At 37.2% G+C, this 72,089-nt stretch overlaps 3 protein-coding genes, 1 non-coding gene and 1 pseudogene across 4 annotated transcripts; 3 read left to right on the top strand and 2 right to left on the bottom strand.

Annotated features, from left to right (window-relative positions):
* Positions 1-4,744: 4,744 nt before the first annotated feature.
* Positions 4,745-5,092, bottom strand: LOC141685497 (uncharacterized). The gene has a single exon (XM_074490591.1). It carries the CDS (start codon positions 5,090-5,092, stop codon positions 4,745-4,747), a length of 348 nt encoding a protein of 115 aa, XP_074346692.1.
* Positions 5,093-9,287: 4,195 nt separating this feature from the next.
* On the top strand, positions 9,288-9,394 carry LOC141688627 (small nucleolar RNA R71). Its single transcript, XR_012562060.1, has one exon. It is a non-coding gene; the product is annotated as a small nucleolar RNA R71 (small nucleolar RNA).
* Positions 9,395-25,798: 16,404 nt separating this feature from the next.
* Positions 25,799-32,885, top strand: LOC141687464 (putative phospholipid-transporting ATPase 4; annotated as a pseudogene).
* A 1,087-nt stretch (positions 32,886-33,972) lies between these two features.
* On the bottom strand, positions 33,973-36,973 carry LOC141683416 (subtilisin-like protease SBT1.5). The gene is made up of 2 exons (XM_074488130.1): positions 35,756-36,973; positions 33,973-35,559 (listed from the first exon to the last, which is right to left on the bottom strand). Exons 1-2 carry the CDS (start codon positions 36,801-36,803, stop codon positions 34,244-34,246), a joined length of 2,364 nt encoding a protein of 787 aa, XP_074344231.1. The 5' UTR covers positions 36,804-36,973; the 3' UTR covers positions 33,973-34,243.
* Positions 36,974-43,753: 6,780 nt separating this feature from the next.
* Positions 43,754-46,465, top strand: LOC141685496 (uncharacterized). Its single transcript, XM_074490590.1, has 6 exons — positions 43,754-43,799; positions 43,893-44,351; positions 44,461-44,713; positions 44,856-45,226; positions 45,308-45,643; positions 46,281-46,465. Exons 1-6 carry the CDS (start codon positions 43,754-43,756, stop codon positions 46,463-46,465), a joined length of 1,650 nt encoding a protein of 549 aa, XP_074346691.1.
* Positions 46,466-72,089: the final 25,624 nt, after the last annotated feature.

The following is a 72,089-nucleotide window of genomic DNA, read 5'->3' as shown; positions in this document are numbered from 1 at the left end:
TTATATCTTTTTCTTATTTGTTAGTTGAGTTATCCTCTAGGTATTTGTTGTTATTGTCTAACAAGCAAATAGGGGGAGATTGAAAGGCATATGTCATAGCCTACTCGTTTATTCGAGTATTTAACTCAACTCAAATAAGAATGTAATAAGTAAATAGTGGATTAATCATCAGAGAGATCTCACAAAGTAACATTTGTCAAAGAATAAAGAAACATTGTTCATCTGCAGACTTGAAGATTCACTGGAAGAAGTTCAAGAATTTGATCATGCCTCAGTGATATAAATCAAGATCGTGGATTTAATCAAGTGACAGAGATCTCGTCAAGGTATCATTTATTACAAGGATTCAATCAGAATATCAAAGTCAAGACATGAAGAAACGTCACCAAAGTTAGTCACTCATGAACCAGACAGTACATCGAGTGTCAGCATTGAAGTGGCGGAATTGATTCATAAGTCTCAGTGACTTTCAGAAGATTGTCAGAAGAATGGATGCTGCTCAGGGTTAGTATTAATTCTCTATTAATTAATTAAGTCATATAATTTAATTAAGAAAATAAATTATATCTGCAAGGATTAATTTATTGATTAATTGAATTAAATTGATTAATTAATTTAGAATTAATATTAAGGATTTACAGAATTTTAATTGGTTAAAATCTGTTTTAATTCTAAAAAGACAACTAATTGTACTAGTATGACAATCGGTATGACAATTGATAGTCATACCGAAAGTCATGCTAATTCAGTTGACTGTCTTGATGGAATTATTATTTAGATTAAAATCACTTATTAATTCAGTAAGACAATTTCATTTGTACTACTATGACAATCGGTATGACAATTAATTGTCATACCGAAAGTCTTGCTAGTTCATTTTAATTGTCTTGCTAGCTCTAAAGATTGTCACACCGAAAGTCTTATTGGACAAAGGATTGTCATACCAGTTCATTAATCTCGGCTGTGTTGATTAAAAGAAGCAGAAGCATCCAATTCAAAAACACTCACAAAAAGCAATCAAACAGAACATACTCAAGAACAAAAAGAAAAAGGAGCAGAAAAATATTACATCTCATCTGCAACTTCAAGATCAATTTCTAAATTGTAAAGTTAAATCCAATCAACTAGAAATACTTATCTTGTTCTTGTGTATCAATCTAGCGGATTAAAATCCCTAGAACTTAATCTCAAATCGCATTTAGCATTTGATCTTTTAATTACAAAAATAGAAAAAGTTCATGTCGAATTTATTCTAAATTTGTAATAATTGATTTGAGATTAATCCCTTGTAACCGATACCATAGTTGTAACACCTTTCAAGTTTAATAAAAGTTTTATTTAACTTGAATTTTGTTTCACAATTTTATTCCGCATTTTATTCGATTAAACGGTATTGTTTGCATTCAACCCCCCCTTCTACAAACAAATTGGGACCTAACAACATGGTAATAAGACAGGATAATAAAACAAAACCTATCAAGTCTAACTCCATGCTGCTTCACTACTTTATTCCAGCATCTTTGAATATCTTCAAAATAGCATGGAAATGGTAATGCTTCTTTGTTCTCAAAACCCTGCTAAACAGGCTGCCACATTCCTTTTGCAAATACCCAACGCATGTGACTGTGTTGTCACTGTCAACAGATATTTGAATTGATCATCCGTCGGGTACATGCTTGTTATCCGTCGGGTAGCCTTGTTGATCATCTGTCGGGTAGCTTTGTTGATCATCTGTCGGGTAGCCATTTATCAATTGACTCCATTTCATTTGTCCAGAATTATAAGACATCTTATATTTACATTTAATCAACCTATTCTGCATATCTACTAGCAGTCTACATAATTCATAAGCTACTACAGAATCTATACAAAGTTGTTTGCAGAAATGTGCTACAGTACTTATTGTTACATAAGCTACTCACCCGATGGATATCAATTAGTCATCCGTCGGGACTATATTGAATCATCCGTCGGGACTATAATTGATCATCCGTCAGGTTCTACAATATTCACTAAGTTAAATCTACTAAGGTGTTTTTTTTAGCTTATCATCAAGTACACAACATATTCCTAATAAAGACTTATACAATAATACCCATGTAGCGAGCGTTGAGTTAGCGGATCCCAGACTATACAAGCCTTAGGTCACTAGGCACAAAGTCTCCAAGAATTTAATTGCTCGAGTATTAAAGAGCTCACCCTTGGTCAATTATTCATATACTAACACATTTTTTTCTTTTTCTTTTTTTTTCTTGCTTTATTTTTCAATGATTCTGAATGAGTGTGTTTCGCTCCATCTCATCCAACCCTAGACTACTCATAAAAATATGAGCCGGCTACTAGCCATTCGACGCCTAATTTTATTCACAACTAGCAATGATATCTATGTTTTTCCCTAGTTTAAAAAATTCAGTGTTCTTATGTCATTACGAGAATAGCAAAAATTCTAAATATAACCAAGTGATTAAATTTCAACAAACAAACAAGTATGATCATGATCTAGTTCAAAAGCAACCTATAAGACTTGTGAAAAAACTTTATTTATGGGCATGCAAATCAATTCATTAGGACTTAATCATCCCTCTATTCGACATCACTACACACAAAAATTAACACCAACCTACCAATCAGAAACAGTTCATCCTACGGGGTCATATTATATGCATGTAAATGAAATTACATGGACTCACATGATAACATGAATTAATATGCAAACAAATATGATCTATATGAACAATCATGCAAAAATAATGAACTAACTACAACTAAACATGCAATATGAATCTATATGAACACGACACACAACTAATCCTTACATAATCACCCCCAAACTTAAAATATTCAGTGTCCTCATTGAAGGTAAGGATACAAGGCATACCTAGTATTTGGCGGGATCACCCTCCTTGGGTGGAGAATCAGGTTGCGGGTAAACAGTGCTCGCTCCATATACAGGCCAATCAACCTCGACACCGGTGGCTCTAAAAGTAGTACTCAAAGCCTGTGTCAAATCCTGAGCAAAATGGATATGAATGTCATGCATGGCATCCAGACGCCTAGTCAACCGTCTGTATTGAGCATCACCAAGACCAGTCATATCCCCTGCCTGATGTGCACGAGAAGACCTAGCAACTGCACGAGTGGATCTAGTAGATGTCTGTCGTGCCTGAGAAGAATCCCCTGCATATGTCTGGTCAGCTGGTTGGCCACCCAGTAGATGATCATATGTATAACCCAATCCCTTCTCATGGGCTTTACCGCCATACCACTCCTGCATCACCGAAATTGTCGAGCTATCTATGGGAGCACTCAGCATCTGCAGCTGTTCATGCTCGGGCCACCTAATACCAACCGAAGTACACAACTTTGTAATAATGGAGGCATGAGGAATTACCCCCGTGGTTCCCCCTCGCAGAAAATGCAGCATACTTTGATGAATCACATAGCCGAGATCAATATATTCTTCATTCAAAATTCCCCACAGCAGAATAGTCAGATCCACAGTAATCTCGTGTGAAGGTGACGATGGCATGATATTAGCATACACAAACAGGTTCCAAGCCCTAGCATACCTGTTCATACATGAAGCAGGAAAATTAAGCGGCTCAGTGGTGCCTGCATTGTACTTCCACTACGTGCCTAGAACATACAACTCTGCCAAAATGTAATCCAAGTCCAAATCCTCCCTAGTCTTCTGCACCTAATCATCAACAGCCCTAGGCCTCATGGGTTGATTTATAACCCCAAGAATACCGGTAATCCACAGTCAAACCCCGCACCACAGAAAATCCACTCTTCTCAGCCTTAGCATTGGCATAAAACTCCCGCACAATGCTCATCGGAACCGCAGCTGGTACCTCACAAAAACTCTCCCTACCCTTCTCTGCAATCATCTCCAATAGCTTCACATCCTGAGCCGTAGGCAAAAATCCACTCTCCTTAGCAATCGGCTTAGACATCAACCTAGTGAACTCCGCTTGAGCCTCCAGTGAAGTAAATATGTTCTCCATGCCACCCATACTAGAATCCTCGGTAGACGAGGGATGGGTGCTGCTACTCCCTGTGGTTTGTGCTCTTTTGGGTGCCATAATCACAAGTGATAGCGATTTGGGTGTAAGTATTATATGTAGGAGAGGCTAGGGTTTATGGGTATAGAAGATGTGTTTGTATGTATGTAGATGTATATATATAGGATAGAGATGGGAGGGGTGGGGAGTTGTTAGGGTGTAGAAATAGGGTTAGAATTAGGGTAGAATTCGGGTTTGGGCTTGGCTCTTTTTTTCTTTTCCAGGGACCTCGCGCGGGCGCGCCGTGTAGAGCGCGAGCGCGCCGCACTTCTGGAAAAAATTCAGTTTTTTTGTTTTTTTTGTTTTTTTTTCTTCAGCAAAAATACAACAAATGCATGGGTTGCCTCCCACGAAGCGCTTGTTTTACGTCTTTAGCTTGACGTGAAACTTCGAAATCAAGTTGTCGCAAGAACGGCGCTCACCACCTCACGGTTTGCCATATCCCCAGAATAATGCTTCAACCTCTGACCATTTACTTTGAACGCTTGGTCCGAATGCTTATCAGAAAATTCCACAGCTCCATGTGGAAACACAGTTTTGACAATGAACGGACCTGACCACCGTGACTTAAGCTTTCTTGGAAAAAGTCGAAGACGGGAGTTGAACAATAGAACTTGCTGACCAGGCACAAATGTCTTGTGCACTAACCTCCTATCATGCCATCTCTTGACCTTCTCCTTCTATAACTTGTTGTTTTCATAAGCCTGTAAACAAAATTCTTCGAGTTCATTAAGTTGGAGCATTCTCTTTTCTCCGGCAGCTTCCATGTCAAGATTCAGCTTCCTCAAAGCCCAATATGCTTTATGTTCTAGCTCCGCAGGAAAATGACACACCTTACCGTATACTAACTGGAAAGGAGACATGCCTAGAGGAGTCTTGAATGCTGTTCTATAGGTCCAAACAGCTTCATCTAGCTTCAAAGAACAATCCTTCGTTGACGGACTCATAACTTTCTCCAAGATTCGCTTGATCTCTCGATTAGAGACTTCAGCTTGCCCATTAGTTTGAGGATGATAAGTTGTGGCCATACAATGATTCACATGATATCTTTCCATCAATGGAGTAAATTTTTGATTGCAGAAATGTGATCCCTCATCACTGATTATGACCCTTGGAGTACTGAACCGTGTAAATATCTGCTTATGAAGAAAATTGATCACCACCTTAGCATCGTTGTTTGGAAAAGCTTTAACCTCAACCCATTTAAACACATAATCCACCGCCAAAAGAATATATTGATTATTGCATAAAGAGACAAATGGCCCCATGAAGTCGATTCCCCAAACATCAAAAATCTCAACTTCGAGAAGCACATTGAGAGGCATCCCGTCTCTCTTAGACATATTTTCAACTCGTTGGCAGCGATCACATCTCAACACGAACTGATGAGCATCTTTTAACAAAGTATACCAGAAAAATCCCGCTTGAAGGCTACGGGCAACTGTCTTCTCTCCACCATAATGGCCACCATACACAGTAGAATGACAGTCTCACAAGATACACTCCATCTCACTATACGGAATGCACCTTCTGATAATCTGATCTTCCCCCTGTCTAAACAAGAATGGCTCATCCCATAGATACCACTTCACTTCATGTAGAAACTTCTTTCTTTAAGTATAAGAGAGTTCTGGGGGAATAACATTACTCACAAGATAGTTCACAATATCTGCAAACCATGGTTCTTTTTCTTGCACCACAAAAAGTTGCTCATCTGGAAATGATTCATTTATCAACATCTTATCCTGTGAAGCTTTGCCTTGATCTTCCAATTGTGAGAGATGGTCCGCTACCTAATTTTCTGTACCTTTCCTGTCTTTGATTTCAAGCTCAAATTCCTGTAACAAGAGAATCCATCGAATCAATCGAGGTTTTGAATCTTTTTTCGAGACCAAATATCGAATAGCAGCATGATCAGTGTAAACTGTCACTTTTGTCCCAAGCAAATAAGATCAAAATTTCTCGAAACTGTAGACAATTGCCAAAAGCTTCTTCTTTGTAGTTGTGTAATTCAGTTGAGAACCATTAAAGGTTTTACTAGAAAATTAAACCACATGAAAAATGTTCTTCTTTCTCTGGCCAAGAACAGCTCCAACTGCAAAATCACTAGCATCACACATCATCTCGAATGTCTCATTCCAATCAGGTGCAGTAATAACAGGTGATGTAGTCAAACTCTTTTTCAAACTCTCGAAAGTAGCCAAAAATTGTTCATCAAATTTGAAGGGAACATCCTTCTCCAAAAGATTGCACAAGGGTTTAGAGATTTTGGAGAAATCTTTGATGAATCACCGATAAAAACCCGCATGACCAAGAAAACTGCGGATTCCTTTAACTGAGAGTGGTAGAGAAAGATTTTCAATAACCCCAACATTGGCCTTATCCACTTCAAGACCTTTGCTAGATACCTCGTGCCCAAGAATGATACCCTGTTACACCATGAAGTGATATTTTTCCCAGTTGAGCACCAGATTGGTCTCAACGCATCTTTTCAGCACCAAGCCAAAATTATGTAAACACTCATCATAAGAAGTCCCGAACACAGAAAAGTCATCCATGAACACCTCCACATTAGTACCATTACTGTCTGAGAATATAGCCATCATGCATCTCTGAAAAGTAGCAGGTGCACCACAAAGTCGGAAAGAGACTCGAAGAAAAGCAAAAGTGCCAAAAGGACAAGTAAAAGTGGTCTTCTCTTGATCTTCTGGGGCAATGCAAATCTGATTATAGCCCGAATACCCATCCAGAAGACAATAGTACTCATGGCCAACCAACCTGTTAAGCATTTGATCAATGAATTGAAGAGGGAAGTGATCCTTCCTGGTGGCTTTATTCAGCTTCCGATAATCCATGCATACTCTCCATCATGTGACTGTCCGAGTAGGAATGAGCTCATTCTTTTCATTAGCAACAACTGTAATGCCTCATTTCTTAGGTACACACTGCACTAGGCTCACCCATGAACTATCAGAAATAGGATAGATTATCCCTGCATCCATCCATTTAAGAATTTCTTTCTTCACTACCTCCTTCATGATAGGATTGAGTCTTCTCTGTTGATCAACGGTTGGTTTACTTTCTTCCTCAAGCAGAATTTTATGCATGCAATAAGAAGGGTTGATTCCCTTGATATCTGCTATAGTCCACCCGATTGCTGATTTAAACTCTCTCAGAATTATCAAGAGCTTGTCTTCATCACTACCTGAAAGGTCAGATGCAATAATAACAGGCAAAGTATATGCATCACCTAAAAACGCATACCTCAAGTGATCAGGAAGTGGTTTTAGTTCAAGTGTGGGAGCTTCCTCAATAGATGGTTTGAAACACTCCTGGGAATTTTTAAGCTCTGATAATTCAAGAGACTCGAATGTCAAGTCCAATCTCCTTTTCCACGGAGATGCATTTAAATACTGCAGTTACTCTGCCCCTTCTTCGTCTTCACTATCAGATTCCCCTGTTAAGGCTCTCTCTAAGGCGTCAGTCCTTAGCAATCGATCATGCTCCAAATTCATTACAGAGTCGACCAACTCTACTTTAAAGCACTCATCTTCATAAGTAGGAAATTTCATTGCATTAAAAACATTAGAGGTAACGTCCCGATCCTGAACCCTCATAGTAAGCTCACCCTTCTGCACATCGATCAGAGTTCGGCCAGTAGCTAAGAATGCCCAAGATAATGGAAATCTTCTTATCTTCCTCAAAGTTCAGAATGATAAAATCAGCAGGGAAAATGAGTTTGTCCACCTTAACCAATACATCCTCCACAACACCTCGTGGATAAGTGATGGATCGATCAACCAGTTATAAGGACATGTTTACAGGTTTTGGATCAGGCAGACCAAGTTTCTTGAAGACAGACAATGGCATCAGATTGATGCTAGCTCCCAAGTCATACAAGCACTTGTCAAAATATAAGTTTCCAATAGTGCATGGTATCGTGAACCTTCCTGGATCTTTAAGTTTAGGAGGTAGTTTCCGTTGTAGCACAACACTGCACTCTTCCATTAGAACAATGGTTTCTAACTCCTTAAGTTTAAGCTTCCACGAAAGAATACCTTTCATAAACTTAGCATAGCTCAGCATTTGTTCTAGAGCTTCCGCAAAAAGTATGTTAATATGTAATTTCTTGAAAACCTCCAGAAACTTGGCAAATTATTTATCGAATTGTTGCTTCTGAAGTCTTTTTGGATATGGAGGAGGCGGATAGACTTGTTTATCTCCTGTATTTTACCCAGAAGTAGTGTTTTCAGAAGACGTGTTCTTCGTTTCCGCTTCGACCCCCTTCTGAACAGCTGTTTTCTCAAGAAATTCGTTTGCTGGAGCTGGAAAGGGTGTGGGCGCGCTTGATAAGGGCGTGGGCGCACCCACCTTTTGAAGAAATTTTTCAAATTCTTCGTTTTGATGATTTTTAGGGCTAGCGACCTTTCCAGATCTTAAGGTGATTGCCTTCAACAGTTCCTTGACTTCCCTCTTGCCTGGATTAGCTTATGTATCACTAGGAAGAGTTCCTTGTGGTCAGTTCAATAAAGCATTGGCAATTTGCCCTATTTGATTCTCCAGAGTTTTGATTGAAACCGCTTTGCTTTTGCACATTAGTCTTAACTCCTCCAATTTAGATTTTTCATTTGAAGATGGACCTGCACCTTCATGAGAATGTTGTTGCATTCCCTATGGCTGAAATTATTGCCTTGGTGAAAAATGTTGCTGAAAACTAGGAGAATTGAAAGGCTTGTTTCCAAACTGCTGGTAAGGTTGTTGCATACCACCCTGATTATTGCTCCAGCTGAAGTTAGGATGGTTGCGGTTGTTAGGATGATAAGTGGCAAGAACTGGTTGCTGCGACCTCTGAAAGTTGCTCACCAACTGAGTTGATTCACTAGATATAGCACATTGCTCCAACGCATTTGATCCTGCACAAAGCTCACAAATACTAGTTATCTGATGAACACCATAGTTAGCCAGATAATCCACATTCATAGTTAACGCTTTTAGCTGAGCAACTATAGTTGTAGCTATATTCACCTCCAGAATTCCTACTACCTTGCTTTGTGGTAGTCTCTGAGTTGGATTCTGATATTCATTAGCGGCCATGATCTCAATTAGCTCATAAGCTTCCTCATAGATCTTAGCCCATAAAACTCCACCAGATGCTACATCGAGCATAGGTCTCGACTGTGTTCCCAAACCATTATAAAGCAATTTATCACCATCCAGTCAGGAATTCCATGATAAGGACACTTCCTAAGCATCTCATTGTAGCGCTCCTAGGCTTCACATAAAGATTCTCCCGACTGCTGTGCAAATTGAGTAAGAGCATTCTTGATTGTAGTTGTCTTTTCCATAGGGAAGAATTTAGTAAGAAATTTCTGAGCAAGATCCTCCCATGTCGCAATAGAACCTGGTGGTAGAGAGTGCAACCGGCTCTTAACTTTATCCCTCAGAGAAAATGGGAAAAGTCTCAGTTTCATGGCATCTTCTGAAACACCGTTAAACTTGAAGGTGTCGCAAATCTCGATGAAATCCCTAATGTATATATTGGGATCTTCCGTTGGAGAACCCCCAAACTGGACTGAATTTTGTACCATTTGAATTGTTCCAGGATTGATTTCAAAGGTATTAGCTGCAATGGCTGGTCTGATAATGCTAGACCGAATGTCATTGATCTGTGGTTGAGAATAATCCTTCAATGCTTTCGTTTCTGCTGCTGGTTCTCCCATTGCAACAAAAACTTCTTCTTTAACTTTTTCAACTTCTTCAAAAACTTCTTTTTACTCTTCTTCAACTTCGTCTAGTGTTTCCTTATGAGATTAAGAACGTGTTCGCATACACGCTCTCTAGAGTACCTAAAACACAATAATAAAGTAAACTTTGTAAGAGAATAATCCGAGTCAGTGAACTTTAACGACCACTGATGACAAGAACATAAACTAAATGTAACACCGATCCCCGGCAGCGGCGCTAAAAACTTGTTCGCACAAAAACACGCAAGCGTATGCGATCACAAGTAGTATAAGATTAAGTTAAGTTCGTTCCCACAGAGACTGGTTTAAACATAATATGCATTTATTCAACAATATATGGTTATTATTCACTGCTAAGACAAGTATCAATTTTGAGTTGATTAACTAATTAAGTGATTATACTAGCATGCATTAACTAAGAGAATAAAACTGATTTACGTATATGAGATAAAACATAGGATTCTAACTTAATTAAATACTTCATTCAGAGTTTATTCCTTTAATCTTGGCATGTGATGGTGATGACAACTAATCAGATAACACAAAATTAGTTTACACTATCTTTCGATATACGTATAGCCTACTACTAAACATCCACAAATAAGATAGAAGTTGAACAAACACCAATTATGCTTAGACCCTATATGTCTATAAGAATTGAAAACATAACGGTTTAATGAGTAAGTTATCTATTGAGATTACATAGGGCAGCGTAAGATGGTTAAAATTACACTACGAATCATGCATGACAACATACATAAACTTATGCTAGCATGGCAAGTTCTAAACCTCTATATCCACTTTTGCTTCAATAAAGATTAACAAACAACTTAGATGTTAGCTACGCATCTAAGAAGAATAAGTACAACCATACTAGGAAATCACAAATCACCACACACTAACGATTTAGAAAAATCAACTATTGAAATTCATAAATAAATCCGCTAGAACCCCATGACAACGATTAGTTCATGAACGAACACATCGTCACCATGGGTTCCAATGAAAACATTATAAGAAATAAGTTCATAATACTACGAGATAATATAAAAGTACTAGGGTTTAGAACAAATCAAAAACAAGCATCCAAAAGTATCACCTAAATCGAAGAATACAAAAGTGAAAACTAAATCTTCTTCTCCTTAGCCATCTTGTGTGCTTTAGGTCTTCTCTCTGTTCTCCCTGGCTTCCTTGTTCTTAAAAACGTCTTCTTTTCTTTATATATATAGCCCTGGTTGACATGGACGCTCGTAATAACCAAATTATAATTAAATCAGGATTCTGCATAAATTGGTTGGTGCGGGCGCGCTTGATATGGGCACGGGCACGCTCTGTGTCTGACAAATGGGGTGCGGGCGCGTTCCTTTGGGCGCGGGCGCGCCTGTTCTCTGTAAAATTTCTGCAGCTTTGTTCTTTTTGCGCTCCGTCCTTCGTACAAACTTCCACGACTCCTTTCCTGATCTCTAATCAACATATAATCATTTAGAAGCTCATTTCCACCTCTGACTAGTGCCCTGCAACGACTCAACACAAAACACATCAAAAACACCAAATACTTGAGTACAAAACACCAACTTAAGCCGATATGAAGCGTTCCAAGTAGATATAAAATCCACTTATCACAGATGTAAATAAGATGGTTAGCAGGTTCCTGGAATTGAATAGATCATTTATTGATAATTTGATGCATTTCTGGAGTGTTTTGAGACCTGCCAAAAAAGCTCCATGGCGGCGGCCATGGAGTTTATGGCCGATGACGGGTAGGAGACAGGGGAGGTCGTAAAATTACCATTTTATGTAGTTGTATAAAACTTACAAAATAGTCCCTGTGGTTTTAAAACTTGCAAAAATAGTATTTCTGTTTATTTTATTTTCTAAAAAATGTTTTTAATATTTAAAAAATCCAAAATTTATTATTTTTAATTCTGAAAATTATTTTTAATTTAAAAATAAATCTGAATTATTTAATTAATTAATTTTAGTTAATAATTAATTATTTAATTGGTAAATTAATTCAAATATTAAATGATTAATTTAAGTAGTTATTAATTAATTTTAATTGATTATTTAATTAGATTTAATTATTTCTTTTGATTTAAAATTCCAAAATATAGTTTTGAGCTTTAAAATAGTATTCTAAATTATGTTCAAGGCTCGACAATTATTATTAAATGATTTTAAAGTCAGATTTGGATATTTGAACCCCGATAATTGTTTATAAAATGATTCGTTGACCCGTTTTAATTTTGAAAAATGTTCAAAAATTCGTATTAAATACCCGGAAAATCATTTTAACCCCGAACCTTGTTTAAAAGAGTTATTTTTATCGATTATCTTATGTTCTATGTGCGATATGTGATCTGATTGATGTATAATATGCTTATGTGTTTATTGTTTGACAGTTTTTATCGTAACTTTTAATCCGTACGTCAGATTTGGATGAAATAAAGGGTAGATAGAAGCTTGTAACGAATAGAACAAAGTGAGAATGAGTATTGATAGATACTTGTAATTTCTAGCATAGGAAGCGAGGCGTAGAAAGGGAAAGCAGATAGTCAGTGAATAGAAACAATATACGAGAGCAAGTGAAGTGAAAGCGGATCGAGATAAGGCAAGTAATTCTTGAACCATCTTGATATGTATTTGAAATAGTTATGTTTTATATTACAAATGCTTTAAAGTACTTAACCCTAATACCTGATTCTACTTATTAAACTTTGAGCTATAAGCCTTATTCTTTATAAACCATCGATTATTGAATTCCCAGATACGAACCACATATATACGATACTACTCCACAAATACATATATACCCTACACAGATTACTGAAATGGAATTTGCTCAACCTACAAACCTTCATACTTTGTACATCAGAAAACTAATCCTTGTAACCATTAAACCCTTGTTCTTCTATTATCTGATTCTTTTATAGGCTGGAAGCCAATCCTTATACACACCTTTTGATACCTTTATGGTGTTATGAATCACCTTATGCTTTGAGACGAATGTTGTTTATGATTCTGTTTATTGATTTACATTGGTTATTCTGTTATTGTTATAGAATTGGATTGTTTTCTAAATGTGGACCAGATTCGTGGTCGTATTAGGCCAATGTGTGCCTTGGATCCAGTATATAGAGCAAAGTTGTGTGCCTTGCTCGGGGTTAGTGCGTGACTGATCAGCAGCCTAATCTTGGTTTTTAAAATAAAAGTGAATATCCAATTATGTCCCTAACAATGCAACAAGAATTACAAAAGGGGGCTTGAATGGAATTCTTGAACCTTTTTCTCAAATAATAAAATGTTCTATCTTAATAATATATAAGTGTTTGATTTGCAAAGTGCGGAATAAGAAGTTAGTAAAATTAAAACACAAGTAATTAAAAACACAAGTCTTTAAAAAAACTTTCTGGTGGATTTGAATGTATCCACCAGAGATATATATTATATCAAGAGAACTCTGTGTAGCAGAATTTGCTCACAGCTGCTTACAAATATGAACAACTAAGTTTACAGAGAAATGCTAAGAATACAGCTTATAAATGTTTCTCTTAGAATGTTCTTGCTTAGTGTTCTTGTTGTTCTATTTGCTACTTTTTAGTTTATATATCACCAAGATTACAAAGTAATAAGACAAGATAATAAAACAAAACCTATCAAGTCTAATACTATGCTGCTTCATTACTCTATTCCAGCATCTTTGAATATCTCCATAATAGCATGAAAATGGTAATGCTCCTTTGTTCTCTACAACCCAGTTGAATAGGCTTCCACATTCCTTTTGCATACACTCGACGCATGTGATTGTGTTGTCACTGTCAACTGATGTTTGAATTGATTATCCGTCGGGTACATGATCATCCGTCGGGTTGCCTAGTTGATCATCCGTCGAGTGGCATTGTTATTTATCCGTCGGATAGCAATCTGGCACTTGACTTCATTTCATTTATACAGAATTACAAGACATCATCTATGTACAATTAATCAACCTATTCTGCATATCTAATTAAAGTCAACATGACTTGAGTGCTACTACAGAATCTAAACAAGGTGTATGCAGAAATGTGCTACAGACTCATTATTACATAAGCTACTCACTCGATGGATAATTGATCATCATTCGTCGGGACTATATTGAGTCATCCGTCGGGACTATATTCCTTATCCGTCGAGTGCTACATTTTACACTAAGTAAAATCTACTAAGGTGTTTTGTTAATGAAATCATCAAGTTCACAACATACCCAAAATAATCTCCCCCAATTTATGTCTACTGGAATTGTAGCCATAAATTAAGAGAAACTTGATGATAACAAAACACCCTAAAAATATAACTTTAAAAGTAAGTAGATAAAACTGTAAAGTGCTTCAAATAACAAAATGTACAAAGATTAGCTCACAGTCATTTCAAGGTGCTCCTCTAGCCCGAGCAGATTAATCTAATTCCTTGAAGGTCTGGATCTCTTTCCAAGCTTTTTGTTATTTTCTTCTATCTAATTTTGGAACTGTCTGTGGAATTTCAGTTCATCAGATTCTGAGAGATTTAGCTTTTCTTGCATTTCCAAAAGAGTCTCATTGCTAGAGATGCTCAATTGGTCTTCTAATCTGAAAAATCTTCTAACTCCTTTATCATCCATGAACTCCATCAGCCAGTAGGGCCTTAGATGCACTATTATCCCTGTGTAAGGAATAATTAGAGTCTTTGGGAGTGCATCTTTAGCTCTAATACTCCCCAGTTCTTCAATCTTCTTTAGAACCAGTCTTCTTGCAGTTACATCGAATCCAAAGTTCTTCTTGAATGATGAATAAACCTTAATCAGCACAAATTGGCTTTCTTGAAGGATCCTATGAAGTGGCCATTAAATCTCTTTTCCTCCCTTGTACTTGAAAACTAACCTTTCAGGTAGATTCCTGTAGGCATCAATCCCTCTAACTTCTTCCAGTTCATCTAGATAGAGGTTTAGATCAGAGAATTCCTTGATGTCACATAAGTACATGTAATCTCCCTTGCTGACTTTGGATTGAGCTTTGATTAGAGATTTGGATTTGAGAGGTGACAACTTCACTTTCTTGACTGCTCTTGACTTTGTTCTCTTTGGTTTGTTAAGAATTGGCAAATTAAAGTCAGGAATTGGTAGACTTTCCCAGTCTATTGGTTCATCCTTAGGCGTAATAGGTTCACCATGAATGTTCCTGTAAGGATCCACCACCTTAATATCTTCAAATACCACAGAGGATTTTGATGCTTGAGTTGTAGTTGGAGTGGATTCTTTGGAAAACTGATCCTCCAATTCCTTACAAGCAAAGTTCAATTTCCTTTTGGTTCTTTTGGCTAATTCTTTGTATCTTTGAAACTTCTTCTATTGTGGTTCAACTTGCTTCTTTGGATCTTGAGATTCAGTGATTTCAAATGGCTGAGTAGGAATTTGTTGTGTTGGTTTCATAGTTTGTAGCTTGGCCAAGATAGCAGCTTGCTCTTTCTTTTATTTAGCCTTTTTAGCATCTAGAGCAGCTTGCTTCTTTTCTTGCTTCAATCTTTCCTTTTCTTCTCTCTTTGCTTCAGCAAATTGAGGATGTCCAGCCACCACACAAATTTCTTTACCATTCCTGAAAACTTTAGCAATTCTCCTTTTTAAAGCTGAATCAGCTGGATCCTTGTAGAAGGCAATGGATCTTGACAACAGTTTCTTCTCATCAGGCTTAGGTGTCTCATACACTGTGTCCAAAGGGTTCTTTAGTGAGGTTCTTGGATAATTCACCCTTGGCTTCAAAAGTACTTCAGCCTTTGGAGATTTGATGCAGAATGGATGTCCTCTTTCCAGATAGTTCATGCTCATTTCATTCACAGAGATTTGCCTGACTTGACAGTCATGAATGGCTGACTTTTCTGGCTTCTTTGCTAGCCCTAACTTCTTTTGAATGTCCTCATCAATTTTCTCCCAGTTGATTGGAATCAACTGCTCCTTTTCAGCTGCTCTTAGATTGGCTCCTGCTTCATTTATCAGATCAATGCTATCTTTGGCTGGTGGCTTGGTGAAAGTAATTGAAGGCACAATTACTTTGCTAACTTCAATATTGAGCACTTTTTGCTCCCCCTCACTCCTAGAATTCTCTTTCTCCCCCTTTTTGTTATCAGCAAGTAGAGTAGAGGAGGTCTGTGCAGCCACCAGTTTCTGAAGCAAGTCTGTCTATTGAGCTTGGTGTTGATGAATTGTTGTTAGAGATGCTTCCATTGTTGACATTCTTGTATATAAGGCATCTATCTTTGTGGCAAGATCAGAATTTTTCCTGAGTTGTCTCTTGATGTCAAGCATTGTAGCTTCTGGAATTTTAGAGTCCATCTTGTCAGAAATGGCCTTTTTCATCTCATCAATATCACCTTTGATAGTGTTGACATCTCGAGCATGTTGAAAACCTTGAATTTGTTGTAGTTGCAGAGAAGCAAGATGTGCTTGAAGGAGCTTTTTGGTGTTGGCATTTGTGGTGGTTTGAAGAGCAGAATTTGTTTGATTTATGAGTTGAATCAGGGTTGTCTTGAAGTAGTGTTCATCACAGTGCTTTGAAAATGCCCATGATGGCATGCCTGATCTTGAACTAGAGCCTACTTCTCCCCCTATGTCCAATGGCTCTTCTTCACTATCTCCACCTCCACCTCCAAAGAATTCTTCTAAACCACCAGTCTCATAATCAACATCACCAGCTGTAGATGGCAAAGTTGTGATGGCATCCTTAGCTCTTAGCATTAACTCTGTGGTGTGCACCAAGTTAAGCATCATTTCTGCATTATCATTGCCCTGTTCAGCTAGAAGTTGATATGCTGAAACAAGGTGAGTAAATGTCTCAGCATCAAGGGAGGTGGAATCTATAACAGCTTGAGGTTGCTAAGATAGTCCCTCCCTGTCTGCATCCTGGACATTCATTAACTCACTTACAATAACATTCACCCTTATATATTCAGTACCTTCTTTTCTCTCATTTTCTCTCTGTTATTGCATCAAGGTCTCACCTTGGCTCCCCACCCTCACACCCTCACCTTCACCATCTAAGGTGGGACTCCACACACTCTCTTTTACCAATCCTGAAGAACTGGATTGCATATTTTCACTCTTTTCCTCTCCTTTTTCCTGGGAGCAACCCAGACTCTCACTCAGTTCACTCCCTTCCCTCAATCCTAGGAGTGATTGTAATACCACTAAGTCTTCTACACTTGAGATAATTGATGAAATTGGAAGCTGTGCAGAGACACTCGACAGATAAGGGATATCCGTCGGGTTAGCAGTTTGACTATCTGACGGATAATTGTTGTTAAGCTCACTACTCGACGGATGAACAATATCCATCGAGAGAGTAGGAATAAATGAGTTTGGAGTGAAAACTATTGTGGACTCTGTGCAGATTGATGAAAATTTTGGCACATATGTCTCAACAGTCCCTGAAAGAATTGGCAAGTGAGCCAACAAATCATCCAAAAGATGATGCTCACTTGCACTAGATTTTGGCTTCCCCAACAAAGTTAAAGAAGGGGAATCAGGAATTGATGTGTTGATCATATCCACATCCAGAGAGTTTGTGGGAGAATTTGGTGTTTGAGGTGCTTCTATAACTAAAGATTTTGGCTGTGACTCCAAATTTATTGGAGCCACATCAAACTGACTCTGAGAAGGTGCAGTGACTGTGTCTTTAGCACCAGTTTGCACAGTGTGTGAACCCTGTGTATCCCCAAGGGTTTTTGGTTTCTTCTTTCTAGTATAGGTTTGGGGTGAGCTTGTGTCCCTTACCCTTTTGTCATATGCTCTTGGCTGAGAGCTTTGTTCAATAGTCACATCCTTTTGGGAGGATGCAACTAGCAATGAGCTAATTTCCTTATTAAACACGGTAGTTTGTTGGGAAACTGCAGTGTGGCTAGGCTGGAAATCACTCACCTCTCCAACCTTATCCTTGGGGTTTCTTTTATGTTCACCCTGACCCTCACCTACCTTATCCACCTTCACACTCCCCTCTTTATAATTGGTGAGTTTTGCAACTGGCATCTTTTGAGAGATACCAAAGGGGGCTTTCTTTGACTTGGATTTAGAAATTTTGGATTTGGTAGCTTGGGTAGGCAACTGTCGGGTCAATGACACAGTTGCCATAGCTACATCAGAATGCAAAGAAATTTGTGAGGTTGGAATAGTAGAGACAGATGAACTTACCTCACTTACCTGAGGTGCTTCCATTACAGGGAAATAGAAGAGTGACACCTCTTTGTGATGGTTTTCCTTGTTCAAATTGGCAATAATTCTTCTCTCTTGAACCCAACAATCTAGTTTGTTGGTTGGGTTCTTAAGCACAATACCCTCAGAGAGGTGGTTAGCTAACATCATGAAAAATGTAGCATAGTAAACATTTTTGCCCCTCTTATTTAACTCTCCTAACTTAAACCCCAACTCAAATAAAACAAGATCACTAAAGTTAAAGAACTTATCAGTTACAAGCATGTAAAGCATGTTAAGCATAGAGATATTGACAGAATCAAAATTACTGATTTTACTAGAGAATACCTTAGTAACTACATCACATAGATAACTTCATTCCTTCCTAAGACCCAATAACCTAATTTCACTTAACTTAGAAGTAGAGAGTGCATAGTTCATGGAATTAAGCATATTAACAATGTCAGTATCTGTGTGTGGTGAAGTTACAGTATTATCAGGAATTTTGAAACATGCTTTAACAACATCACTGTTAATACAGAATTATTTACCTTTAATGGTGAGTGTGATGGTCTTATTAGTTGAGTTGTATACAGCAGTTGACCACATTTCCTCAACAACCTCACAGAAGATGGTGGGTGATTCTAGCATGGCATAGTTGAGTTTGTAGTTCTTCACAAAATCCATCATTTTGTGATAGTCACCATACTGTTGAATCCCCTTGTTTATTAGAGCCGTGAAGTTGTTCTTCTCATAGATGAATCCAGTTTGTGACATGATCTTGACTACTGGTGCCATTGTTAGAGAGTGGAAATTACAGAGATAGAGATGATAATTGCTTTTGAGAAAGAGAGAATTGGAGCAGATGATTTGAGAATGATAAAAGAAAAGTAATGGAAATGAATTAAGCTTTTATACTATCTCAAAAATAACTGTCAAAAATAATAAAGTAAAATAAAGTAACCAATAAGGATTGCCCAAAATAGTCGTTTAAAAATAAACTGTAAAAATTCCTTCAATTATCATCCGTCGAGACATAAAATATTCCAGAAAAGTAATTGATTTTATTAATAAAATATATACCGAAGGATGATCAAACTCGATGGATAATGATCATCAGTCGAGATGTAAATTTTGACTTAGCCAAAATTTCATCCAAGACTGTAAAACCAATTAAATTTCTGGCTGCATTAAAACTTGCAAATTATCTGAAAAGATTTAAGAGTAATTTAGCATACCTAACTCACTTACCAACCTTGAAAAGGTGGATTCATCCAGTGGCTTGGTAAATATATCTGTAAGCTGCTTTTCACTTGGAACAAAATGTAGTTTCACAGTACCATTCATTATATGTTCCCTTATGAAGTGGTACTTGATGTCTATGTGCTTTGTCCTTGAATGTTGTACTGGATTTTCAGTGATGGAAATTGCATTGTGTTATCACAGAAAATGGGAATTCTTTCCACTTGCAGACCATAGTCTAGCAATTGGTTTTTCATCCACAAAATATGTGCACAGCAACTGCCAGCAGCAATATATTCAGCTTCAGCTATAGAAGTAGAAACTGAATTTTGCTTTTTACTGAACTAGGACACAAGCTTGTTTCCTAGAAATTGACAGGTTCCTGTTGTAATTTTTCTATCAATTCTACAACCTGCATAATCTGCATCTGAATAACCAGTTAGATCAAAACCAGAATCTCTAGGGTACCAAATGCCAAGTTTTGGTGTTCCTTTGAGATATCTGAAAATTCTCTTAATAGCTACTAAGTGAGATTCTCTAGGATCAGCCTGAAATCTAGCACACAAACATGTAGCAAACATTATATCTGGCCTACTAGCTGTTAAGTACAGAAGTGAGCTAACCATGCCCCTATAACTTGAAATATCCATAGACTTTTCAGTAGTGTTTAATTCAAGCTTAGTTGCAGTGGCCATGGGAGTTTTTGCAGATGTGCAATCCATTAGATCAAACTTCTTTAAAAGATCATAAATGTATTTAGTTTGACTAATGAATATTCCATCACTAACTTTCTTAACTTTCAAACCAAGAAAGTAAGTTAGTTCTCTCATCATACTCATTTCATACTTACTTTGCATCAATTTGGCAAACTTTTTGCAAAGTTTTTCATCTGTAGAGCCAAAAATAATGTCATCTACATAAATTTGAACAAGTATACTAGAGCCATTAACATTTTTATAGAAAAGAGTTTTGTCTACAGTACCTCTAGTGAAGTGATTCTCTAAAAGAAACTTTGACAAAGTGTTATACCAGGCTCTAGGTGCTTGCTTCAGTCCATAAAGTGCTTTCAAAAGATAGTAAACATATTCTGGAAAGTTTGGATCTTCAAAACCAGGAGGCTGACTGACATAGACTTCCTCCTCCAAATCTCCATTCAGAAAGGCACTTTTGACATCCATTTGATATACTTTAAAATTGGCATGGGCTGCATAGGCTAAGAAGATTCTGATGGCTTCAAGTCTTGCTACGGGAGCAAATGTTTCATCAAAATCTATTCCTTCTTGTTGACAATAGCCCTTAGCAACCAATCTAGCTTTGTTCCTGATAACTATGCCATTTTCATCCATCTTGTTTCTGAATACCCATTTGGTGTCAATTGGATTCTTTCCTTTAGGCTTGGGCACCAGCTTTCATACCTTATTCCTCTCAAATTGGTTTAGCTCCTCCTGCATAGCTAAAATCCAATCAGGATCCAACAAAGCTTCTTCTACCTTCTTTGGTTCTTCCTTAGAAAGAAAGCTGTTGTATAGACATTCTTCTTGAGTTGCTCTTCTTGTTTGAACTCTAGAAGATACATCACCAATGATGAGCTCAAAGGGGTGATCCTTTGTCCATTTCCTTTGTTGAGGTAGATTAGCTCTAGATGAAGAGGCCTCATTGTCTTGATGTGTGATTGAGTTTTGATTGTTAGAAACTCCCCCTGAGTTAATGGATCTTTGATTTGAGAGAGGGGAGCTTTCTGTAAGTGATCTATTCTGACTCCCAACTTCTTTTGATGACCCGACAGATGGTGAATTTTGAGTACCGACGGATGAGGCTGGTTGTCTCCCGACGGATAAGGCAGATTGTCTCCCGACGGATGAAGCATTATACAACTCGACAGATGTTGAATTTTGTGCTTAATTGGTAGTAGATTTTTTTGCATTATCCTTTGATACTGTTTCTTGATCACTTTCATCATCACTTTCATCACTAACCATCTCCACATTGTCAATTTTGAGGCTCTCATGGTAATCTCCATCTTGAAGTCCTTCAATCTTTTTATCATCAAACACAACATGTATTGATTCCACAACAATATTGGTTCTTAGATTGTAGACTCTATATGCTTTACCAATCATATCCAACAAAAATTTCTTCATCTGCTTTAGCATCAAACTTCCCATTCTGATCAGTTTGATTTCTCAAGATATAACATTTGCAGCCAAAGACATGAAGAAAATTTAGAGTTGGCTTCTTGTTCTTGAACAATTGATAGGGAGTCATTCATTTTGCTTAATTAATCAGAGAAATATTTTGAGTGTAGCATGCAGTATTTACAGCTTCAGCCCAGAAATATGTTGGTAATTTAGATTCTTCAAGCATTGTCCTTGCAGCTTCAATAAGTGATATGTTCTTCCTTTCTACTACTCCATTTTGTTGTGGAGTTCTTGCTGCTGAAAACTCATGCAGGATCCCATTTTCTTCACAAAATGCTCTCATGACAGAATTCTTGAACTCAACTCCATTGTCACTCCTGATTCTTCTAACTTTGAAATCAGGATGATTATTGACTTGCCTTATGTGATTGATGATGATTTCACTAGCCTCGTCTTTAGACTTTAGGAAATATGTCCAAGAGAACTTTGAGAAATCATCTATAATTACTAGGCAAAATCTTTTCCTTGAGATGGACAACACATTGACTGGTCCAAACAAATCCATGTGCAGCAGTTGCAAAGGTTCTTTAATTGTTGAATCAAACTTCTTTCTGAATGATGCTTTGATATGCTTTCCTTTTTGGCAGGCATCACACAATCCATCCTTAGAAAACTCCACTTGAGGAATACCTCTAACCAGTTCTTTCTTTACTAGTTCATTCATGGTCTTGAAGTTTAAATGGGATAGCTTCTTGTGCCATAACCAACTTTCATCCTGACTTGCTTTGCTGAGAAGACAAGTAACAGATTCTGCATTTGATGAGTTGAAGTCAGCTAGGTACACATTTCCTTTTCTCACACCAGTGAGAACCACTTTGTTTCTCCTCTTGTTAGTCACAACACAGGCTTCTGAGTTGAAGGTTACTGAATTTCCTTTATCACAAAGTTGGCTGATACTCAACAAATTGTGCTTGAGACCATCCACTAAGACAACCTCCTCAATGATGACATTGTCTTTTGAAATCAAGCCATATTCCACAGAATAACCCTTGTTGTCATCTCCAAAAGTAATACTTGGGCCAGCTCTCTCCTTGAACTCTGTGAGCAGGGTAGAATCACCAGTCATGTGTCTTGAACAGCCACTATCCAAGTACCATAGGTTCTTTCTGTTTCCCTGCACACATTAAAATCAAATCAAGTTGATTTTGGTACCCAAGTTTCCTTGGGTCCTGCATTGTTAGCTTTCTTTTTCTGTTTCTTAGGCTTTATCTCATTTGACTTGGGGATATCAGATTCATCCTTAGTCATTTGAGTTGAACCTTTGAAACCATTCATTACAACAGAATTATCATGCATATTTTGATTAACAGGAAATGACATGCTATTAGTAAACATGTTATTCCAGTAAGGCATGCTAAATGGCATTTGTGGCATACTAAATGCAACATAATAAGGATTAGGTGCAAATGACATATTAGCAAATTATGCATTCATATTCTATGCAGACATAGCATTCATAGGCATAGAAGGCATGGCATTCATGTTGGGAAAATGAGGTGGCACAGATATGGAAGTAGGCATGGCAGTTTTGCAATAAACAGACAAATGATTTACACTACTACACTTGACACAGATTTTTCTCGAAGCATATTTATCAGGTGTGTAGTTGTTATGCTTGTTAATTCCTACTTTACCATTTCTATTATTTTTCTTTTTAGCCTCTGTTTTAACCCCAATCTTTTCCAGTCTGTCACTCAATTGCTTGACAGTCATATGACCAACGTTAGCCTTTTTCTCCTTCTTCACTTGACTAGATTCTCTTGGAACAAAATTCTTGGAAAATGATCCATATTTCTTATTTAACTTAATAAGTTTGGCTTTACTCACAGGCTTGCTCACAGTCGACGGATGAGGATTTATATCACTCGACGGATAACCCTTTTTGTTATCTGACGGATGACCCTCATCATCCGTCGAGTCTACATCTTTTAGCAATCCTTCAACCAAATTGGATTCCAGCTTCTCCTTATTCTTCTTCCAGGTTGCATCACAAAAGGACTCAATACCTTAAACTTTGGTGATTTGAGCATGAACATCTCTAGATGTTTTTCATGCCTTAATCACGTCCTGTTCTCATTCAAGCTGCTTCTTCAATATTTCTTCTTTCTTCAAGAACTCAGTTAATTAGCTAGCGTTTCGGGAGAATCTAGTCATTTAGTCATAACAATATATCATCCTTAGCAATTTTACACTCAATTTTCAATTTTTCAAATTCAATGAACTGAGACTCTAGCACATTATTCCTCTCACTTAAAAATAAATTGTTTTCTTTAATTTTAGCATTTTCCTTAGTAAGAGACTTAAGTGTAATACGCAAATGATATAATTCTGTAGACATGTCATTTATTGCATCATTACACTCAGCTTTGGATAAATGTGCAAGGTTAGTGGTGAATACCTGATTACACTCAGCTTCTAATACTATGCTGCTTTATTACTCTATTCCAGCATCTTTGAATATCTCCATAATAGCATGGAAATTGCAATGCTTCTTTGTTCTCTACAACCCAGTTGAATAGGCTTCCACATTCCTTTTGCATACACTCGACGCATGCGACTATGTTGTCACTGTCAACTGATGTTTGAATTGATTACATGATCATCCGTCGGGTTGCCTAGTTGATCATCCGTCGAGTGGCATTGTTGTTTATCCGTCGGGTAGCAATCTGGCACTTGACTTCATTTCATTTATACAGAATTACAAGACATCATCTATGTATATTTAATCAACATATTCTGCATATCTAATTAAAGTCAACATGACTTAGTGCTACTACAGAATCTAAACAAGGTGTATGCAGAAATGCGCTATAGACTCATTATTACATAAGCTACTCACTCGATGGATAATTGATCATCATCCGTCGGGACTATATTCTTTATCCGTCGAGTGCTACATTTTACACTAAGTAAAATCTACTAAGGTGTTTTGTTAATGAAATCATCAAGTTCATAACATATCCACAACATTTTCTATTATTTATTTATTGTGATTGATTCTTTCCTAGTTTCAGAAAAGTTATTGGAGTAATTTCGTAATAACACAAAATCGGAGTGTTACTGGAATAGTAAAGCGATTTGCGTATGAATGTTTTTAGGGATTAGGGTTTATAAAAAATAGGGTGGCTGGACTTGGGAGGTGTCTCGATTTGTCTCAGATATCGGATTTTTTTGCCAAGATGCCCGTGTATCAATTTATATTGGCTTATACCTGGAAGACTTTAGGGATAAATTTCGTTAATGTGCTAATTACCGATTTTATTTGATTTAATCTTGGCGTTGTGATATCTTCCTTGATTTGAAAGATATCGTTTCAAGATATTTTTCGTTATTTATTCATTGTGATTGATTTTTTCCTCGTTTCAAGTAGAGGATAAAATTTGAGCATTAAATGATAATTATTAATCAAAATTAATAATTAATAATATTAAAATTTTGAATATAATTAGGATATGCCAAAATGTGGCATAACATCACCATTTTTAGTTTATGAGAAGCCCCATTTTATTATTGCGCTTGATATTATCATGTTTAATAAATCTCTCTCCTTGTTGAAAATATTTCTACCCTTATGTGAGTGTGCTTAGTCTCTCCTTGTGAGAGTTTGATTGTGTTTTGTTTGTCTTCTTTGTGAGAGTTTATTCGTATTTTAAGGTCTGAGATCATAGATCTGCAAGATGTATATAATAATGGTTCACCGGAAAAATTTGTATGATATCACGATTATGATCAATTTCTGGACATGTTCTGTCAATTACATGATATCCACTGTTATAAAAAAATTGTTATACTGTCTCTACGAGAATTCTATAAATTTCAACAATAAATAGATGCACCGCTATAAAAAATATGTTTAATGATGATAACTTTAGTGGACAAAATCTTAATTTGAATTTTATAATTTGTTCGTTAAATGTTAATTATTATTATAAATATCGTACAGCTTAATATTAATAATTATTTTTCCCTTAAAAAATTAATTTAAGAATTATACTAGTCTAGAGTCTAGACTAGAGTAGCTCCACGTATAATTCTTATACCAACCACACACAAGAATCATATGAAACAATTTCCTAAAATAATAATAATAATAAAATTTTCCAAATACGAATGAAATTCTTAAAATAAAAAATTTCCAAATTCTATAGATATTTCCCCAAAATAATAAAATTCCCTAAATCCTCTAAAATTTACTCCTGCCTTGTATAGGCTCATAGCCTAGGGGGAACGCTAAATCAGAAAAGAGCGTAAAATTACATAATTAGAAAAAGAAAAAAATAAATAAAAAGAATACAAAAAGATTACTACAAATACACACATTGCTGTGTTTGGGCTGGTACATGTTCTGTTCTGCCTTAAACCCTTTTCTTCCTGTCTCTATACTACATTTATTTTTATTTACATAATACATAATAATATTTATTTGTTTGATCCCGTTATTTTGCATTTGGGTCTGTCTTGATTTCTATCTTAAACTTCAGCTTTTCCCTGATTTCAGGTACCCTTTTACTCTCTTGTGCAAGTGAGTCAAGATTATTTTTTATTTTTGGGTTAATTTTTGTATTTGTTTTTTTGATGGTGTCTTGTTGAATTATAATTTATGCGGTTTGTATTTGGTTTGAAAGTGGTGTGATTCTTGTTTTATGACAGTATGTTATAGACTGGTGAGGTGTTCTATTGACAAGTAAGCAACTTTAAAAGTTTGTCTTTTTCCATTTTCTTGCCAGTTTTTTTTATTGTTATTATTATTATTGCATGGTTTTGAATATTGAAATTTGTAGTTCTCTTTTAGTTTTACGATTTTAGACAGTGAATATGAGATTATATGCTTTGTGCTTTGGTTGTAGCAATGTTTAAATTTTGATGTTGCTATGGTTTACACGATTGTGATGTCCGCATAGAATATGAATCCATCTGTGAATGTGTTTTATGTTTTTGTGAAGTTTGTACAGTTTTCGAAATTCAACAAGGTTTTATGATTTTCTCAGGCTGTGCTCTGCCAATATTTTTTTTTAATTCTACTAAATTGCCTCCAAGACTTCGAATCAAATCTTAGTATATTAAGATTGCTACGAGGTCTATTCTTGGGGGGCGGTGAAGACTTCTGGTGTTTGTCGATGCACCTACGAGATAATTGTGAGTTGTGACTGTGCTGAGCTGGGACCTGAGGAATGGCGCACCGCAAGATCAGGTCTAAGCTCAGAAGGAGCAGCCTTTATACATTTGGGTGTTTTTCATCGCAGCCTAAAGATGCAGAGAGATCGCATCAATCCCAAGGTCCTAGATTTTCTCGAAGAGTATACTGCAATCAGCCTCATATGCACTGCAAGAAACCTTTTAAGTATGTCTCGAATTACATTTCAACCACAAAGTACAATATCATAACATTCCTACCCAAGGCTATTTTTTAGCAGTTTTGTCGAGTGGCTAATGTTTACTTTCTTCTAGCTGCATGTTTGTCACTGACACATGTTTCACCATTCAAACCAGTTAGTATGATAGCCCCTTTGGCCTTTGTCGTTGGTCTCAGTATGGCAAAGGAGGCTATGGAAGATTGGAGCAGATTTATTCAGGATATGAAAGTTAATCTGCGAAAAGCTAGGGTTCGGAAAGCGAATGGGATGTTTACTTATAAGCCATGGTTTAAGATTCAGGTTGGAGATGTGGTAAAAGTAGAGAAGGATCAGTTTTTTCCTGCAGATTTATTACTTTTATCGTCTAGTTATGAAGACGGGATCTGTTATGTAGAGACCATGAATTTAGACGGTGAAACAAACCTGAAGATTAAAAGATCTTTGGAGGTAACTTTACCCCTGTACAATGACGATGCTTTCAAAAACTTTTCAGGAACAATTACATGTGAAGACCCCAACCCTAACCTTTACACTTTTGTTGGTAATCTTGACATTAATCGTGAAATCTATCCTCTTGACCCCAATCAGATTCTCCTCAGAGATTCGAAGCTTAGGAATACAGCTTCTGTGTATGGAGTGGTAATATACACTGGACCTGACAGCAAAGTCATGCAGAACTCTACTACTCTACTGAATCTCCTTCCAAACGAAGCAAGATTGAAAAGCAGATGGACAAAATCATTTATGTTCTTTTCACCCTCCTTGTTTTAATCTCAATTATTAGCTCAATAGGCTTTGCTGTGAAGACTAAAAACCAGATGCCAGACTGGTGGTATATTCCTCCAGATGATCAAGGTTTATATAATCCTGACCGTGCCGACTTGTCTGGATTTTATCATCTGATCACCGCTCTAATTCTTTATGGATACCTAATACCCATCTCGCTTCATATTTCTATTGAGGTTGTAAAGGTCCTGCAAGCAAAATTTATTAACCATGATATACACATGTATGATGAAGAGACGTGAACTCCTGCTCAAGCACGGACTTCGAATCTGAACGAGGAGTTAGGCCAGGTAGACACTATCCTCTCTGATAAAACTGGAACTTTGACATCCAATCAGATGAAATTCCTGAAGTGTTCCATAGCTGGAACTGCATATGGCATCTCTGCTAGTGAAGTAGAACTTGCAGCAACAAAACAGATGGCGATGGACCTTGACGAGCAGGATCATGATTTTGTGAGAAATCAGTTACATAATAATGGTGCAGGTGTTAACAATGGCCGTGGTTTTCATTCGTCAGAAATTGAGCTTGAACAAATCAAACCGGAATATGAAAACCGTCATCAACCTCTATCCGGAGGGTTTAATTTTGAGGATCGCCGCATCACGAATGGGAATTGGTCCAAGGAACCACACGCCGAGCTACATTTGTTATTTCTACGAATACTTGCGATTTGTCACACAGCAATCCCTGAGCTAATTGAGGAGACTGGCGGCTTTCGTTATGAAGCAGAGTCACCAGATGAAGGAGCTTTCCTTGTTGCAGCAAGAGAACTTGGATTTGAGTTTTGTAAAAGGACTCAATCAAGCATATTTGTGCGTGAAAGGCATCCTATCTCTAAAAAATACATTGAAAGGTCAGACAGTAGTATATCTTTTATTATTTTGTTCAACCCTTGGATTAGTTGTATTGATGCATGACGTGTTTTCTGACAATATTCAGGGAGTTCAAACTCCTCAATCTGCTTGATTTTACAAGCTAAAGGAAGAGAATGTCTGTAATTGTCAAGGATGAGGATGGGCAGATTTTTCTGTTCTGCAAAGGCGCAGACAGGTATCGTTCTGCACTTACTATATTTTCTCAATTTATTTCTCATTAAAAGAAAATCATGGTTGATGCATAAATATAAAAAATCACATGTAATGCATAGCATCCTAGTAATTATATTAGATCATGACAAGTAATAGCTGAAAGAAGTTTTAGATAGTCAAACCTAATGAACTAATCGTCATAAGAAATCTGTCATCACTTGCAACAAAATGCTTAAGAAATCTGCATTAATCAAATTAATTATCCAAACAATCCAACTGAAAAACCTATGCGTTTAAAATATGGATAAGAAATTACCAAGGATGGCTCACCGAAACTGTTATTGACTCTTTTTCTAAATAAATACTTGAATTGAATTGTTTTATTCTATGTTACTCGGACTCGGCTAGAAGTGTCCGACATGGACACGTGTCCAAGTATCGGACTCGGAATTTTTTTAAAAAATATACATGTTTTTGGCCAAACATAAGTGTCCGAGTCCGAGTGTCCATGTCCAAGTGTCGAGTGTCCGACACGGGTACTCGAAGGTAAAATGAAGAGTCCGAGTAACGTAGGTTTTATTACCGTGGAATTCCCTGACTTTGCTATTTCCTTTGGTCTAGGCAAGTAACTTCTAATTAACTTGCTAAATTATCTCTGTTTCAGATGAGCAATCATTTAGCAAAAAAAAATAAAAAAATTTAGCAATCTTAGTCTATTATCAGAGTCATACTTTGATTGAGCTATAAAATAATGTAAAAGGTATTCAAACTTTTACAGGCACTAATCTCATAACTGCGCAATGATATAAACGATTCAAGCTAATATATGTTAAACCAAAGAAATCATATACATCGTTTTGGACTTGTATGGTCTTAGCCATGAAAATACAGGTCATGATTAAATAGGAACAGCTGACCTTGAAAATCCGTGTTCATGTTTTTTGCCTGTAGGTCTGGTGATCAGGTATCTTTTATAGATAAGTACTTAATATTTTGACGTAAGTACCAGGAAGTTCCCTTAGTATTCACGCTGATGATTTTTGCTCCTTTTCTGAGCTGTTGGAAATAGATTTTGATGTTATCCCTTACTTGAATTGAGATTTTGTTGATAGGTTTCCAGCGACTCCTCAGTCAGCTTACTGATGTAGGACACAAATTCGAAACGGTGCCGGTTTCATTTTTAATATCAAATTTTAATCGCTGAATTTCGAACTTCTGTTGGATGTAGATTATTTCCTAGCTAATCCTTACATATTTTTTGCTAAATAGCTAATCTCAATTTGTGAACAATAGTAGCATGCATGTCAAATTGTTTTAAGACCCAGTGCAGTTTACTGATTTTATATAATGTAGCATCATCTTTGATCGTCTATCAAAGCGTGGAAGCATGTTTAAGGAAGCTACTACTAGGCATTTGAATGAGTATGGGGAAGCTGGTTTACGTACACTAGCACTTGCTTACAAAATGATTGAGGCCGCCGAATATTCTTCTTGGAATGAGGAGTTTCTAAGAGCAAAAACTTCTATTGGTGGTGACAGGGAGGCGATGCTTGAGCACGTATCGGATATGATGGAAAAAGATTTGATTCTTCTCGGAGCTACTGCTGTAGAGGACAAATTACAAAAAGGGGTAGGACTTATGGTTTATGGTTAGACATACTGAAATAATCTACACATCTGTGTTCAGTATTCACTTATGCCGGGGTTCCTTAACTAACTTACTCTTTCCCAAAAATCAGGTGCCTCAATGCGTAGATAAACTAGCTCAAGCTGGTCTCAAGATCTGGGTACTGACAGGTGATAAGATGGAAACTGCAATTAATATAGGGTATGCTTGAGGCTTGGTCTTATTCAATTTCATTGTAATTTCTATTATAAGCTGCTCCAATGACTTCAACAGAGCGCTTTGCAATATGATGTAGGTTTGCATGCAGTCTACTTCGGCGAGGCATGAAACAAATCTGTATAGCTGCAAATGCAGATATGCTTGCCCAAGAAAGCAAAGAGGTACTTGTTATAGAATCACAACTATTAGTTTATGTTCATGTTTGGAATAATATCTGCTATCTATTTTTACTTGTATCAGGTAGTAAAGGAGAACATTTTGATGCAACTTACTAATTCATCTCAAATGGTAAAGCTTGAAAAAGACCCTCATGCAGCTTTTGCCTTGATAATTGATGGGAAAATGCTAAATTATGTGTTGGAGACTGATTTGAAGCATCAGTTCTTACAATTAGCAGTTGAGTGTGCCTCTGTGATATGCTGTCGTGTCTCTCCTAAGCAGAAGGCATTGGTAAATAATAGATTTTTTGGCAGGGTATTATTGTTTTCACATTATATTTTTTAATTCCTAATGGGGCTTCTAGGTGACAAGATTAGTAAAGCAAGGAACCGGAAAGACCACATTAGCAATTGGTGATGGCGCAAATGATGTTGGAATGATTCAAGAGGCTGATATCGGTGTTGGCATAAGTGGTGTGGAAGGAATGCAGGTTCTTAATGTTTCTAACACAGTCGTAGCATACATTTTGTTGACAGAATTTTGTTTGGTAATAAATTTAATATGTAATAATCAGGACATCTTCAAGATAGATCCTTGTCAGTTATTATATCCTTCAAAGAAGTTGTAAACCAAAACCTGTTATTTTTTTTACATCAGAGTACTTAAGTGAACATTTTTGTTGTTAAATGTACTTATTTATGTTATACGCCAGGTCGTATCTTCCTTAACTGGAATTTATTGGTTTCTTACGCAATTATTATTTGTTCAGAACTGAAGCAAATATTTATGTTGATAGCCGTAGTAGAGTACCATGACACTTATTGTGGGGTGATATCATGAAATGATATTTTGGGATTTTTCCTGTATTTGATAATGTTATCGGTGGATCCATCATATGTAGTAAAGAAGACTACCAGTTCTTTCTTCTAGATCTTGTTTCAGTCTCACACTCTCATCTAATTCTCACAATTTTGCAGGCTGTGATGGCTAGTGATTTTGCTATTGCACAGTTCCGGTTTTTGGAGAGACTTTTAGTTGTCCATGGGCACTGGTGCTATAAGAGGATCGCTCAAATGGTAACAACCTAAAAGCTACTATATCTGTGGTGCATGTTTACTGTTTAGTGTTTAGAATGAGCCATTAAGCGCTTAGCTTTTTCACTAGATACGGAAAAAGTTAATTGTTTTAAAAATACTGAAACTGGGAGTAACACTTAATGGGCATGCTCAAGCACAAGCACAGTACAGCTGTATACTTTTGTGCTAGTTTTTTTTGTTCAAATTCCTTCTCATAAATGTTTGATTCTCTGCAGATTTGTTATTTCTTCTACAAGAATATTGTCTTTGGCCTTGCACTGTTCTACTTTGAGGCATATACTGGTTTTTCTGGGCAGTCGGTCTATGATGAGTGGTATATATTATTATTTAATGTGGTTCTTACCTCATTGCCTGTCATCTCTCTTGGGGTTTTTGAACAAGATGTTTCTTCTGAAGTTTGCTTACATGTCAGTTCCACGATAAAATTTATACTTTAACATTTTATGTGTGTTTAATATATTAATGTGTTTGAACTTTGCACTTATGACCTGGAATTTTCTTACAGTTTCCAGCATTATATCAGCAAGGACCCAAAAACATGTTCTTTGACTGGTACCGGATACTTGGATGGATGGGAAATGGGATTTATTCTTCCCTAGTTATCTTCTTCTTAAACATTAACATCTTTTGTGATCAGGCCTTCCGTAAAGGAGGGGAGACTGCAGACCTGGAAGCTATGGGCACCACCATGTTCACCTGCATTATTTGGACTGTCAACTGCCAGATTGCTCTTACCATGAGTCATTTTACATGGATACAACACTTCCTTATTTGGGGAGCATCGTAACGTGGTACATACTTCTATCTATGTTTGGCCTGGTATTCAGTGACATATCTGGGAATGTCTTCAAGATCTTTGTAGAAGTCCTTGCTCCTGCTCCATTATACTGGATTACTACACTATTAGTTACAGTTACATGTAATCTTCCGTACTTTGCTCTCATATACTTCCAAAGAGAATTCCGTCCAATGGATCATCAAGTCATCCAGGAAATGAAATACTACAAAAAGGATGAAGAAGATGATATCATGTGGACAGAAGAGCGATCTAAAGCTAGACAAGAAACGAAGATAGGGTTCACAGCAAGAGTAGATGCAACTATTAGACAGTTGAAAGAGAGATTACATAAAAAAGCATTCGATTCATAATATAATTCAAATTTTTGATTCTTATTTTCCAAGTGCAAGTTTAATTTGATTGCTGAATTTGTTATATTGAGACCAAATTGAACCAAACCGTTTTAATGGTTACTTCCCTACCCTAACTGAACTACCTTTCTACATTCATCTCTTAGTCTCAATTTTGTTGACTTGGCTGCCCAAACAACTTGTTCCTCTGCCCTCAATTACCCTGAAGCAAGAGTTCGCAATGTTTGCATCACAAGTTTTTGGTAGGCCGAACAAAATTAAGCACAATCAAGTTGCCATTTAGTAAGTTAAGTCAAACAAATATAATCTTCACCGTGAAATCTTAGAGGATAGCTGGAACACAGCAGAATCAATAGGCGTGTGGGCTTGCCTGATTTTATCTTTTGTATTTCTCTCCAGAAATGTAACTTATACAAACAGTGAAAGTCCGTTGCAGCTCTTTAGCAAAGTAAAATTTTGATACAAACAATCCACAAAGCACAATGCACATGTATTCAGACCTTTCAAGTAGTGTGTATTTGAGCAAGCCTTCCCCTCAATACGACTAAAACTATTCTCTGCAACTAAAATCACACAATTATCTGGAGCCAGTACTAGCAGCTGTTGGCTGCACAAAGGAAATGCAGACCTCGCTTTAACACATCGATACTGCCGATTACCAAATTTAACAACTTAATTAAAATGGTTTTACATCTGATTCTACAAACATTTTCAGAATGGATGGCTTTTGTTCAGAGTCATAGCAGTGCAAGCACACATATAGAAGCTAAAAATACAATTAAAAGCTTAATGTCTTACACTTGGGTCCTGTTATATCCGGCCTTGCTTGAACAAAAAAGTTGATAACTTTCATGTAGAAAGCTTATTGATGGATAAATACTCCGTTGTTTATGGTTTCTTCCCCATCTACAACCCACTTGTAGAGCTTCATTGTTCAATTTTAGTGTACAGACACTAAAGAAACCATTTCGGTTAATCATACTCTTTTATGGACCAAAGAAACCCTTGCAATCCCTATCTTTTCGGGAAATTGTATTTTGGACCTTTTATCAAACAAAAGTTTATCATTTTCGCAAATAATACACTTTAAATATCAACTTGAATTGGGCAATTGACTCAAAGATTACTAATAAATTAATACAGTAATAGCTTACAAAATCATACTTAAAATATACAACAATCACGCACACATGACATATCTACACTCTTTTAACCTCATTATAACACTCTTTCCTACAAGTATATATAATAATTTATAATGTTACAATAACGATGATGAAAACAAGAAAAGATTCTCCAGGCCTTAGTTTTGGGCAGATAGATGAAATATCTATCAAAATAAACATAGTTTCGAAAGAATGAAAAACCCAAGACAATCCCACCTACAGGGGTTGCTGCATTGTGACAACTAATGGACTAGTGACAATGTGCTTTCCATCTGACCATTCTATTGCGCCACTCCTCATGCTTGAACTCCCAGATGAGAGCTTCACTTCCATTGCTTCCACTCTCACTAAGAAGTTCAGCTTCTGCCCTGTCCTTCTAAATGCCAGTTTCTCCGGCTCAACTGTGACCAGCGTTCCAGTGGGAGGCCTAATTGCAACCTTGTACACAGAATTAGAATCCCCGACATTAGTTACTGTCCGTATGAAGTGGGTAGACATCTTATGCTGTCCATATTGTTGGAACACCACTGATAAAGATGGGTAATTTAAATTCCCCAAATGCCCAGCCTTTCTTGCTCCACTACAATCTGCATTCTTTCTGGTGATCACTTGAATGTTTTTTGTAGTGTAATTTGAATTGCATAGAAAATCAACATAACCGTATGAATCTATATCATAAACAAGTCCCGGATCCATGGCCTTCTGAGGGTGAACATGCCCTGCTCCATAATCCATAACAGTTGATGAATTACCTGTAGATTCGTCCAACATTGTTTCACCTCTGTTATCTATTGTATATGCTGTTGTTGTAAGTGCTGATCTTATTGCTGCTGGACTCCATCCTGGATGTGCTGCCTTTAGCAATGCAGCTAGACCAGAAACATGGGGACATGCCATTGATGTCCCTGACAATATATTAAATTCAGTGTGACGCTTGTCAGAAGCAATTCCAGATGGCCCAACTCCATCAGGCCATGCTGCAAGGATATTAACTCCCGGTGCAATGATATCAGGCTTCAATATATCAGGCGACTCTGGATTAGGTCCCCTGGCGGAAAATGATGCAACAACAGGGGCTGGCCTAACTCCGAGCCTTGTCCCTTTAAAAACTATGCTAGCTTTCGGAGACCTACCAGCCGATGCGATATACCTTCTAATCATGTCACCTGATATCGCACCGACAGCAGTTGCTGGCAAGACGTGGCAATCAGCCACTAGGCCTTCACCATCAAAAACACCATTAGCTAGTATCATAGCAACCCCACCAGCCTTTTTAACTACTTCGCCTTTAGCTGCCCTAGAATTAATTCCTCTGTCACACATTACAATCTTTCCCTTCACATCTTTGGGTTCCAAAGAACCTTCAAGGCAGAGGGATGAGGAGTAACCATCACCACCGCCTTCGCCACCTGCATATACAAGTGGGTAGAGGCGATGAGGTGATAATGCAGGTCCACTGTATATACTCACTCCCCGTATTGTTCTTCCATTTCCTAACTTGACCTCAGCCGGAAAGTCACGATCAATCGTACCTACAGTTAGCGGATCAGAAAATAATAATTGTGAGTCCAAATTAGATTCTAATTTTTATAAAATACTAGTCCTCTATAATTATTTATACTACAGCAGAGCTTTACATTATTAGTATCAACAATTTTACTGTAATTAATTTTTCCTTGTAGATTCCATAGACTCGACTAGCCCCTATATAATTTTGTCATTGTATACCTGCTCCGACTGTTGTAACCCAGGGAGCTATGTTGGTAACCGTAAGACCACCAGGACCGCCATTACCAGCTGACGCCGACACAAACACACCAGCATCCGAAGCTCCAAAAGCCGCAATTGCAATAGCATCAAGATGATAAGGTACAACTACACCTCCAACACTAAGCGAAACAACATCAACACCATCGGCAACGGCAGCATCAAAAGCAGCAAGAATATCCGAATCATAACATCCAGCATTCCAACAAACTTTATAAGCAGCAAGACGCGCTTTAGGAGCCATTCCAGCAGCAACACCGCGTGCATATCCAAGCGTAGCAGCCGGGAAAACATATCTCCCGGCTGCTATCGAAGCGGTGTGTGTCCCATGGCCATCAGAGTCTCTAGGAGAACGATGTTCTACAGTTTCATTCATCGGGCCATTAGTAGCTTCATAACCGCTACTAAAGAACCTAGCACCAATCAATTTTCGATTACATGAAGTACTTGGAAAGCCTATAGCACCTACACACTGGCCTTTCCATTTACTAGGAACAGGGCTGAGATCATGGTCATTAAAACTACGTCTTTCGGGCCAGATCCCAGTGTCGATAACTCCAATAACAAGATCTGACCCGAAATCAGATTCTTTAAGCAACTGACCAGCAGTGTCACTAGTCTTCAACCCTAGAAACTGCGGAGACCTAGTAGTGTGAAGCTGTCGAACTTGTTCAGGAATGACCGCAATGACCCCAGGACTGGACTCAAGTTTTAAGGCCTGTGAAGCCAAGAGCTGTGTCGAAAAACCGTGGAAAACAGTGCTGTAAGAGTGGATAAGAGACGGAGAGAACGTGTTTTCTTCGAGTGAGTTGAGTGAGGATTGGTACCAGTGAGTATGTGTAGGGAAAATAGATGGTTTAGCATCGTGTTGGACGTGAACTATGAATGTTTTGATGTGGTAGTCTTCCAGATGAGCTGCGAATGTTGGTGATAAAATGAACAACAATAGTAAAGAGAAATGGTTAAGACGGAGACAAGAAGAAGTGAGCAATAGTTGAAGCATTGCCATGAGAGTGAAATGAAGGTAGAATTGGAGTGAGGTTGATTCAATTATTTTGTTGGTCAGGTGACTGAGTAGCAGCAGTAGTACATTATTATTTGTGTGATGGGAGAGCAGTGAATGAGAGATGGAGGAGAGATTACTGGTACCAGGCAACTTGTATAATGTAGCAGTTGGGGTCCTTATTATTCGACTCCATGACACCCCCGACATTGGCTTAAAATCAACTGGTTACTCAACACTTACGAGATGATTATAATTATCAAAAATATAAAATTTTAAATATTACATAATGGAGGTTCTACTGTAGTTTAATAAGTAGCTAATTCCATCGACAATAGTACCATTTAGTATGACAAGGCAGTGTCACTAATTCACTATACTGGTGAAAATCTATCCAAATGGTTTGTTTAATCTAATGGGGAAGTGTCTAGTCAGAGGCTCAGAATCAATCTCAAAATCTTGTTCCTACTTTCGGTGCTTTTGATACCCGTGTACAAGTAATAAACTAGCTACTGCTGCTACCTGTGCTGTTAATTGCCTTTAACCCATAAGTGAAAACTGCTTTCGTTTAAATTTCATGCTTTATATGTTACTACTGACGTAACCTAATTTCTACTTGGACTCCGGTCTTTGACCATTGCTTATTCTAATCATCTATTTGCGGACAGGTTTAACATTATAATTGATGTGAATTAATGAGTAACATCATTCTATGATTAGAGCAACTCTAAGAGTAAATTAACATTCTCCTCATAAAAAAAAATTATTATATTCATTCTTAGTTATTTAAGATTTGAAATTATTTTTTGTTTCCAACAAGGCTCCTTAGTATTGCTCTTTATCTATCCATTTATCTATATTATATTACATGTCAATCTAATAATGTAGTATATGCTGCACTTCTGTGCATTTGAATATAAATTCAATATAAAATTGAAAAAGGAGACCCGAGAGGCTTCTCAGTAGTTGGAGAGATTTAACACTCCTGGTGTTTTAGAGAAGGCCAAGGAGGGTATTGGAGATGATTTTTGTTTCAATTTCCTCAAATTTTAACTAAATGAGGTCAATGGAGAGTCTCTTGGAGCTTAGTGCCTAATATTTTGGTTATATGGTTTTTGCTATCGGTGTCCTGCGTAACAGATGATTTGACCACAATCGTGGTTATTTGGAGTTCCTACTTGAGTCACCGATAACAAGTTAACATTAGTTGCATCCTGCAATTTTATGTAGGTTTTCGGATACAGTTTTTAATCAGCAAATTCATTAGAGATAGCAAAGGAAGCCTTAAACAAACTAAACACCAACAAGTATGAACAAAATCACAGAGTAATATATTAGAGTATCGCACGTGTTTGTCAGACAGTACAGTACAGGTACCTGTAGCCGTAGGGCATCCTGAATAGAAGCATAAGCATGTATGTAAGGCCTAAATTACAAAAACAGGCTTGTTGGCATCCGTATACTTAATGTGCTGCAGCTGAGTAACGCACTCACTTGTAGTTGCCAATAATTTGTGTAAACGTGCAGGCGACAAAATAGGGGTGTGATGGTCCAGGATCTCTCGCCTTTTCACGTCCGTGACCCAACCATTACTCATTACTCTATCAACCAAAGTCTTCTGGAGTAGTAAAAAAGTGAAACTTACACTTATTTTTTTTTATATTAATTTCCTTCGAACAGCCCCTTATGATTTTCCCTTTAGGGCGGGTCAAATGATTTATAGCAATTTATTAGATGGACCCCTGTCCATATTTATTTACTTGTATGTATGTATGTATGTGTCCCATTTTCAAATCATGCTTAAACTCTGTTTTCTTTCTCAAAATAATTAATAAATTCCCCAACTACAAAAATGAGGCCAGCAATTACAGTGGTTGAGCAGCTGCACAGATTTACAAAAAGTTAATGCAAATTTCTTTGCAATGAGCAATGAAGAGAAGAGGGTATAATTATAGTCTTATTGGTCAAAATCCGTAAGGTGTCCCCTTTGCGGGATTCCGAGATTTTGAATCATGTCAAAAAATAAGGAATATGTGTGAGGGTATTTAATTATATAAATTAATTATATAAAAAATGTTAGATAAGATTAAGTTTTTTAATAAATACAGCGGCTGTGCTTATATAATTATTTTATACTCCAAAATAAATATAGTGAGTAGTGATTGTTCTTATTGCTTACCTTGGTATCCAACTTTGAAGCATTACAAATTCAAACTAAAGGTTTGGTAACATTGTTTATAAATTCAAACACTTCTCTTTCTCCTTTTGAATGTTTTTTCCTTCTCCTTTTGAATGTTTTAATCCTCCTAAGCTAACTTTAAAATTTAAGAAATTAATACATCGTCTCCTAAGCTTATCTATATATCTTAATGCCTACTCCCTAAATTATTCATGGGTAAATAAATTTACCCATGACCCAAATCCTATATATTTTGCCATATCCATGGACTATTCAATTAGTTTCAATTGACCCATCTGAATTACTAATTACCTATTTTTGAATTTCAAAATCAGCCTATCTATGGAAAATAATTTCAAAAAAAAAACAAATCATGCATGATTTGCTCATTCTGTTACATCACTCTTTCACTCTTCCTCCATACTCTCTCTTTCTCTCTCACTATCTCTCTCTCCATCTCTCCCTCGCTCGGTTTCTCTCTCTCGCGAATTAGACGCTACAATGGATGACCATTGGATCTGAAAACTGAATCTTGGCGCTGAAACGATATCATAATCATGGAATTTCAAGGTATTACTTATCACCAGTTTCTAATTTGCTGTTTGATTATTATCTGTTATTTTGTCATGTGATTCACAGGATTATACCTTATGTACGTTAATCACTAATGGTAGGATCCAAACGTGTTCGTGGTCGTAATACTGAAAATATTTTGAATGCATCGCACACCTCAGGTAATCAAGGTATGAAATCTGATGAACATGTCTCATTGTTACACTTTTTGTTTTGTATTTGGTAATGATTTTTCAGTTTTTGTCCAATCAGAAAAAAAAAACGTCGCGTCCGTGGCCGGAATGTAGATTCCATTCTTTCAGACATGACTAATTCTCAGAGTGCAGATAATTACCAGATGATTTCCTCCTGCAATGATTCATGCAAAGTTTCTTCATTTTACTGACGTAGTTTGAATCTAAAAGTTATTATGCAGACGTTAATAAGACTATCTTTATTCTTTGCTTCAGTTAAACCCGGATCTGATCCAATAAATATGCGTGGAAATGCATTTTCAGATAGTAGCAAGGAGAATCAGAATCCACTAATTTTGTCAGGTTAAGCCTCTCTCAGCCGATCAACTATTGAACATGGCCAAAGCCGGACATTCTAACAATTTTGATGTATAGTTAATGTTGTTTATTTGTGATTGTTACAGGTACCAAACCGCAGCTGTTCAATCAGTCTTTAAGTACTAATAATGCATAATATCTTAGTCGTAATCCTCTAAAAATAATTAACGGTAACTTGAATTGCAGGACAGTCATGTATGTAGATAGGCCTGGTATTTTAAGTTAACTTTGTATTCCCCTTTCATGGATGCAGGTAATTCTGCAAAGCTGTCTCCTTTGACTGAATTATCAAAGAATATCGAATTTAGTCAGAATTTACAGTCTGCAGGTTCACCCACTTTGAATGGTTTTTGTTTGCTTCTTAATGTAATACTAATGTTGTGTTTACACAATACCATGATCAACATTCAATGGAATTGAAAATAAATTCTTCTCTATTATTTGCTTTAGTTAAACCCGGATCTTATCCAATAATTTTGATTGGACATGCATTGTCAGATAGTCGCAAGGATAATCATGGCCAAAGTCGGATATTCTAACAATTTTGATGTATAGTTAATGTTGTTTATTTGTGATTGTTACAGGTACCAAACCGCAGCCGTTCAATCAGTCTTTGAGGACTAATAATGCAGAATATCTTAGCCATAATCCTCTAAAAACAATTAACGGTAACTTGAATTGCAGGACAGTCATGTATGTAGATAGGCCTGGTATTTTAAGTTAATTTTGTATTCCCCTTTCATTGATGCAGGTAATTCTGCAAAGCTGTCTCCTTTGACTGAATTATCAAAGAATATCGAATTTACTCAGAATTCACATTCTGCAGGTTCGGCCACTTTGAATGGTTTTTGTTTGCTTCTTAATGTAATACTAATGTTGTGTTTACACAATACCATGATCAACATTCAGTGGAATTGAAAATAAGTTCTTCTCTATTCTTTGCTTTAGTTAAACCCGGATCTTATCCAATAATTTTGATTGGACATACATTGTCAGATAGTCGCAAGGATAATCAGAGTCCAATAATTCCGTCAAGTATATCATCTCTCAGCCGATCAAGTAGTGAACATAGTCAATGTCTGTCGTATACTGCGGTCCACTTTGACATGTTTTTGTTTGCTTCTTAATGTAATACTAATGTTGTGTTTATACAATACCATGTTCAGCATTCAGTGGAATTGAAAATAGGTATCTTAAACACACAGAGCTGCAAGATATTAACGTAGAACTATGTAAGCAATAAATCTCCGGAGATTTTCCATTGTGTTTGGAAGATTTAGGCAAACAGTCTCTGCGCACTCTTGACACGACAAAGGCTGGTAATTTCCCAAGTTTACATTTATAGCTACAATATTTTTAATATTAATATACCTTTTGATTATGCAGTTTCAAGAGTCGGTAATTACCAATCCAGTGATAAGGATAGATTAGCCACCGGACAGATGTTAATGTCAACTCTCCATGAAGTTCAGGTTGACATTAATTTCCAACCCAGTTTTGAGAAACTAGGTACTGACAGATATTGCCTCAATACTAAACCAAATGCAAAACCAAACCTGAAACAACCTGGTAAACAATAATAAGTATGGTCAGTTTTTTTTTTTACTAAAGAATCCCGTTTGATAATATAAATGTCTTTACTGGAAATTGCAGGAAAAAAAAACCAAATGAGGGTGCGTCGAAAGAACTGCAGTTTTAAGGAACACAAAATATTCCTGAGTACACTGACGGATGATCCAACTGTTAGCGAAAGCATTGTGCACAAGCCTGTGGGAACTGCGTCACCTTCACATGCTTCTCAAACATCAGACACATTTTACTTCACTTATAGCTAGAACAATTTGTGTTTAATTTTATATTATATTGGCTGAATTGGTTATGTTCTTCTCCAGGTAAAAGAAAAAATAGGCTGTGCGGAAAGAGTCTGCATGACAGAGAATTACTCGATAATTCTCCATACACCCGACCTGGAAATACTTCACGTTCATACTGTTCTCAAATATCAGGTCAAAACATAACCAACGTCATTTTTTATTAAAGTTGTCCATGGTTGTCTTATTGCTATATTGATAGAATACAATTTTCAAATTGTTAAATTCATCGCACAATTTGATAAATTCTGGTTCAACCATGTAGGTGTACAGATAAATGGAGAAACATGCGCAACTCCTCATACTCCATGCGTTCAGAAATTACGACCCATGGGATTTGAAGGTGCGTTTCAAAATCAAAATTGTATATTAGAGATGCTTACTATTTATGCAAATAAAGATAGTAGTAGTTGATCTTATTAACAATGTTGTTGTTGTAGCAGGAGAACAACGAAATATTGCAGCTCCAAAAAATTCTCAAAGTGCAGATAGTACTGTCACTTTTGCACTGCCCGCATCCACTATATTTAAACGACCACAAGTAACTTTAGGTTCCAGCAGTGATATCGCTGTAAAACAACAATCCAAAAAAACCTGTGGAAAAAATAGTCCAGGTTCTTCAACATATGATACATCTTCCGTAAAAAGTTATTAAAAAGTTATTATGAGTGAGGAGAAAGTTCAGGTTCTAAGAACTTATTAGGAGAATTTAACAATGTTGAAGATTATGACAGCAGCGATAGTGATTGTATATCTACCGGTATAAACTGATATTCAGTTTCATTCTTAATTACTCTGATGTTCCACAGTCATAATATTTCAAATTTTGTAGGTGATCGTGACGATGTTGATGTACATGATTTTGACAATACTGTTACTAAGTGGAGTAAGTACCTCGATGTCGGTGATCCTGATAGAATTTGTTCAAAGTGTCAGTCCATCATGTGGAATCATGAAAGAAACAATAAAAAAGCAACCAAAAAGCCTCCAACTTTCTCTCTTTGTTGTAAAAATGGTCAGATAATTCTTGAGAAAGAAAAGCAACCTCCCGAGCCTCTCTCTTCACTCCTTACTGGTGGATCCCGTTTTAGGCATTTCAAGGAGAATATTAGAATGTATAACTGTATGTTTGCCATGTCTTCCACCGGAGGTCAAGTTGATCATAGTATCAATCGTGGCGGTGCTCCTTACTATTTCAAGGTAAAAGGTGTAAATTACCAAAGTATGGGAAGCTTTGTACCACTTGATGGTGAAAACCCCAAATTCTGTCAACTCTACATATATGACACTGAAGATGAAGTACATAACAGAATAAACGCCGTTAAGGGAGGACGCGATGCCGTGGATGAAGAAATCGTTGAGTCATTGTTAGAAATATTGGATAAACATAATCGTTTGGTCAAAGGTTTTCGTATGACACGTGAAAGAATTAGTCAGAATCCAGTTGATGAATTTAGATTGGTTCTAATATCTTCGTCTTCCGCATCTGGTCGACCTAACCATATTGGTCCATCGAATGAAGTTGTCGGGTTGATTGTCACTGACGAGTATGCTAAAGGATGCAGGGATACAATAATCCATTCGAGAACCAATGGATTGGAGAGAATTTTTGAAACAGATCCACAGTTTATGCAGCTTCAGTATCCTATTCTTTTTCCTCATGGAGACATCAGATATTACCGTCAAATCCCTTTAAACAGACCAAATCAAAAAAATCAGAAATAACGTCAAAATACCGAAGATGAAGATCCGGATGAAAAGGGGGAGAGAGAGTTCATCACGATGAAAGAATATTACAATTATAAACTCATGATACGGCCTTCGGAAGGTATGTTCAAAATCAACTCCTAAATTTGAACACTTTTATATGAATTAATTCTACTGTTCTAAATTTCTCCGTAATTGTCTTATGTATATTCAGGTTTGACTCCACATCTCGGAGGACGTTTATGGCAGCAATATGTTATTGACGCATTTACTGCGATTGAGCAATACAGACTTGACTGGATCAGAGGTCACCAGACCACAATTCGTTCTGATATGTACCACAACATACGAGATGCACTAAACAAGGGTGACAGCAATCCTGAAAATGTCGGCAAGGCAACAATTTTACCAGCCTCCTTCACTGGCAGTAAAAGATACATGAACCAGTATTTCAAGGACGCAATGGCAATTTGTCGAACACTTGGACACCCATCATTGTTCCTTACGATGACCACTAACACAAAATGGCCTGAAATTCAGAGGATGTTAAAATTTCTACATGGTGTTGATGTTATTGACGCACCCGACATCGTTGCAAGGGTATTTAAAATGAAAGTTGACCAACTTCTTGATCAAATAAAAAATAAGAACTGTTTTGGACGTTATATTGGAGGTATGCTATTTTCAGGATTTCTTCCTCTAACAAATTGCTTATGATTTAAATTTAATATGACATGTATGTAAGGCTTTATTTAATTATTTTCATCAATTTCATATTACAGTAATGCACGTTATAGAGTTTCAAAAGCGTGGATTGCCACATGTTCACATGCTAATATGGTTGCATCCAAACGATCGTCCCAAAACAACTGAACAAATAGATAAAATGGTTTCTGCAGAAATTCCTGACCCAAGTATTGATCCAGTTGGTTACGAAGCTGTCAAGAATTACATGATCCACGGACCATGTGGCACTGACTGTGTCAATTCTCCGTGTATGGTTAAAGGTCGTTGTATTAAACATTTTCCTAAAAGGTAATTCTGAGATCTTTTACATTAATTTAATTTTCCAAAGACTGCTGGAAGAATACAGCATTTAATTTTTCACCTTTTAGTAAAATATTCCTTTTAGATTTATTTTAATTAAATTGAAACATCGTTCTTTCCTTTTTAACAGGTATAATTCTCACACATACTTTGATGACTGTGGCTTTCCCATCTATAAGAGGAGGAAAACTGGAATTACCGTGAAGAAAAAGGGAATTGACCTGGATAATCGTTATGTTGTCCCCTACAATCGAGATCTTCTATTAAGATTTCAATGTCACACAAATTTGGAAATTTGTAACAGCTCCAGATCATTGAAATATCTGTTCAAATATTGTTTAAAAGGACATGATACCGCCACCATGTGTCTGAGGAAAAAAACAAACAACAAAAAAGGGTGCACAACCACAATCACTCCTGAGAAACGACCGCTTGATGAAGTCAAGCAATACTTGAATGGAAGATATGTTTGTGCATCTGAAGCATCATGGATGATATTTGGTTTTGACATCCATTCCCGGTGGCCTTCCATTTAACGATTGCCAGTACATCTACCTAATGACAAGCATGTGTCGTTTAAAGGCTCAGAAAATCTACAGGAAGTTTTCGACAATGCTGGAACAAAGAAAAGCAAATTAGAAGCATGGTTTGATGCAAATAAAACATATGCAGAGGCCCCAAATTTAACCTATTCAGAATTTCCAAGCAAGTTTACATGGCATCCACAACCTGGTATCTGGAAACAGAGGAAAATAGGTGATGTCATCGGTAGGCTTGCTGAAGTACATTCATCTAGCGGTGAACTATTATATCTCCGCATGCTCCTGCTCAGGATTAAAGGTGCTGTATGTTTTGATGATTTGAAGACAGTCAACGACCATGTTTATAACTCCTTTCACGAAGCCTGTGTCGCGCTAGGTATCCTCCAGAACGAACAATAATGGCACGAAGCTATAGGTGAAAATGCGCATACATCCATGCCTCCATAATTACGTGCCATGTTTGTCAACATTTTAGTATACAGTCCAGTCTCTCATCCGCGTAGCATTTGGGAAGCTCATTGGGGATGCATGTCAGATGATATTCTTCTTGTGAGGCGACATCTCACTGGGAATCCAAACCTTTGTCTATCAGATATTGAGATCCAGAATTATGCTCTTGCATGTATGAGCTGTTAATAATGCTTTGTACATATTACATGTTCCATCTTTGGATTAATGTTATCAAGTTTTATTAATTTTATTGCAGAGATAGAGAAATTGTTGAATGATATTGGTAAAAGCCTTAGAAACTTCCCAGATATGCCATATCCCGGAGATGCTTTTTTTCCAACTCTGAGAATAGACTAATTCTTGAGGAAACATCCTATGATTTAGAAGAAATGAAGAGAATCCACACAAGATATCATAGTCTTCTCAATGATGAACAGAAGATAGTCTATGATTCCATTCTTGACAATATCATACAGAAAAAAGGTGGTGTTTTCTTTGTTTACGGAAGTGGAGGATGTGGAAAACTTTCTTGTGGCAGACACTGTGTTGTCAATTACGATCAGAGAATAAGATTGTGCTTTCTGTTGCCTCATGTGGTATAGTTGCTGTGTTGCTTCCTGGTGGAAGAACCGCACACTCCCGCTTTCACATTCCACTCAAGCTTGATCGTCACCTTCTTCTAGATCGTCTTCAGAGAATAAGGGTTTTGGAGCATATATCTGAGACAACAGATTTTTCTGAGTTATAATGATTTGGCTCAGATGTCTTGATTGCTCCCCCTGAGATGTTGCACTTTCCTTAGAGAATCTTTCCTTGAGGAGCACCCTTTCATCAATTCTCTCTTCTAGTTCTTCCTCCATCTCATCTCCAAATTCATCATAAGTACCAGTAGTCTGAAAGGCATCTTGAAGTAGATTAACAGCAACGTCTACTTTTTCTTGTTCTACTACCCTTTTATCCCCCTCAGTTGGGTTATCCTTCAGAGCTGGTGTTGATTGAGCATATAAGCTTGAGATAGGGATCTCAAGAGAAACAGACAGTTGCTTGTTGACTGAGGTCATTGGCCTAGTGCTGGAAAGAGCTGCTTCGGATGAGACCGGGATCGGCGCTTTCTTGCTAACTGAGAGCTTTGGCTCAGTGTTGGCAATTGATTTTCCTTTTCCTGTATATGAGAGAGATCACTCAACGAATTCCCGTAAACTAGCGAATGCTGCTTGTTGATGTTCAAGTTGATCGGAAAGACTGGAAATCTGATGATCCCTGAGAGATAATTCTGTCTAAAAATGTTGATCTTTAAGAGCCAGCTGTTCTTTGAAATAGCTGTCTTTGAAAGCTAGCTGTTCTTTAAGATAGGATTTGGTAATATAGTTTGAGAGCTCTATAGGTGTAGTTTGGATGGTAGGTGTCTCACAGGCTTCTCGCAGTGTATCGCTCAGCACTCTATCACTCAGTTTAGGGTCATGTGTGTCACTCGTTCTCACATGTTCAGTCCGCTCAAAGCTCCGAGTTCCAAGTGTACCTGCAGAAGACACTGAAGCCATCCTTAAGGAGGTCAGCAGTGGTGCAATGGGAGTTCGCAATTCCCAATCCTTGTCTAAGACAAGTTGCCTGTCATCAGGAGATGACTCATCCAGAGTTAGAATCTCTGGAAGGAGCACTGGGGCCGTCATATTTGGCATCTGATCCTCAGTTTCCCCTTGTATCTGTGAAGATACATTCCCCTTAGGCTCACTAGTTAAATCTAGTTCATCGCCAATGGGTTGCCGATCCGCGCCTATGTCGGATCCACTATCCGCAGATGCATCCAGGTTTATTAGTCCTGGGGAGGTAAGTGTTGTGCTAGGTTTGGCAGCAATTACAACACTCTCTCCTAACACATGTGAAGGCAGTTGATCCATTGAAGGACCTTTAACAGGATATTCTAACCGTACAATGGTTGAATGCCTTGTTTCCGTCAATACTTCCTCACCAAATAGAACTCTTATAATCGACTTATTTAATGCTTCAAGAGCTTGGATATTGGATAGTGTGTTTGACTCATTATAGGATGTCATGGCCGACAGGCAAATTTTTAATAGATCTACCTTATTGAGAAGATAGATCTAGTAACTTTTTAGTTGCCTTTTTAGCCAGAGAATCCTTTTGAGAAGATACCTGGAGGTTTACAGTTGTCTCAGAAAATTCACTTCTTTGCTTCAAAGGAGACAGAGCTGTGGGTTCTCTCAAAGTACCTTCCTTATTTGCTGCATCTAGTGCAGTTTCCCCCTCTATATGCATGGGGTCCTTATACTCCAGGGATTGGGCTAGGAGAGGTGAAGGTGTTTGATTGGGCTCTAGAGGGTGGTTATGAATTTGTGGTATGCCAAATTCACTCCCTCTCCTATCTACTTGTTCAATAAGTAGTTGTGTGTGATGTGGGTCAAGATGTAATTGATCAATACTAATGAAATCAGAGCATGCTTCATATGTACTACTCATAGCAGATGTACCCACACCTGAGAAAGTTGGTCTGTAGACAGATGTATTAGAGTGAGTAGACTCAGCATCTTGAGGAGGTTGTCTAGCAGCTTTAGGTTGAGGTTATGGAGAATTATCAGGTTCAGCTTCTTGTTGTGGTTCAACCTCATCCTCTGCTTGATCACCATGTTCAGGCTCAAGTTGATCTACTTCTTCATCCACATTCTCTTCAGGTGCATGAGCAATGTCTTCCTGTGGTGCATTTTCAGCTTGAGGTTCATCTTCATCGTCTTCATCTTCATATTGACTATTGATAGTAGCAAAGACATCTATCATGTGGTCTGTTAGGAAAGCAGCGTTTGCATTTAAATTATTTCCTTTCTTGTGTAATTTAGTCACTATCAACGGGGACAAGATGGGAGGATCTTCCAAGATGTCACTGTGAGTTGATGCATTTTGTGCTTCTGACATTTTTCTATTGAGCACAATCTGAAGAAACCTTGCGTATAAGATAAAGTTTTGATGCTGAGATTGGTTCTCCAAAATGTGCTTCATGAATAAACGCCCAAAGTTGATGCGAAGATTATTTGCGACAGCAACCCCAACAATTTGATTGAAATTAGTTAGTCCATAGAATCCACCAGTCTTGGGAGCCAAGCAGTGAGATAATATGTTGAAAAACAGATTCCATTCCTTTGGAAGATGACTTTTGTTGAAGTACTTAGGAAAATCGTCATTCCCTGTCAATGTGCTTCTTATTGCTCTGAAAAAGCTGAGTAATTCCCAGTCTTCTGGAATGTCATCAAAATTATCACGAGGTAGCTGAAGATGTTCATTTAAATCGTCTTCTGTGATTCTGATTGTATTATCACCAATAACAAAGGAAAAAACCAGTCATTATCAGAAGAGTTTGTAGATGCTCTATGCACATGCTTGAGAAGCTCAACATTCAATTTCACGTTAGTAGATAACGCGAAGCGCACAATGGAGTGTTCATTTAGAAAACGGACCCATGTCTCAAAATGTACCATTTTAACTGGATCACGTTCAATAATAGAAACAAAATTTGTTTTTGGAATCTGAATATTATTCGCCATTTAATTAAAAATGAGAATAAAAATTGGATTTAAAACAAATAAATTTGTGCCCTTCGAATTATAATATAAATTAAATTGACCAAAATATTTGAACACGCTTGTTATAGAAGTATTAACCAAATGAGGCCTACAAAATTAAATTAAGATTAAACCAATTAACAAATTTTCCAAACAAAGCCTTAAACAAGCAACAACTAAGTAATTCGATTTCTACAAATACTCGGTTAAAGTTGTTGATTTTGGTATCAATCGAATTCTTGTGATCCGGGCTTTCAAAAACTTCTGAAATTATAAAATTTGGCAGAGTTTTGTTAGTGATTTGATCAAAAAGAAATTTTCTTCCTCTCCTGCGATTTGAGTTGTGTGTATATAACTGAAAATCAATCGGCTGTATGTATATATACTCGCAACAAAAAAATTACACAGTGCAAGTGTTGTGTGGCGACTAGGGGCTCCTGTGGCGACCAGGGAGCAGAGTATGCTCTCTGTGGCGACCACAGGAGGGACTTAGAGTACCTTATGACTCTCTGTGGTGACCACGGGAGAGGTACTTAGAAATTTTCTAAGTCCATACTCTCTGTGGCGACCACAGTAGAGTGACTTAAAATTTTTCTAAGTCCATTCTCTGTGGCGACCACAGTAGAGTCACTTAGAATTTTCTAAGTCTAGAACCTCTGTGTGGCGACCAACACCCTTTGTGCTGCTGTAATTTATTTTAAACATCTTTTAAATATTTGTTCAATAAAAAGAATGTTAAAAATAATAAATCATAAATATTTTTCACTACTTCTATAAATATTATCATTACATTGATAACACTATATTTTTGTGAAAAATGATTATGTTGCAATATTTTAATATTAATTTCAATGAACCCCTTTAAATATTAATTATTTAAAGTTCACTAAAATTAAATTAAATAACTTTATCAACATGAATGTGCTAAAACATATATATATATTGTATGCAAGCACATAAATGATTGAATTACGAGAAATAATTAATGGCATGTAAATTCAGAAGTCCTTAGAATATTGAAATTAAATAACAAGTGAATTTAACCAAGATAAATTGCAGTTTCTGACTTCTAAAATTAATTAAAAAGATTTAACATTCCAAGCTCACTAACCAACTTAGAGAAAGTGTTTTTATCAAGTGGTTTTATGAAAATGTCTGCAATTTGATCCTCTGTGGGTACAAAGTGTAACTCCACAGTGCCATTTGTGACGTGCTCTCTGATAAAGTGATACATGATATCAATGTGCTTTGTTCTTGAGTGTTGAACTGGGTTGTTTGAGATTGCTATTGCACTTGTATTGTCACAGAATATTGGGATCTTTGATACCAACAGACCATAATCCTGGAGTTGGTTCCTCATCCACAAGATTTGAGCACAACAGCTTCCAACAGCTATGTATTCAGCTTCAGCAGTTGATGTGGATACTGAGTGCTGGTTCTTGCTATGCCAGGATACCAATCTTCTCCCAAGAAACTGACAGCTTCCTGATGTGCTTTTCCGGTCAATCTTACAACCTGCAAAATCTGAATCTGTATAGCCAACTAGGTCAAAACCTGTACCTTTAGGGTACCAAATTCCAAGATTTGGAGTTCCCTTAAGGTACCTAAATATTCTTTTAACAACTATAAGATGAGACTCTTTTGGTTTAGCTTGAAATCTAGCACATAAGCAAGTTACAAACATAATATCTGGTCTACTTGCTGTGAGATAAAGTAATGAGCCTATCATACCTCTGTAGCTTGTGATGTCAACTTTCTTACTAGTTTTGTCCTGATCAAGCTTGGAGGCTGTTGGCATGGGAGTCTTTGCTGGAGTTGAATCTTCCAGATTATACTTCTTGAGAAGTTCTATAATATACTTGAATTGACAAATGAATATACCATCTTTCCTTTGACTCACTTGTAATCCAAGAAAGTAGTTCAACTCTCCCATCATGCTCATCTCATACTTACTTTGCATTAGCTTAGAGAATCTCTTGCAAAGATCATCATTAGACATTAGTAGAACCAAATATAATATCATCAACGTATACTTGAACTAATATCATATTAGATTTATGCAATTTATGAAACAGAGTTTTATCTATGACGCCACTAGTAAAACCATTTTCAAGTAAAAACTCAAAGAGAGTGTCATACCATGTCCTTGGAGCTTGCTTAAGACCATAGAGAGCTTTGAATAGAAAGTACACAAAATCAGCCAGATTTGGATCTTTAAAACCTGGAGGTTGTTCCGCATACACTTCTTCTTCTAGCTCCCCATTCAGGAATGCACTCTTCACGTCCATTTGATAAACTTTGAATTCTGAATGTGCTGTGAATGCCAGAAACATCCTGATTGCCTCAAGTCTAGCCACTGGTGCATAGGTTTCATCATAATTTATACCCTCTTCTTGATAGTAAACTTTAGCTACCAGTCTGGCCTTATTTCTCATTACAATGCCATCGTCATCTAGCTTGTTCCTGAATACCCATTTAGTGCATATCACTGACTTGTCCTTTGGTCGGGGTACCAGCTTCCATACCTTCTTCCTCTCAAACTGATTGAGTTCTTCTTGCATAGCAATAACCCAATCTGGATCTTCTAGTGCCTCATCCACTTTCTTAGGTTCCATTTCTGAAAGAAACCCTGAAAAGTGACATTCATTCTGAGTGGCATTTCCAGTTCTTAATCTTGTGTCAAGATCATCAATGATCAACTCAAAGGGATAGTCTCTGTTTTAAACTCTTTAACGAGGCAGATATGATCTTGATATTTCCCCTTGTTCAGTCTGATGTTGAGTGTGAGCTGTAGATCCTCTTCCTGCCCCCTGAGTTACTGTCACCATGACTGGATGATTCTGATCTTGGTGTAGTGGTTCTTGAAGGTGTTTCTGTATGATTATCATAACCATTGTTTCCACCATTACCACCACTTGATCCTGAATCAGCATTTCCATGTACTGTAGATGTAGTTCTAGCAATCTCAGGTTCTATTATCTCCAAAGGATCATCTGATAGATTTTTAAATTCCAGAGATTCAGAATCCTTTTCTCTTTGCAGGCTTGCCAACTTGGTGTCGTCGAATGTTACATTAAGGCTTTCAATAACCTTCTGATCAGTAATCATATAAACCTTGTAAGCTTTAGATTCCAGAGAATAACCAAGAAATATTCCTTCTTCTGCCTTAGCATCAAACTTTCCTAGATGCTCATTTTCTTCCTTTAGCACAAAGCATTTAGCACCAAACACATGAAAGTATTTCAGTGTTGGTTTCTTGTCAGCCATTATCTCATAAGGAGTCTTGTCATGATCTTTATTAATCAGGGTACGATTTTGAGTGTAACACGCTGTGTGACGCCCTCAATATCGGGGTTAGGAAATGAGGACCCACACACCTTTATTCTAATAATTAAATATGCATAAACCCCGATTAACTACTAACAGGATCAAACAGGATAAAGTATGAGACAAGATTACAACTACCAATCATAAAATATAACTTACGACCCCAAAATATTATTAAATAAACATAATCGATTCCGGCTGGGAACCGACAGATAACCCATTGTATCTTTACAACTTTCCTTCTAAGCGCTTGCTCACTCAAAAATACCACTACCTGCTCTGGAAACCGGAAGCCCTCAACACGATAGGGACCACCAGGTACGCTTTTACGAGCAGTGCGCCTAAGCCTGACCATCTTCTTGCTTAACTGCCATGGTTAGATTAAAACAAAACATATGAGTATAAAACTCAGCAAGTAACTATAAATCAGTTCTACGATATCAAATCCACAATATACATTACCAAACTCAGGGCATTTTACTTTATTTGTTCTAGGTGGCAGATTTCCAGCTTTTGGTTAAGGAAAAGTTATGAAGGAAAAATGTGGGGCTTTCATGGAACAAAGCTCAACGCAGGATGAAAGCAGACATTCATCACAAATCATTAAAGGATTAGATTAGATCTTTTAGGAAGAGGAAAGCAACATTATTTCACTATATGGGATCAATCATATGATCAACAGATTACAATCAGGGTTCTCGAGCTTTACGCTTTACATTAACACAATCAACTCTTTTCAAAACAATATAAACCATTTTCATTTTCAAGAATCAATTTACTGAACAAAAAGTTTCAGTTCCCTTTTTAAATAATCAATTAGAACCCTTGATTGGATCACTTTATCTTTCCATTTCATTATAATACGGGTGATCAGCCCGTACCGACCTCCATCCGGTCTTTAAGTTACCAATCGGCATAATTTCAGCCTTAAGTTGGACTAGCCCCGCTAGCCTCTTACCATGACTGGACTAGTCCCACTAGCCTCTTACGTCCCAATCCAATCCATCAGGAATTCGTTTGGAAAACCTTGAGTTGGAAAATAGATTTTCTAAATTCATTTTATCATTACCAGGAATATGAAATCATTCGGACTCTTTCGAGTCGAAACTCATTCTTAAGTCAAAATTTCAAGAAAACAAAGTTCAGGAAGTGATTCAAGGATCAGCAAGGAACAACTCTTAAGGATTTTGAATCAAGGATAACAGGGTCCTTAAATTAGAAGGATCAATATCTGTTTCAGGGATCAGTAGGAAATATGGTGCTCAAGAAATAAGGTATCATTACAAAGGGGTTAGCAAAGGTAGATATAGGGTTTATAACAATTCATGGCTTAACAGATAGCTTGAACAGAAAAGACAAGTTACCAACGGGTTGAATCAGTAAGCTTATAAATAACAGTTTATTAAGATCAAAAAGGGATATCTCAAATCATTAACAGTTCCATACTCTACATGGTATGAACAATAACCTCTCTATAACTATTTTCACAAGTAATGAGAGTTACTTGCCTGAATTTGCTTTCCAGAAGGTTGAACTACTGCCACCTAGTATACCCTTTCCTTTCCTAGCCTGAATGCCCTCACGCTCCGAATCTACAATAAAACTAAAATCTTAATCAGTTCTCAACTCTCGTTCCCAGAACGATCACTCAATACGATAACTCGATTATACCCTTGACTCGAGTATACGCATATAGCTTATACACATAAACACATAGCACATCACACGTCATATATTTTACTCTTATCCTTTACACCTTTATATACTCGACCATCGTCTTATAAACATCCTTATCTTATTCCGAAGTTAAATCGTACTTTATATTAGTACACATAGCTCTTTTTACTAGAAATTCTTATACGAATAAACAAACGGCAAAACTTGCAGTATCGACCCTAAAGTCATCTTTAAGCGAACAAGACAACCATAGATATTACAAATCAATCATCCCATTTCTATATACTTTAATTCGAACCAAATATAGTCAATTAAGCAAGAAATCTCACATATAATCCTTAATTAATCTTTATGATCAAATCAAGCATTTAAATTAGAATTAACCCATTTTAAGTACTATAAACCATTCGGTCTTACACATAAAACACAACCACGTATACTCAAATTCATTTTCATATAATCAAACACAATAAACTCCTTGGGTAAGCATATTACAAGGGTCTTTCCGAAATTACGCTTCATTCTTTTAGTCCAAAATCTGAATCATATTCATTTAAGAATCAAAATTCAACATCCTCTTTTAATCATCAAATTCGAACACAAGCATATTCCAATCAATGTCATGCAACCAAGTTCTTATTAGTAATTAGCATATATTCTCACAAAAGTCCAATTAATTCCCTTTTAACCATATGACCCATTCGGGTTTTTCAATAAATCATACATGCAAGGATCAATTTTTGACATGCAAAGTCTTATATTACATTTTCAACTTGTTTTAAACCTTAACTTAGTCATTCAATTCATTTTCATCAAGATTTCTGAAACACAAAACCAAACATCACCTAGTGACTCCAACCTTAATCAAATTATTCAATCAACATGCATGCATTCACTTAATCATCAAATCAATCTCTTCTAAACCCATTTTTCATTCTGCTAAATCATGATTTACAATCTCAAGGATCAAACAATGACATGCACTACTTGTTCTTCTTTAAAACTAACATGCAATCACTTTCTTCACTAATTAAGCTTAGTTTATACTAAGATCAAGCCATCAAATCTAATTCCCCTTTTTATTAGTACAAAACCGAATTATAAACCCAACATGCAACCTTAAATTTTGATATCCTAAACATCAAATGACTTACACACACCTCAATAATCAAAACAATCCATTTTCAATCACATACTCAAAGTTTAAAGGAAATACCAAAAATCCTTTTTAAACTTTCAAGAACCAAAACATGCAAGGCTTAAAAATCATATTAACACATCATTAAAATTCCACCGGCTCTCCTTGGATCATAGCCGGTGGTGGTCGAACTTAAGAGAGCCCGCAACGGGTCTCCTCTTGAGTTTTAAACCACATAATCTTCTTGAATTTACCCTTATGATCTTGTATCAAGAAATCAATTTCCTTGAACACAACCATAGAGATGATTACCAAAACACTTACACAAATACTCCCATGCAAATGGAATTTGAGAAGTATACCGAAAATAGAAACTTTAGAGGGCAATATCTTTGAGTTTGAGTGAAGATTGGGTGTTGCATGCAAGAGAGAGAAAAGAGAGATGGAGGGAGCCGAGAGAGAGAGTGAGAGTGTTCGAGAGGGAGAGTGAGAGAGAAAAGAAAATGAGGGAGAGGGGGGAAAGGGTGCTCACGGGAAAAGAAAGAAAGAAAAGGGGGGTGTTTATATGGTATTAGGGCCAAGGGCATTTTAGTAATCTACTAAATCTCTTTTATGCTTATTTGATCCTTTCTTTTTACTCAAATACAATAAAATTCAAATATAAAATATATCTCTCTAGGGAAGTCAAAAATTATGGCAAATGACAATTTTAATACGTAGATCTCGAAATTAGCTTTCCAACCATTACTCATAATAAACTTTTGAGGGAACGGTTGATTTTATATGATTTACACAAGTTCGTGCTAATAATAGCATTTTAGCACATAAAAATCAATTTAAAATGCAACGACCAACAAATAATTATGTCCACTATTTTTAAAAAGTCTCTTGGACTATTATGAAAATAACAGAACAAATCCCATGTTTTTATCTTACTCAAATAATTTTATAAAAATGCGCGAAGGTTAAATAAACATTTATTTATATCAAATAATTCATTTAAATTCATAAAAATGTCACAGAGCACATAGTCATGCACACATACAAGAAATCACACATATATGAACACATAACAACTCAGGTCTGATCAGAGAATTTGTCCTTCTTTAACCTTTATCCTTTTGTATGATTACCGGGTCACGTTCAGCCTGACGGCCCGACACTCAGCATTTTGATTACGCTTCTCATTAACATTATCGACCGATACGTCACTTAGGATGAAATACTTTACTCAATCACACATAATTCACAATTTATATTCTTTAAATCCTTATTAGGACGGGTTCCGTTCTACCTGATGGCCCAACAACACAGCTTAACTCCTAAGCTGACTCTTTAAATTGGAACGCTTTTACTTACGCTCCTATATTCTAATATACAGTAAAGAAAATTAATCAACACTTAATCACATAGTTATAATCACATCACATAAAACATACTTTATTGACTTAATTACGTCGCAAAATTCTCAGTCGTCACACGCTGTGTTCACAGCTTCAGCCCAGAAGTAAGTACGAAGTCTTGATTCGCTTAGCATAGTCCTTGCTGTTTCAACCAAGGTACGATTCTTCCTTTCTACTACCCCGTTTTGTTATGGAGTTCTTGGAGCTGAATACTGTCTCGAAATACCTTTCTTTGTACAGAATTCATTCAGAAATGCATTCTTGAATTATGTCCCATTATCTGATCTGATCTTCCTGACAGGTAATTTCGCTTCCATCTTAATTTTCTTTATATGATCCACTATCAGCTGAGGTGCTTCATCCTTGGATTGTAAGAACAACACCCATGTGTACTTAGAGAAGTCATCGACCATCACTAAAGCATATATTTTCCTTGATAGTGACAATACATTCACTGGACCAAATAAATCCATGTGAATCAACCGAAGAGGTTCAGTTATGCTTGTCATTTCCTTGCTTCTGTGTGATGCTTTCTTTGATTTCCCTTTTTCACATGCTTCACAGAGTCCTTCTTCATAAAATTCCATATGTGGTAGTCCTCTCACTAATTCTCTCTTGAACAGAGAGTTTATTGTCTTGAAGTTCAAGTGCGAGAGCTTCTTGTGCCATAACCAACTTTGTTCTGATAAAGTTTTTCTGTAGAAATATCTGATTACTCCATCACAGGTAGACTTCAAGTCATCTACGTACAGATTACCTTTCCTTACTCCCTCTAAAGCAAGCTTCTCATCTTTTCTGTGAGAGATCAAACATCTTTCTGATCTGAAATCAACATTGTATCCTTTGTCACAAAATTGACTTATGCTCAGAAGATTGTGCTTCAATCCTTCCACAAGAGAGAAGTTTTCAATGATGACATTGCCAATTTCCAAATTTCTATATCCTTTAGTAAATCCTTTATTGTCATCTTCAAAGGTAACTATAGGGCCATCTTTCTCAACCACTCATGTAAGCAGGGACTTTTCTCCTGTCATGTGTCTAGAACACCCATTGTCCAGAATCCACATGATTTTTTCCTTTCTTACCTTACCCTGCAATCACAGATTGATTAAGAAAACTTTGGTACCCAAGATTTCTTGGGTCCTGAAGGTTTAGGGGTAGAAACAGTATCAACAAATGAAACCTCGACAGGCTTAGCTTTCACTTTGACTGACTCCTTCTCAGTGCTAGTCTTATCATAGATGTTAGACTTAGAGACAAGAGGTACTACAATCTTAGCCTGTGTGTGCTCATTACCCATACTTGTCTTAATGTCAGTGCAAGTGCTAGCAGTTGTATGAAAAGCTTTAAAATATTCAGACATGGTAATAAATGCACACGACATACATCCAACTACACCACAGGGCTCATGAAAGCTAGGCATGGCAGGCATACTGGAAGATGCAACAGATTCTACTTTAGCTTTAGTGCATGCATGTGTAAGGTGTGCAACATAATTGCAATTATTACATAATTTCCTAGATACAGATGAGGAAGATGCAAAGTCATATTTCTTATTTACACCTACCTTGCCATTTATGTTCTTCTTAGTCTTAACCTTAGCACCCTCACCAGTCTTAGAGTTAACAATGGGGTCTGGTTTCTTAGGTGTATCAGGTTCCTTATTATCCACCTTATTACCTGGGTCAGCTATGGATTTAGCTTTACTGGATGGAACCTTAGGAGTCTTAGGGGATTCCTCTTCCTTCTCTCTATCTTCAGCAATCAATTCCTCATTGATTAGCAAACTTACTTCATCCAAAGGTTCTGAAACAGACTTAGTGAATAACGGAGATACAGCATCCTTAATAACACATGGAACCTTTTCTGAGACAAACATGTTTATATCAGATGTACCACTATGTTTCTTATTGTTCATCTTAGAATAGTCAAGTCCTATTGAAGTCTTAGATTTAAATCTTTGACTATCTATTATCTCCTTCTGAGTCAAAGCTGCATTCTTAAACGCCTGTAACTTCTTTTCTAAGTCAGTAATTTGGGTTCTAAGAATGGCTTTTATGTCTGCATTGCATTTAACCTTATTCTCTAGATATTCATTCTTTTGCTTAAGGTCTTCTAGTCCAACTACAAGCAATTCTAGTTCTTCATTCCTAGAGATTAAACTCTCATATTTAAGAACTAACTTATCATTTTCAAGTTTATATGCAAGCATGCTTGTATGAACATTATATAATTCTAAAGTAAGTTCATGCACAGTAGATTTGTATTCAGACACAGTCATATCTATAGTGGTAAGTTCAAGAACCTGAGATGATTGTGATGATTCCTCCATAGAGTCTGCCATAAGAGCCAGATTCACGTACTCTTCCTCTTCATCTGAATCAGTATCATCCCAGTTTTTTCCTTCAGCTGTGTATGCTCTTCCCTTTTCCTTCACCACATAAGCATTCAGCTTCTGTTTCAGCTTCATAAGTTTCCTTCTTTTTATAGGAGTCATTTGATTTTTCTGCCTTGGGCTTTCTGCAATCAGATGCAAAGTGCCCTAACTCATTGTAGTTGTAGCATCTAGTTTTGCTCTTACTTATCCAACTTGACTTATAGCCTCCTCTGGAACTTGACCCTGATGAGTAGCTTCCTTTCTGAAATCTTCCTGATGAACCCCTTGGTTTATAGTTGGGCTTTCTTCTGAATCTAACATGACTAAATTTTGCAGCCATGTATGCCATAGATTTGTCCTCCAACTGTTCAAGTTCTTCCTGAGTGTAAAACTCATTTTCATCCTCTGGCTCACCATGAGAAATTTCAGCTACGACAATTTCTTTATTTGTTGAGGAGGGCACAACCTTACTTTCTTGAATTTAAGGTTCACGAACTACAAGTGCAGTGGTTTTTGCTAGTGCCGTACTCATACTGTCAATAGAGCCAGGTCTATAGATAATAGCTCTCTGCTCTTGCTCCAGCTCAAGTGTTCTTAGCTTTCCATAGATCACATCCAGGGACATAGTAATAAAATATACCCTTTCCCTGATTGAACTGTTCTTTTGTTCTAGGTGAACTGGGAGCGTCAGCATAAATTTTCTGTTAGACTCTCGTATAGGGTAAACTTTCCCTTACAGCTTTAATTCACTTAACAGTCTTGTATATCTCTCAAAGAGTGAAGACAGTGCTTCTCCGGGTTGAAGTTTGAATGCCTCATACTGAGTCATCAGAATATCCATCCTGTTTTCTTTGACTTCTTCTATACCTTCCATTAAAAGCTCAATGGTATCCCACATATGTTTTGCACTATTACATCCTAGAAGTTGATGACTCATATCTTTATCAGTCGATTCCACAATTATGAGTTGAAGGCTTGTGTCCAGATTTATCAACTCCCTGTCAGTTTCCGTATATTTAGACGGATCCCTGGGAGTGGATGAGGAAGGAATACTTCCATCGGAACATAAGGGCCATTCAGTAGTATCCCAATGTAGAGTGGATTTGAAGCTTTCATAAATAACATCATCTTTTTTTCCATAAGTTGTAATTATCTCTATCAAATGGGGGAACCTTTATACTTCCAATTCTTTGGTTATTCATCATCTTGGCGGAATTAAATTATTTAAAGTTCAAAAATTTCAAGAAATGAAAATTTTTGAAAATTAAAAAATTCAAGAAATTTTTCAAGAACTTGTTTCTTTCTCCGGATCTTGATTTGTATGTCAGTCAACAAGCTCTGATACCAATTGTTAGTCCCAAAGTATTGTAGAAGGGGGTTGAATACGATACCTACAATCTTTTTCGATTCATTTCAAGTTCTTCGTTAAAAGTACGGAATTAAAATAACACAAAATAATTCGAGGAATATATTGTTTTATTAATATAAACCTTGAGGTTGTTACAATCTAATCAAGGTATTGATTAGCTACAATAAATTCAGCAGCATAACAGTATGTTTATAAGAGTAATAAATGTGAAGCTTTAATGGAACTCCCGTAAACTTTCTCTGTTTGCTGAAGAAGATAACTAACTAAATGAATTGCATTCATTCAGCTTCTTGTAGACTTCCAAATTCAAAGGACAGGTGGCATGTTTGTGTCCACACATTCCATTTAACTTTGCTGCAATAAAAACAATTAATACAACTTCTTCTTTGGCGACCAGGGAAGCCTTCTATGGCGAGCTGTATCTCTGTAGAGTTCTATGGTGGCTGCATATCCTCTATGGCGACCGGGGGATCTTCTATGGCGACCAGGAACTTCTATGGCGACCAGGAACTTCTATGGTGACCAACAGATACACTTGTTATGAGATCAACTTAAAGTCTTATGGAGACCAGGTAGAGACAGGTTACTTCTGTGGCGACTAAAGCCTATGGCGACCAAGAACTTCTATGGTGACCAAGAGCTTCTATGGCGACCAAGAACTTCTATGGCGACTAAGGGCTTCTATGGCGACCAGAGTGGAAGACTGTTCTGACTTAGAGTATTCTTGCTTTTGCCAAATCATTCTTCATTGTATCAACATTTTCTTCTGTAACTGAATTAAAATTCCTTCTTGAATACTGATGTTTGGTGCACTAGTCTGGTTCACAAACAACTAGCATTGAGAGAATCCCAATTCAATTTGGCATGAGTTTCTGAGCTGATACAGATTGATGTTTGTCCATTGCTTCTTTCACTGAACCCTTGATCTGTAACACTTGGAATCAATTCATGTAACTGATGCTTAAAGTCCCTTGTTATCTTATTCTTCATGGCTGCTTGAACATTACAATGAACTTCTTCCCATGATCTGTTAGAGGACTTAAAGAGTCAATTACATCTTTTGGTTCTTTGTGTTTATCCTGTCTTCATCTGTAGGGTTCCTGTGCTTCACAGTTTAATATTATTTATCTGTTTCTGTTTTCATGTTGAATTATAAATCCTCGATCACATGTTACATTACATTATGCTTTATAGTTTTCCGACAAGAACCTATAGGAGTTGAATTACTCTATGTCAGACGACTAGGAATGCTTGACATATTCTCGCTAACAGTCCATCCGTACGTTAACAAAACCCGACTCGTAATGCACACATTATAATAATACGCGTATCACTTAGGGTTCACGTCCTCAAAAGTCGGTTCAGTATTCGTTTTCAGAAAATACATATACCCGTCATTTTTGAACACTAGGGTTATTGGTTTTGGCAAAATACTTCACCACAACATACAATCAATTTTCGTATAAAATATTAATATGAATTTATATATATATATATATATTCGCTCGACGTCCCGATAATTACTGGATACGCTCATGTATTCCCGTAATTTGATTTTCCCAGAAATCGGGCAGCATTTTCTTTATTTATCGGACTAACCCGTCGAAGCAATTCGACGTCAAATCAACAACAACAATCCGCAACTCCACAAATTCTCAAACACCAATACAAATTTAATTTATTATTATTATTATTCATATTTTATGTTTTTATTCGTAGGACTCAGAATTAATTCATCACAGTCCACCTTCGATTCGCCAAGGATCATCGTCGACGGCGGCAAAATTTATTGGTGCCCAAAAATATCCGGCTTCCAAATAAATTCTACCGATTATTTTCGGAGCAATCGAAATTTAGAAATTCAAATTCAAGAAGGTTTCCTTGAATTTCTTTTCACAAAATCACATAATAATTCGAACCAAACAAAAGAATTAAGGTTCGAATAATCGAAACAAACACAGCCAAATGGAGCAAAAGCAACTGCAATCGGAAAAGCAGCCGGAAAGTGCAACTGAAAAAAACACAGGCGGCAAACCAGATCCACAACCACACCATCACAGCCTCTCGGTCTCGGCTACACACACACATAATGCCCACACACATACAACACACACACGTTACACACACCATACACACACAATACACACGCTGCAACAATAATAATACCCGAGCAATCCCCCCCCCCGGTACACGCGCCACCATAACCTGCCGGAAAAGCAAAGCCGGCGGCGACGATATGGGAGGAACAGACAGGGGAATTACTAGATAACAGCAAGAAGAGGTTCCGAGAACAGAGAGGAGCAAGGAACAAAGATATTTGAAGGAATTAACCTAGATTAAAACCGAGAGAGAGCTATGATTTCAGAGATTGAAAGAAAATGAGATATGGATGTTTTTGATCGGGTCTGAAACAAAGAAGCTGGCATCATATTTTATCAAACCACGTGTCCAATAAAAGGACACGTGTCCCTTTTATGACTGCACGCCTCAATTTCGACCCGATTCCGTATTTTCACTATATATTTTATAAGTAGAAATGAGTCGGAAATTTTTTGAAATAGTATTAAAATTTCCGGGGTATTTAAAGACTAATAAAATAGAATTTTCGAAATTTTCAAAGAAATTTTGAATCGCGCTTTATATTCGCATTTTAACAATTTAACGAATAAACGTGCGGGTGATTTTAATCCTAAAAATTCTCAAAATAATTTTAAAATTCTTGTAATAATCCAAACTTAATAAAATATGAGTTTCATAATTTTTGACACATTTCTGAATTTAATACGAAATTTACACTTAAATATAATCAGAAAATCATACAGGGCTAAATAATTGTTGAAATATTGATTTCTATATTTTATAAAATACCAAAAATAATTATTGTAATTATAAAACCATAAAAATAATTTTAGAGACAATCCCAATATTTATAAAAATAAATCTGCAATAAAACTGCTTTTAATAAAACACTATGGCTCAATAATTAATTACACAAATAACCCTTACACACCAATAGTCACACATAAATAATAATAAAATAACACACAGCTGACAGAACCCATTCACATATTTTATTTAATTACACATTTAAATAGTACAAAAATACACGAGTCGTTATACCATCCCTGTTAGAGGCTCCATCCACAAATAGACTCCACCATGGGGCATTGTTCTGCTTCTCTTGTTCATTCGCCTCCGCCCCCCGATATGACCATGAAGGCCCCCTAGTCCACCTCCTGGTGTGGGGGAAACTCTAGGATAAAATCAGTTAAGGCCTGGCCTTTGATCGTGGTTCTAGGCTTATACTCCACCTCAAATTGGCCAAGCTCTATGGTCCACCTCAACATTCGACCAGCAGCCTCGGGCTTGTGCATCACCTGTCTGAGGGGATAAGAGGTTTTGAATTCTATTTTATGGGCCTAAAAATAAGTCCTAAGCTTCGTGGGGGCCAGGATTAGAGCATATGTCAACTTCTCGAGACTTGCATACCGAGTCTCTGTATCGGCTAGCCTTTTACTCAATTAATATACCGAGAGTTGAACATTTCCTTCCTCCCGGACCAACACTGCACTGACTGAAAACTTGGAGACAACCAAATAAAGGACCAAAACTTCTCCAGCCCTCGGGTTGGACAGCATAGGAAGGTTGTCGAGGTGTTTCTTTATGTTCTGAAAAGCATCTTCACATTCCTCTGTCCATTAAAAGTTCTTCCCCACTCTTTTGATCGTTTTAAAAAATTTATGTCATTTGTCAGAGGACCTTGAGACGAAGCGATTTAGAGAGGCCACTCGTCCTGTCAAGCTCAGCACATCTTTCACCCGTCGTGGAGACTTCATCTCGAGCAGGGCTCGTATCTTGGCGGAGTTGGCCTCAATACCTCTATGGTTGACAATAAAATCTAGAAACTTGCCAGACTCAACCCCGAACACACATTTCTGGGGGTTGAGTTTCATCATATAATCCCTTAGGATCCGGAACACGTCTGATAGGTGACGAACATGATCATTTGCCTCCTTCGACTTCACGAGCATATCATCCGCATACGCCTCCATAGTTTTTCCCAATTGGTGTTTGAACATCTTGTTCACCAACCTTTGGTAGGTTTCCCCAATATTAAGGAGCCTGACGGGCATCCCGATATAATAATAGAGGACCCGATCAGTGATAAAGGAGGTATGCTCCTGATCTGGCCCATACATTGGGATTTGATTTTATCCCGAGTAAGCATCGATAAATCTAAGTAATGCATGCCCATTCGTGAAATCAACCATATGGCCGATCCGGGGTAGGGGAAAACTATCCTTCGGGCTGGCTTTGTTGAGGTCAGTGAAGTCCACACATGTTCTCTATTTGCCATTTGGTTTCTTGACATGCACTGGTTTTGTAAGCCACATTGGGTAGAAGGCTTCCCTCACGAGCCCTGCCTCCATCAGTCTATCCACTTCTTATTTGAGGGCCTCTGACATTTCCCCACTAATCGGCCGTCTCTTCTATCTAACCTGCTTCTTTCTTGGATCTAAGTTTAGCCGGTGGCACATGACATTAGGGTCGATCCCCATCATATCATAATGTGACCACGTGAAGACGTCTAAATTCTCCCTGAAGAACTGAGCCAAGTCTTCTCTGAGCTCGGGGCTCAAGTTAGAGCCATTCTAAGCACCTTGGAAGGATCATTCGGGTCTGCAAGTATAGCGTTCGCAAGTAATATAGAATTATTTCTAGTTCGTTCCCACAGATACTCTTGTAGGTTGAATATAATCAATGTACTTATACAACAATGGTATGGCTACTATTCAATGCTAAGATGATAACAAGTTGAGATTGTTTATAACTACGATTAACTAAGAGATTATACTAAACATTAACTAGGAGAATTAAGGTTGATATACTTATATAACACAAACATGGGGTTCTAACTTCATTAAATACTTCATTCAATAGCCTTTTTGTTCTTAACCTTAGCATGCAATGGTGATGACACTAATTAGATAACACGAAACTAGTAAACGCCAACTTTTGTTGTACGAATACCCTACTACCAGACATCCAAAAATGAGATAGAAGCTGAATAGACACCAATTATATTGAGCCCCTATTTATCTATAGAATTTGACAACATAACGGTTTAATGCGCAAGTTATCTATCATGATTACATAGAGCAAGTAAGATGATTAAAATTACCTACAAATCATTCATATCAAATACATGAACCTATGCTAGCATGGCAAGTTCTAAACCCCTATATTCACTTTCGATTCAATAGAGATTAACACGCTATCTTATAAGTTCGTGACGCTCATAAGATGAATAAGCACAACCAATACTAGGATACCTTACAATCACCACACACTAAGGTATCGAAATAAATTAACTAAAGAAATCCATAATAAATTCGTTAGAACCCCACGATAACAATTAGCCCATAATTGAACTCATCATCACCGTAGGTTCTGATGAAAGCATGGTATAATAAACTAAGTCTTTATAAACTGAATATTAAACAAAGTATGTTAACAAGAGTATAGGTTCAACAAAAAAAACTAGCATCCAAGATTACAACTTAAAACTAAGAATCACAAGAATAAACTAGATCCTCTTCGCCTTGGTTGTATTTGTGCTCCTAGGTCTTCTCGTCGTCTTCTCCTTAAGCTCCGTTATGTGCTTCTTATTAAATATGATCTTAAGTTGTATTTAGATAGCAGCCCAATCAAAAGAGAAGTCCAGAAAATCAGTTCTCTACTTGAAACAGGATTCTCAGCTTTTGACCCTTCGCGGTCGCGCGCTTTATCAGCACAGGCGCGCTGAACTTCAACATCTCTGGCGCGGGCGCGCTGGCATCTAGAAAAACTTTTGATTTTTATTTTATGTGCTGGTTTGAGATGGCATTCCACGAGCTAACTTCCTAGACACATTCCTAACACCAATTTAGCACCAATGCAATGCTAAATCTCCTGATTCTTTCAACTATGCCTGAAATGCAAAACACTACAAAAACGAATCAAATACATAAAATACTTGAGTACAAAACACCAATTCCAACCTTTATAGGACGTTCTAAGTGGACATAAATGCCACTTAACAGCGCTGTCCCGCTCAACCATCGTGGGCATTCTCGGGTCTAAGTCTGCCTGAGCCTCACTAGTTTCCCCCACTTCTGTGATCGTAAAGCCCTTTGCCATCTCGAGCTTGGGCTCGTGAGCTCGACCCAAACTCACCAAACCCTCAGAAGTCATGGTGACCTCGCGGGTGATTTCCTTTCCTTACTTGAGTCTCACAATAATTTGTTCTAGACTCTCTTCATCATCACTTGCTTTTTCTACAATCCCCTTTTGCACCATCATGATAAGCTGCGAGGTCTCCATTATCAAGACCCCAGGGTATGGCTCCACTTGAATCCCCAGGTGCTCGAAATAGCCCTCTGGAAATTCCTCGATTGAGATCATGTTGCAAATCTCATGTCCCTCAGGGCATACTCTTTTCCTCCCCTCGGCTTCTTCAATGAGGACATCACCTTCTTCTTGATTGGTTGCCTCTTTCGATGCATTTCCCAACTCTGTTGCCTTGAGCGCTTGGTTGTAACAAACTTTTGATTCGTACTGGAAGCTCTTCAAGAAGTCTACCCTCGTGGGAGTTGGAAATTTTACTGTCATGTGATGGATCGAGGTCATCATCCTCATCGCCCTCATAAGGGGCCTGTCAACTATAACATTTTAGGAACATGGCTGATCTACAACCGTATATATGACGATATGGGTGGCCACATAGGGTTCTTCTCCCAAGGTCACCATGAGCTGGATCGCCCCTTTACTTCAATTGAGTTTCTCGTGAACCCGTACTGGTGCCCACCTGTCGAGGTTAGTTCTCTATCCAACAGCCCCAGTTTCTTGTAGGCATCGTAAGTCAAAACGTATGTCGAGCTCCCAGTATCCACCAATGCTCGGTACACATTCACTATCCCAATCTTTATTTTTATTACCAGGACATCAGTATGAGGGTAATGAACCCATTTGGCGTCAATTTTCCTAAACACGATGTCATCAGCCTCCCATTCAAAGAGCACCAGGGACTTTTGGATCAGATGATTGACGATGGTGAGGGGTTTGTCCTTCGCCTCCCGGGAATAACTATCCATTGCCCTCCGTCTGTCTCCACCGATATGAGACCAGCCTAGAACTATATGAATGTTGTTGGCCTGAGGCACTCTCTCCTTTTCTTCTGGGGGTGGAGGAGGGAATGTATGATAGTATTCCTGTGTTTTCGAACCTCCTTGACCACCAATTTCGTAAGCTTTCCCTGATGGATCAGCATCTCAATCTCATCCTTTAGCTGTCTGCAATCAGCCGTATCATATCCCGTGGCCTCGTGATATGCACAATACTTTAAAGTGTCCCTCTTGTTGTAATCTGTGAGGGGGATGCCTTTTTGAATACCCCCTTTCCAGCATAGGTAGCATATATATGATCAATGGAGGCCACAAGGGGCGTGTGGGTTTGCCACTTACTTGTATAGGGTTTCCCTGAATCCTTGGCCATCTCTCTACCCTTAGTAGTCTTTTTTGGGCTCGAGATGTGCTGATATGTCTTCTTTTCCTCCTATGGGCTTGAATATCGGTCCCTCATGTCTCGATAATTTTCACCGATCTTCAATTCCCTTATTGTTTTCTCTACTCCCTTACAGGGTTCAGCCTGTTCATAAAATTTTGCCAAGGTTCTGGGCTCACTGGCCTGGAGGCTCTCCCAGATTTTGACCCTTATTTCAACCCCGCAATCAAGAAGTTCTTGATGGTCTCCTCACAGGCACCTCTAACTTTGGAAACTTCAATGTTAAATCGTCGAAAGTATTCTTCAAGAGGTTCCTCATCCATCTGCTTGATACTGGCCAGCGTGGCCACTAGAGGTGAGTAGTTGAGGGTGAATTAAAATTTCCTGATAAACAGATCATCCAATTTCCGCCATGTCCTTATCCTAGCCAGCCCAACTTGGAAAATCATTATTGGGCACTTCCTCGGAGTGACGCTGCGAAGAGTCTGCAGCGGGTTGGCTGTGGCACCTGGTACACCTTCATCTCAATGTTAAACTGTATAAGGTATTCCGTCGGATCGACCTCCCCATTAAATAGAAGATTAATGTTGTTCCTGAACACACGAGGCAAGGGAGATGACCGAATAGTAGCCGTGAACGGAGAAGGGGCCTTGCACTTCCAGATACATTGGAAGAGTTTGAGGCGGCGTGCCTTGCGCTTAGCGTTCCGGGCAGAACTTATTTCTACCCTGGACATCCTGGTGTTGATTTCATTCATCTAGTTGCCTAGCCTCTCGAGATATGCCATGACTACCTGCCCATCAACGGGTACGGGTGCTGGCGATGGCGCCTGATTCTCCGGGGGCGTTTTTTCGACCATGTTTTTGTCCATCTTCTTGTTGGGTTTCGTGGCACAAACGCAGCGGAAAAATAAAAAAAAATACGAAAAAAGAAACCCTAAATGCAGGATCCATGCGAAACATGATATTTAATTCGGAGATTAGATGTTTACCTTAAACGAAGCTTTAATAATGGATGAATAATGGAGGTTCAATCTTGAATCACCACATCCACGAGAGAAGAAGAACACATAACATCTTGAACAACCATGTATCCCGTATGTACGATCTACGTCTCTATCGGTATCCACACGAACACTTGATCTTCGAAGGAGGAATGATGTACTAGCACCCAAGGCTATTTCTCTCTATCTCTCTCTTTCTCAAAAAGGCTAGGGTTTTGTCAAAACAACATTAGGTTAACCAGCCTAGAAAGAGATGTATTTATAGAGCACATAAACAGGCTTTCTAGCCCATAATCTGATTGGGCCTTTAATTTATTTAAAATTCGAATTCTAATTTAAATAACTAATTAAGTCATACTTAATTAATATTTAAATATAATTTGAATTCAAATAAATTCAAATTTCTTGTTTTATTATTTAATTAAGTCCAACTTAATTAATATCATAAATAAATTTAAATTCATATTTTATTTAAATAAATTCTCCTTCAAGTGTTCTTTGTGTGTGACCCTATAGGTTATTATTACGTTGACAATAATTTTATTATCCAATAATAAAATTATAAACAATGAGTGGCATCTAGTAATACATCATTGCTACCCAAGTAATAATAATTGAATCGGTGATCGATTAAACCTTTCGTGAATAATGTACAAATGTAATATAATCCCTTTAACCACATATTATAGATTAAACTAGAGGCATGTAATGTGTCATCCTCATCAATGTTTAATCCAGGTTTCCTTGATCAATGAGTATACTATCATATCAAATAAATATTTGAGTGTGGCCACGCATTTCGTAGTCTAGCTCACACAAGAGGCCAATAATATCACTCCTAAAATAGAAGGGTTAAATCCCTTCTAGATCATTCATATTTCTCATACGATTCATAATATACCCAATATCCACTTTTATCATTACCCGGTCAAGGATAACTTTTAATGGAATCAATGTTTATTAATTCTCGTACAGAAATATAATGACTTCAGGTCTAAGGACCATTATATCATTATCACTGTGAGAATTACTTATGACACAACAAACATGCAGAATCTCACATCGGGTATGTCCAGCACCATGTACATGTACATCTTCCTGTGTCTTTGACTTTAGTATCACTATACCTATGATCAATGAGATGTGATCATTAGTCAACAAACACACTAGTCTTAATGCATTATTATTGTCCCTTAATAATAATACTCGACTAGGGACCTTTAGGAATATTGATACTATTCTCGTAATCTCATTTCTAAGTCACGTACTTAGAGATATAGAATTGCATATCATATTCCAAGGACATTTATTAATCTAACATTTATATCACAGTAAATTAAGAATTAATAAATTATAAAGGGAATAATCGATAGAACATAAATATTAATAATCCAAATGTCTTTAACTTAAACAGCATAGTGTTGTCTCTAGGGCACAAACACTAACTTTTCTTGCCTTCGCTTCCTGGCGTTACCACTGATTTGCCTTATTTGGTCATCTTTTCTCCCTAATATGAAATTTCCCCTCCTTCTAGCGCCAAATGTTGTAAGGAAAATTTTGTACAATAGTGTTTTGGAGGTTGATGGCCGGAATAAAGATCAAGGATGGTGTTTGAGGGCGGAGCAAGGTTGTGTATGGTGGTGGTTGAGCTTGTATGACGACTCCTCAAGAAAGAATAGCGTTTTCATTATTCTTTGTCAAGTGTCAACTCATGTCTCATCAAGTGCCTACGTACCATATTTATAGAGATCATGCCTCACGTAGTTATTGGGGAACAAGTCATCTAGGCTAGGGTTAGGGTTTTTCTACCCGTGCAGCCCATACCTAGACCTAAATCAGGCTTTCAGCCAATTAGTCATATAAACCTCGACCAGCCCCACACGCTTCTTACAATCTCGCGGCATCTTAACATTTCTTCCCGTGATTGTAGGAATATCCCGTGTCGGCCCCGAAATTCACGAGAAACCCAGTCATCTATGAGTTATATTCCATATATCAGATAAATTTACCTAATGCAAGCCGGCCTGGCCACCTCGGCTCGCACTAACTCTCCTTAGATCAATAAGTGAATCCCTTCCTTCATCATTTTTTTAGAAGTGGGCTCACAAGTCCAGTCCGTATGTGGGTGGCTCCCTTTAGCTTATACGCGAGGTGGGATGGAAGTCATGTTGTGGGCTCGTAGTCCATGTGCCCAGTACAAACAAAGCGTTCATGAGCCCAACTCACGTGATGAGCCTAGCTCGCATAATGAGCCTATGAGCCTATGAGCCTAGCTCGCACAACGATCCCATCTCACGTAATGAGCCTGTGGGCCCAGCTCGCACAGCAAGCCCATCTCACATAATGAGCACGTAGGCCCAACTCGCATAGCGAGCCCTGCCCATTAATACTTTGTTTCTTCAAGGTTCGTGCTTCTAACAGACAAGCCACGGGGACCTGTTTAGAGCCATGCCCAGAAGTGGGCATAACAAACATATAAAAATATATTTCATTGGGATTAAACTGACCATACCATGAATAAATAGAAAAACTAAATTTTAAAAAATGATTACAATATAATAGATATAATAAATTTGAAAAATAAATAAATTTTTAGAAATATTTTAAATATTATATATCACATTTTAACTATACGCCAGTTATCATATTAAACAATTTAATGAATTAGGAGATACATATTACTCAAGAATGTAACTACACAAAATTGAAACCACGATGGATCTTAAATTAAAGAACCGTCCCCAAGTAATCGAACACGAGATTGTGATGAAAACAAAGAAAGAGTTTATGATAAATGTAGTAAAAATATGTACTTGTAAATATTATTTTTTTAACATGTAGCTATAACTCAAGCATGATCAAATCTTATTTATTTATGTACTTGTAGATAATCGTATCGGAGATTTTAGTTAAATAAAAAAGTGTTTACAAAAATAAATGTTACATAAGTATGTAGCTAAAGAG

This window comes from Apium graveolens, chromosome 9 (genome assembly GCF_009905375.1).
Source record: "Apium graveolens cultivar Ventura chromosome 9, ASM990537v1, whole genome shotgun sequence".
Classification (NCBI taxonomy): domain Eukaryota; kingdom Viridiplantae; phylum Streptophyta; class Magnoliopsida; order Apiales; family Apiaceae; genus Apium; species Apium graveolens.
Note: the sequence above shows the minus strand (reverse complement) of the source record. Positions and strands in the feature narration are given on the sequence as shown.

What these genes read in the sequence shown, in the direction of transcription:
- LOC141683416 (XM_074488130.1), bottom strand. Translation starts at nt 36,803, where the DNA reads ATGGCAATGCTTCAACTATTGCTCACTTCTTCTTGTCTCCGTCTTAAC. An exon ending in GGTTACAACAGTCGGAGCAG is followed by an intron (nt 35,560 to 35,755) that starts GTATACAATGAC and finishes CGCTAACTGTAG; the next exon opens with GTACGATTGATCGTGACTTT.
- LOC141685497 (XM_074490591.1), bottom strand. Translation starts at nt 5,092, where the DNA reads ATGGCCACAACTTATCATCCTCAAACTAATGGGCAAGCTGAAGTCTCT.
- LOC141685496 (XM_074490590.1), top strand. Translation starts at nt 43,754, where the DNA reads ATGAAAGAATATTACAATTATAAACTCATGATACGGCCTTCGGAAG. An exon ending in ATTAAACATTTTCCTAAAAG is followed by an intron (nt 44,714 to 44,855) that starts GTAATTCTGAGA and finishes CCTTTTTAACAG; the next exon opens with GTATAATTCTCACACATACT. An exon ending in AGCATCATGGATGATATTTG is followed by an intron (nt 45,227 to 45,307) that starts GTTTTGACATCC and finishes TGTCGTTTAAAG; the next exon opens with GCTCAGAAAATCTACAGGAA.